Raw genomic sequence first — 72,089 nt, 5'->3', positions numbered from 1 at the left:
ATCACTGATTTTGCATTTAAACACTTGTGAATGTAAACAAATTAGGTATTAACCTACGTTTCTTCAAAACACTGGTGAATTTGATACTTTTGAACTGTTTGAAGTAGGGTGATTAAGAGTGGTCGAAACGAATTATTGATTATTCTATCTCTATGTGTCTCTCTTTTCAGCCTACTTCAAACAGTTCAAAAAGTGTCAAATTAACCGGTGTTTTGAAGAAACGTAGGTTAACACCTAATTTGCTTAAATTCGCGAGTTCTTAAATGCAAAATCAATGAAAGTGTGCATTCTGGAAATCATCGAGGAGCCAGTTTGAAGCTTTTTTAAAAACTTCGGTGTAAAGGAACTTGGAGAACAATAAAGGGTAAGTTTAATTTTTTCTATCATCAATGAATTGATTTTAAATAATTCTTTTTACCTTCGTTTGTAGAAAGAAAATGCCTTGATGTGTTTCCTATTAAATTATCAGTGCTGTCGCGTGACATCTTACCTTTTGATACTTTCCTTTTCATTCTATCTTCTCCCTCTTTCCATCAATTCAGTCAATGATACTTGTATTGAATTGATTTGGAATTGTAATGAAAAGAATTTTGCTATTTTTAAAATTAATCTAATAGCCAAATTAATGAAATAAATTGCAAATGTATTATCGCGCGCGATCGATAATTTTTACATTCTAGTGGGGTGTTCGTCAATTGTTTTTCCACTTTCTCCACTTTATTATGCACAGTTAAAGTCGTTCGAAAAGGACCGAAAAAGGGTGAGTTTTAAATGGAAATAACTTTTAAACCCCTTGAACGATTCGAACAAAATTTTACACGTGCATTTGGATGGTCACCCCGAACCTCCAGTTACGAGAAAAGGCGGTCGTTTCGTTACACCCTGTATATTTATTTTTGAATTATCCGCTTACAGTTTTAAGGGATAAAATTATTGAGAAGGAGCACAAAAAATATATACGTGAGGGAATTAAATTCAGGAATGCTCAATGGGAAGAAGAGGTAACACGAAATTTAAATTTCCAGGAGGATTTCGATTTCTACGGAATCCGTTGGATGCAGGAAGGAGTTTGGGGGTCACCCAACCTCCAACACGAAGACCCTGATGATGAGGAAGGGTGGCCCCCAATTAGGAGCGATAAATATATTATTAATTTTTTTAATATTTAATTATTATAATTTTTATGTGCATATTATTAAAAATATATTTATAAATTTTTATTAAAAATTCCAAATATCGTTCATTTCATAACCGCAAAATTCTATTTCTCCTTCTCCTTCTCTTTCTCTTTCTCTTTCTCTTTCTCTTTCTCTCCTTCTCTCCTTATCTGCGTTCACTGCTTAACGTAAGAGGGGGGGAGGCCACTTGTGTACCCTACGAGTTTAACGCCGGGGGGAACGCGATAATGCGCACAACCGCATGCGCACAACCACACGAGGAGAGGGGGCAATTCCCCTACCTCCCCTACCCCCGCGGGACCCCGACCCCCTCGCCACCCGGTCCCAGAATCCTTACAGCTACTCTACTAATTTATCTTATTTACAGGTTATCGTAGAAAGAAGAAGGGGCATCTACAATGGTGGAAAATTGACTAAGCTGTCACATATTTGCGTAAAGATAAGCATATAAAACATTTTAACATACGTAAACTGTTAGTGCCTAACTATTGAAGATAGATGGTTTTAGTAATAAGTAGATCTTTCATCATTTAAAATAGTCATTAATTTTTGTATATGTATATTTAAATAGTAAGTCTGGGAACTATTCTGTATGACTTGAGCTTTAGGTAGCAAAGCAACAATTGAAAGAAAATTATATTGTTTAATATGTATCCAAAATTAATCCAAGCAAATTTTCTCTTAATTAGCATTATTTATATTAAAATTTTGTTTTATTTACAGGTTATTTCAGAAAGAAGAAGGAGCATCTATAATAGGGGGAAATTGTCTAAGCAGTCACATGCTTGCTTAAAGATATGCAGATAAAACATTATAATTTACAAAAACTTTTGGTGACTAATGTTAATTAAGATAGAAAGTTGTTGTAATAAGCAGATCTTTCATCATTTTAATTTTTCATTAACCGATGTATATGTATATTTAAACAGTAAGCCTGGGAACTATTATATATGACTTGAGCTATAAGTAGCAAAGCAACAATTGAAAGATAAATTGTATCGTATAATACCTGTCTAATTTTAATTTATACATATTTTATCTTAATTAGCAATGATTATATTATAATTTTCTTAATTACAAGTTATATCAGAAACAAGAAGGAGCATCTAGAATAGTGGGAAATAGGCTAAGCAGTCACATGTTTGCGTAAAGATATGCAGATGAAACATTATAACTTACGAAAATTTTTGGTGACTAATTTTAATGAGGATAGAAGGTTGTAGTAATAAGTAGAACTTTCATCATCTACATTTGTCATTAATTGCTGTATATGTAAATGATATTGATTAATACATAAGAGGAATAATGAAACGTGATTATATTTCTTCATACGCAAATGCAGTTATACAATGCATTGTAAATTGTTATTCAATTAGAAGTGTACTATTTCGTATAGGAGCAGACAATTCTCTAAAATCTTTTATTTTTGCTTCAGAAACTTTTGATAAATCTTTAGAGAATATTGATATTAGACAATATGCTGAAATCCAATTTGTTGGAAAGCGGCAGTATGATGCTGGTGATTTAATCACTGCTCTGTGTGATAAATTAAGTTGCTTGAATCGCGTTGTGCAACATTATCTAACAAAAACGGACAAATGTAGTACTTCATGTTATCATACAAATATTACCCAATCTTATAATAATATTTTATTACTTATGCTATTTGATGGTATGAAGAGTTTGTTAATTCCCAAAAAATTATGCAAAAGTAATTCTTGGAGCACATGAAAGAAATAATTCAGAGCAACTTCTCTAAGTGGAAAAAAACTATTGAATTCTTTGTGCAGTAATTGCATGAGTTCTTTAGAACTTCAGCAAAAAATTGCTAGTACAGTTACTAACAAAGTTCTGATTGTTAAATTATCATTATATAATACCAAAACTGAAAATATAGAAAACGTTAAAGATTGGATTGTTCTTAAAAACTGAAACATTAAAGGTATACCTATTGAGAAATTAGAAATGGGTGATAAAGTTTATAAAGCAAATTGTGCGATTTTCCATGACGGCAAAGATGCTGCAACTGGTCATTATACGTCTATGATACGTAAGGATAAATCATGGATATATGCGAACGATCATATCGTTCAAAAGAAAACATGTCCCAGAAATTCAAAAGGTACGTTTATCATATTCTTCGAGGAAATTTAATTAATTCAATATTACGTTATTCGTATCTCTAACGGCTGCTTTTATAAATGTTGAAAGTTGTTATCATGGGTAAAAACATCTTAACATGTTCAACAATATTAGCACCACGGCTGCGTTTAAAACGCCATTTCACTAAATATTGGCCGCAATTATTGCGCCTTCGGCTGCAATATATCTAGTGAGTAAACTATTTAAAAATGATATGATTTCCACAATGAGTTTCTATCATTATTAAATTATTTTCTCACTGAGTATCGCGCAGTTTCAAATAAAATCTCGTAATACATATTTTTTGTGTAGAAAATTATTGTATCTTTCTTTATCAAAACTATTTATAACGAGTTGATATGTAATTTTTCAATATATTATTTAAAATGTTGTACTTTTCCTTTTTTAATATTGTTAAATAAAATTGATTATTGTTAACAATATAATTATTTATATATTTCAATTTATATTCCCGTCCAATAAAATTTAATTATTAGAATACACATTCTTTCTTTAAGAGTTTCACTACATTTCGTATTATTTGCATAAAGAAATTCTTAAGATGTATCTTTGTCACATTACAAAAAGCTCTGAGATCCCCCCAAAAAAACACTTTCGTGTAAAAAAAAGACGGCAAGTAATTGAAAGTGATTTAACTGAACAAAATAATCTATAAGACCAAACATTTTTTAAAATCAAATGTTACTTTAAAAATTTCTAGGTAAATATATTTGCACACATCAAACATCAATAATTTTACAATAAAAAATAATACATTAAAAACGAAGTGTTGCAGAAAAAGAATTTTAGACAAAAATATCTGAAAAAATACTTTGCAGTTAAATATTTCAGAAAAGGAATTAGTTCTTCTGGTTGCTTAATAAATATATCTGGCAACATAAAGCATGAAGATCAAATAAATTAGGCAAGTAAGTCAATCAACCGGCAACATAAAGTATTGAGATCACATAAATTCAGGCAAGTAAATGAATGAATAATTAATTATTATATAATTTTTGTATACGTACACAGTGGGAAGTTGAATCGTGTGTGGTTTCAACTACAATGTAGTATATCACTTTCCAAGTTAAATTACAGAGTGAAGCTAGCTGAACCACCCACGATTCAATTTCCTACTGTGTACTACTTGCCCGAACGGATCAAATGTGTACTGTAGATGACAGTTTAAAGTGCAACTGATGAATACTCAAATATACTTTACACTTTTCGGCCCGTTCCGGCAAGTAGTACACAGTAGGAAATTGAATCGTGGGTGGTTCAGCTAGCTTCACTCTGTAATTTAACTTGGAAAGTGATATACTACACTGTAGTTGAAACCACACACGATTCAACTTCCCACTGTGTACGTATACAAAAATTATATAATAATTAATTATTCATTCATTTACTTGCCTGAATTTATGTGATCTCAATACTTTATGTTGCCGGTTGATTGACTTACTTGCCTAATTTATTTGATCTTCATGCTTTATGTTGCTAGATATATTTATTAAGTAACCAGAAGAACTACTTCCTTTTCTGAAATATTTAACTGTAAAGTGTTTTTTCAGATATTTTTGTCTAAAATTCTTTTTCTGCAATATTTCATTTTTAATGTATTATTTTTTATTGTAAAAGTATTGATGTTTGATGTGTGGAAATACATTTACCTAGAAATTTTTAAAGTAACATTTGAGTTTAAAAAATGTTTGGTCTTATAGATTATTTTGTTCAGTGGGATCACTTTCAATTACTTGCCGTCTTTTTTTTACACGAAAGTGTTTTATTGGGGGATAATAATTAATTCGTAAAGAAAAGAAAATTATTTCCCCGGAGGTATATTCGTCCCCTAAGCCAATTTAGGCCCCACGTTGGGCGCCATTTGTGACGACAACTTTTCGAAGGCAGACTTCTTTGCCTTTCACTCGCGAGGGGAACACGAGTTCGAACGTGAGGTGCACAAAGCACACAGAATTTGAACAAGAAATGAATGCCGATTCAATCTTTAACAATAATTTATTCAAATTAATAACTACATAGGTGAAAACCTCTTACTTGGGTGCCAGGCATCCCATTTCATTCCGCGGCTTGACTGGCAGAGACAGTCTCAGGTCGTGCTAGAATTGGTTTTACCGAATCTGTACATAACTTTAATAACTTTTATTTACCAGGTCCTAATCCGATGCTTTTAGGAACCTACATTACGATTACCTAAATAAAAATGCTTTAAAGAACATCTAACAAAAACCAGCGGAATCCACTCTGCTTTTGGCTCTTTGTTAGGTGAACCTATGACCTGGAAATAATAGGACAAAACACAAGAAAAACTCGAAAAAGGGCACTGGTCCAGGATAACCTGAAAACCTGAAAAATATCGACCGAAAAACACGACAATAATCCCAAAATATTAGAAGTCGATTCCTTAGGTGGCTGCTGCCTTCAACATGGCCGCCCGCCCAGGAACCGGCATCCAAATAACAATCAAAAGACTAATTAACGACGAAACCGATCGCCGGCTCTCTCACGACCGGAGGACGGTTTCCTCGTGCCACTTATCCCCGCTGCTGCCCCTAGAACCTCACGGCAACGAAGAGAAAAGCGTGTACTTCCCCGATGTGGAGTTTCCACGTTACCTGATTTACTATCTACGAATTCAGGCAGCCTCTCCGTCCTCCACCAGTATTCATAGGTTCCTCGCCTTCTTTTGACGCAGGCACATGCACTCGCGAAAAAGTCCGAGGGAAAACCACTAACTGGGGGGAAAGATTATGGGATAAAACCCACAGGTCGGCGACAGGTAACTGGTACCTACACGAAAAGTCGCGAATGCAAGGAGGTCCGTCCTCGACGCTGTCATCCAAGGAAGAGAGTGAGTCCTCGCGGCGACAATTGGCACGCGCCGGGATCGATCAGCACTCCTCGCGGATTATTGCGTAATCGATCCTAGATCCCGGCACGTGCTGCCGCGGGCGACTCACTAACGGAAGTAGGCCAGTGGGCCGCGCGACGGTAACCCTAATTACCGACCGAGCCCACCTAGCTTTACCGCAAACATCAAAATTCTGTGACGGGGAAATATTCCGTCACAATTTCTAAAAATCCTGAGTTTCTGGAAGTGGTATCTCCATTTACATCATTTGAATCTTGCTTCTCACTTGCATTCTTTGCCTTGCCTTTCTTGCTTAACACATTATAATTCACAGCATCAGGGTTAAATGGATACAATCCTCAGGCTCTAAAACCATTCTGAATTGTGAATGTAAAATCTTGAGAATCTAGAGCCATTTTTAGAACAGGAGCAAACATTTGTTTTTTAATATCAATTATATTGTTGTCAACTCTCCACTGGCGCAAAGTTTTCCTATAAGCTTTTTTGAGTGGGTTGAAGATAGCAACATCCAATGACTGCATTATATGTATTGCATTCGGGTAAAGAATTATTAATTCTATGAAATGTTCTTTACAAAACATTAGTAATGGCAGAGTTATATGTGTGAGCTATGACCATCCACATACAAGACAACAGGAAACACATAATCGTTATCCTTTAGCCATTTGTAAAAAACATTCACTATATAGCTATAAAAGCTTTCAGATGTCATCCAGCCTTTCTCTGTGTTTCCAAAGCCCCAGCCTGAGGGTTTCGAATTTAAAGTATTTTTTTTTTTGTGAAGTTTTCAAATCGAATAAGATCATAGGTGGTGGTATAATTCGAGAAGCAGACGTTGTAAATAATACTGTTAAGCTCTTTTTCGTTTCCTGACACTATTTGGTATGGTGCTCGAGCTCCTTTCTCTGTTATTACTTTATTGTCCTTAGGCACAAGATTAAAAGAAGACTCGTCTAAGTTGAATATTCTATGCGGCTGCATATTCAATAAATTCTTTTCTTGGAGGTGTCGCTTAACGTTCCCAAACCATCCTCTAAGGTCTTCTTCTGTAACGGCTGCTCTGGTGCTGGTCAGATTTTTTGCAATTCTATTACTCAGCGAAGGATGTATTTTCATGAAAGCTCGATACCAATGCTCTCCTGGGCGGTTATTCTTGAATGGCGTTATTACTTTATCATTGACGAGATACTTTTGAACACAGTCTAAAAGTCTTGATTTTGTTGCTGGAAAACCATTTTCAGCACAAAATATAAGCCACTGCTCATTATTATTTTCATCCTCTGCACTTAGTACAGTTTGAGGACCCTTTCGACATTTAAGAAGATGCATTGAGCGACTCAAATACTCATTCAAGTTTATCTTCCAAACTATTAAGAATATGAACTTTATTGTAGAAATTAAATTTACTCTTTTGACTGCACTGAAGCGCACTACACACTCGGTTTCTCAAAATTATAAAAAAAAAAATTTCATAAAAATTATAAATACTTGTAATTTTGTTGGTCATAATAATATTGAAAATTAGGCCTTGTAACGCGCTAAAGAAATGTTCTGTGACTAATTTGAGACCAAGAAGAAACAAATATACCTAAAAATGTGGAAGATTTTTTTGAAAAACTGAATAGGTTATTGAAAGACAAGTTTAACACTGTTTTACCGACGGAGAAGTTTCACAGTGCGTTAGACAAGGACAGGCCTATTAGCTCTCTCGCTTTAGAAGGGGTACCAACTCTCTCCCCACCATTCCCCGCTAAACAAACCAACTCTCCCAGGGGCTGGACACTTAAGCCTCGAAGGCTCGAATTATTTGTACCGAAGGCAATTCTTAGCCAACTAAAAAAGTTAAAATTGAGGAAAATACAGTATTTAAGTTGGTAGCAGTGCTTGATGCGTTGGGTGAAAAATGGTCACGTTAGGTTAGTAAGGACGATATCTTGTTACTTGACTATAACATAATTCACTATAGGAATATTACCAAATTTCGTTTAATTTAGTTGTATTAAACGTAATGAATAAAATTATTTGAGACAAAATGGTATCTATAATGAACAGTAAAAAATATAATTAAAGTAACAAAATAATTAAAAATCCAATGATTTTAGTTTGACGCGATAATATGGTGAAAGCAGCCAGCTTTAATGAAAACTGAATACCAAAATATTATAAGAACCGAAAATCGTTTAAATAAATTGCAACTAACTATTCTACATATATAAATTTATTTAAATGATTACAATAAAAGATTATATATAATATTTTAAAGGTTGTCCTATAATTTTATTACTCCGATTAAACGTTCTAATTGAAACATGGGGCATTCCTCATCAAATCACGGAGCTCAGAAACAAACTACTTTTTATTTTCTTGAAAATTGTTTACTGTGTAGAACTTTTTGATATAAATTTCCGTGTAAATTTGTAGAATTTTTCATTAATTCTAAAAAAACTTGTTAATTGTTAAAAATTCAACGCTTTAACGATTCCGAGGTTTTAAATGTTTATATTTAAAAGAAGAAGTAAGATATTTCAATGTTCGGCATGCCAATTTCCTCATCTTGAATTGAATTTTATTGTAAAAAAATATGAAATAATAATTTCCCTATTATCTATTTATTTTGCATCGAATCAAAGTAAAATTTTTAGTTTTTCAAAGTGAACATCATTTTTCATTTTTTTTTAAATTCTCAGATAAAAAACAATTTTTAAGGCCAATATAATCATGGAACAATTTTCGGTTCTTTGGTTTACGTCAAAATAAGAAGAAAATATTTTTTGTATAGGGTGATGATTTGTAATTAAAAGATATATGATACTTTCTTCTTAATTTTAAGCATAACAAAATAACCGAAAATTGTTCCATAGTCGCATTGGCATTAAGAATCATGTTTTTATCATAGCAATTTTGATTGATATATCTAAGTATGTAAAACAGACATCGTTATGAACACAATATTTTTTTAAACGTTTAATCTAGTACTATTTAGAAAAATATAGAGTTGCGCAGCATAATTAATGCTGGTAACATTGTAGATTAATTAACCTACCCAAACACATTTTTTTTACATCTGAAAATTTTAATATCTTGAAAAGTTCAGATGATGTAATAATTTTAGAACCAAATTTGGATTCAGTGAGAAAATTTAAATAAAATTATACTTCGAAGTCTTAAACAACTTTTAAAACCCCTAATTTTGTTGTCCTGTGTAATTATATGTATTTTATTACCCATCTATAATTTAAAAAAATAGAGACTGTTCAATAGCAAAGAAGGCTATAGTTGAGGGGCAACTCCGCATGAAGGAACTGCTTAGTTTTTAAATAAATAAAATGTATAAAAATTAAGAAAAAAAGTCCGAAAGCATAAAAAACTCTTTTTATTGTTTTATACACCTTTTACAATAATCACGATTACAAATGATATACGATCGTGCAATGAATTAAGACGTATGCCGGTTACAATGTTTGTTACGCACTTTCGCATTCAATTGGCGAATCATTCCACATTTCGTACATCTTATCGTTTAGCACGAGTCACGTCATTTTTCCAAACAGCTGAGCTGTCGAACCATTCGTATTCGTTTAGAATCGGGCCTTATGTCTTTTGCGAGCAGCCAGATTGCGGAATCACTCGTATTCGTTTAAGACCGGGCCTTATAACTTTACAAAAAACCGCGCTACGGTATGATCAAAAGTTTAAAGCTTCAAGGGGAACCGAGCTCGCTTATTACTTCGATATTTCAATTATCGGCAGGTAATTCGTCTTTTTAATCGGGTTAAGGTGCTCGGGGACGTCTTGATTGAAGGGATATTACCAAGAAGATATCTGCTTTCGGCATATGTTTCAGGGAATTGACTCTCTTGAGTGTAACAAAAACCAAACTTACCAATAATTTATAATCAATTACTACGCCACTAATATCGATTACCTGAAAAAAAGCCGGGATTCGATCTGTTACCATGTAAAGATCGAACAGAAACTTTATCGCACTTTGAAAAAATTCACTGAGCAATTTTACTCTAGAAAGAAGTAGATATTCTTAAAATTTTAGAAGATTCCTTGGAATAGTTGTAATAGCGCGACTGAGTCAAATTTCAAATATGTCTCCGTTTTACTATTAAAGTTTTGTCAAAATAATCTTTTATATATAATTCTAAGAACGTTTGTTTCTTTCTAACAAAAAATCAATCAGTGAATTCTGCCAAAGTGCAATATAGGCTCCCTTTTTTGTAATTACTGATAGGAGTAAAAAATAATTATTTATATTCAACTTTTTTTTAAATCGGAAAAATATGCCTTTACCTACTTTAAGTACATTAAAAGCAGAGGTAATTTGGTTCTTATGAAAATTTATATTCCTCCATTTATAGGAAATTTGTTGGAATTACATTTTTGCCACTCGATGCATCCTTTCAATCATTGGTATATTATGCAGGGTGTATCATGAATGATGCATTTAATTTTAACAACGTATTCTTGGGACTAAACTAAGACGAAAAGTCCTATACTATAAGGTCTGGAAAAGCATCATTGCTGAGATAAATCAATTTTAAACCGATAAATCAGGGATTTGATTCAACGGAAAAATTACTTTCATTTCACTTTCATTGACAGTTCCCCTTTAAAAAACAAAAGAAGGTTGTACTTCTCTGCTGATCCGTATACACACAAGCACGCAACTACGCCGATTATTAATATTACCTCCTAATGTCCTACATTTCTGATCCTGTTGTTGATGAAATTACTTTTCTGCCTATTTTTAAAAGGATCCTCGACAGCATCCATTTCATAATTGAAAAGTCTAAAGAATAATACGGCGTTATTTGTAGATTAATTTCAAGGCGTTTTATCTTTGCGATGACACGACATATGAACTGTTCTAAAGTAGTCAAGAAATAAGTATTATATTAAAAAAGGTATGATAAGAAATTTTATTTTTTTCTGTTTTTAAAAATCTTACTGTTTTATCAGATAGAGCAGTTTGCTGTGTGCATCATTGGAAAATCAAAATGACTCGGTAATAGATTTTCAAATAAGGCCATAGTCTTCTCTGGAAATTTCAATCTAAATGGAGAGGTTGAGGGATCCCTTTAAGAATAAATAAGCCTTTTTTCATTTTCTGAAGGGACAAGCCAAAAAATTAAAAATAATTTTTTGTTAATGCTGTAGATTATTATTCAGTCTTTGCACGCTCTTAGGTGTGAAAAGATTTCAAAGATAAATTAGTAAATGCTTATGTTTTTCTCTTCACTTTATTACGATTTGCTTGGTTAATTGTAAAATATTTCTTTTTGGTGACTATATCAACTTATAGTCACTATAAACTAGAATCTGACCTAGCAATTGGCTAATTTTACTGGCTAGTCCATTTAGACAGACACTATGCAAAAAGACAAAAACTATGGACAATCTACGATATAAAGAAAAAATTATTTTTAATTTTGTGGCTTGTCCCTTCATAAAATGAAAAAATGGCTAATTCATTCTTAAAGGGATCTTTCAAGTTCTCCACTCTTTTAGCTTGAAATTTCTTGTGGACTATGGCCTTACTTGAGAATCCATTTTCGAGTCATTTTGATCTTCCAATGATGCAGCAAACTGTTCTATCTGATAAAACATTGAGACCTCCAAAAACAGAAAAACATACAATTTCTTATAATAGCTTTTATAATAAAATACTTATGTTTTGACTACCTTAGAGCAGTTCATATGCCGCGCCACCGAAAAGATAAAGCGACTTGAAAATTAATCTACGAATAACGCCGTATTATTCTCCAGATTTTTCAACCAAATGGGTGCTATCGAGGATCGTTTTAAAAATAGGCAGAAAATGAATTTCATCAGCATCAGGATCAGGAATGTAAAACATTAGGAGATAATATTAATAATCGGCGTAGTTGCGTGCGTGTTTGTATATGCGTGTACGACAATACTGATCGGCGGAGAAGTACAAGTTTCTTTTTTTTGAAGGGGAACTGTCAACGAAAGTGAAATTCCGTTGAATCAAATCCCTGATTTATCGGTTTAAAATTGATTTATCTCAGCAATGATGCTGTTTCGGACCTTATAGTACAGGACTTTCCGACTTAGTTTATGCTCAAGAATATATGGTTAAAATTAAAAGCATCATTGCTGATACACCCTGTATATTGACTCGAAGATGGTAAGTACTTCCTGACGCTATATTGTACCTGAAATATTTATTTTATACTTCGAATTGGTATTATGCTTTTCCGTTAGCTTTCGAAATATTTAGGCGAGAGTGGGGCAAAATGATCACTCGGGGTGAAATGATCCCTGAGGGTTTTATAGAAACTATTGATACTATTCGTTTAAACATTAATCAATATTAAAATATAAACTTCTAAATACACAATAATATAATATTGTAATGTCTATTTTTAATACGTAAAAAATTGTTAGCGGCATTTATGTGTTTTTCATCATTTTTCTGTAAGATAAGCGAATTTTGAATCATATAGGAAATAAATGTGGAAATACTTTTCAAATCGCAAAATTGGGTAAATCGTAATAGGTATTAACTTTTATTTCCTCTTAAAATTAATTTAAAATCGGCTTTGGTAAAAGTTTAAGTTTCGATGAAAGATGCGCAGCTCATTTTGGGCAAAACGATCCCATAAGCTCGAATTTAAAAACCAAACTAAGCTCGAATCTCAGCTTAGCAATTTCTTAAGACGAAGATCGAGCTTAGCACTGTATTAAAGGTTAAAGTGAAACAATTAATCTTAGCTAAGACCGTGCTAAGCTTAAGTTTCGTTTATAAATTTGAGCCATAGTGGATTCATTTGTAAGAAGCAGCCGGTGCTCAAAAAGTAGTAACGATGATGACAACGAATGTATTTTTCATACAACAAACACTTTTAAAAACGAGACTTATTGAGAAGATTCGATCCAGTGTACTTTTTTCACGCTTTTTGCGCTTTAAGTGATTAGTATACTTGAATAACATGTTTTCTTTTCATAAAATTCAGAATGTTATTACTAAATTATGCTTTTCTACTTTATTATAGAGTGTATTATAGTTTTTGTCTATCGTATCTATAAATATAAATTCAATATTTATATTATTCGACATGGGATCATTTTACCCCACGGATGAGGGTAAAATGATACTTTTGTAAAATTTACTTTAAATTGATTGCTACAAAACATCTTTAACAATTTAATTGTCGCGACACGTAGAAATATAAAGGAATATATGATCTTCGTTACATAATGTTTTTGCTATGTTAAAATCGTTAATAGCGTCACTGGGAAGGGTTTTTTCTTAGGGGGATCATTTTGCCCCACTCTCATCTACAAGTTAATTTTGGTCTATTTTTCACCCTTCGACGGCGATATTTTCACTAATTTTGCGTGTTGAACGTCAAACATATAGCAAAAATTATATATAGGTGCTAGCTAATAAATGATAAATATAAGAACTAAAATATTTTGTCTCATAAATTGTTATAAATTTAAAAAATGTATTCTATTTGATTTTTTGACATTCAATATAATTGTTTTAATTTTTTGTAACATTAATTTGTAATGTATATATATAAATACTTAGAAGACTGGGTCCGATAAGACTGATGGATTATTTTTAAACTTTACCTAAATTGACCGTAATTAATAAGAATTAATCAAATAGCTTAATCAAATTATTGAATGATTTAATACTATAGTAAAAAAATATATCAAAGAATGCCTGAAAAAACAAGAGTAATCAAAAATATAATTCAAATGGGCATCAAATTCTAAAGAAGTGCAATAACGCCATCTACGCAGTGCTGCCAATTATATTGTTCAGGATATTAGGTTGGCTAAAGGTTGCCTTCGAGCCTAGGGTGACAAATAAGAAAGGGTGGGGATAGCTGAGTGTTCTACCCCCGAACTCTCCTACATACAGCAAGATGGCTGGCTAACGCTGCTTGTCAGTGTGAATCCATAGCAGAATGGAAGAACAAATAATTATTTGTAGATTTCAGGGTTAGGTTTTCACAAATCTGGCGCTGTTCCGTCCTCCATATCATTTCCGACAGCTACTATAAAATTCTCAAATCATTTTATCATCTACAATTCTCAAAAAACTTGAATTAGTTGACGAAAGCGTGACTCATAGCAGCCGACGCTGGTCGCTAAGTTGTGTAGCGCATCACCTACGAGCACGAACACACAGCAAGACGGCTGGCTAACGCTGCGTGTCGGTGTGATTCCGTAGCGCAATGCAAGAATAAATAATTATTTCTAGGTTTTAGGGTTAGGTTATCGCAAAACCGACCTTGTACCGCCCTTCATTATCATTTCTGGAGGCTACAGTAAAATTTTCAAAGTATTTTGTCATCTGCAAGTCTCAAAAAACTTGATTCTGTTGACGAATGCACGACTCGTAACAGCCGACGCTGATCATTAAGTTGTGTAGCGCATCAGCGTCGACTGCTACGAGTCGTGCATTCGTCAACTGAAACAAGTTTTTTGAGACTTGCAGATGAGAAAATACTTTGAAAATTTTACTGTAGCCTCCAGAAATGATATGGAAGGGCGGTACATGGTCGGTTTTGCGTAACCTAACCCTAAAACCTAGAGATAATTATTTATTCTTGCATTGCGCTGCGGAATCACACCGACAGGCAGAGTTAGCCAGCCGTCTTGCTGTGTGTTGATGCTCGTAGATGATGCGCTACACTACTTAGCGACGAGCGTCAGCTGCTACGATTCACGCTTTCGTCAACTAATTCAAGTTTTTTGAGACTTGTAGATGATAAAATGATTTAAGAAATTTTTAGTAGCTATCGGAAATGATATGGAAGGGCGTTACAACGCCGGATTTGCGAAAACCTAACCCTGAAATCTACAAATAATTATTTGTTCTTCCATTTCGCTACAGATCACACCGACAAGCAGCGTTAGCCAGCCATCTTGCTGTGTGTAGGAGAGTTAGTTTGTTTAGCGGGGAATGGTGGGGAGAGAGTGGGTACCCCTTCTAAAGCGTGAGAGCTAATAAGCCTGTCCTTGTCTAACGCACTGTGAAATTTCTCCGTCGGTAAAACAGTGTAAAACTTGTCTTTCAATAGCTAATTTAGTTTTTCAAAAAAATCTTCAACATTTTTAGGTATATTTGTTTCTTCTTGATCTCAAATTAGTCATAGAACTTTTCTTTAGCGCCCTACAAGGCCTAATATTCAATATTATTATGACCAACAAAATTACAAGTATTTATAATTTTTATGAAATTTTTTTTTATAATTTCGAGAAACCGAGTTTGTAGCGCGCTTCAGTACAGCCAAAAGAGTAAATTTAATCTCTACAAACAAGTTCATATTCCGAATAGTTTGGAAGATAAACTTGAATGAGTGTTTGAGTCGCTCAATGCATCCCCTTAAGAGGCACTATGTTTTTAGACTTTATATAAAGAGTACTCTTTAGTACATCAAAATTTGTTGCAGCTTGACGCAAGGTTTGCACCTCACCCATGGCGTTCAACGCAGCTTGCATGCATTCGACACTATAATTTCCTTCAATTCTCTTCTTTTTTACTGCACTTTTACGGTCATCAGTTTTCTTAAATTTAATTATATCACACTTTCTTCTTTGTCACTGTTTCCTTTTCAACAATCTTCTTGGATTCCCTCTTGGCTCTCATAGTTACTTGAGTTTGCTTATTTGGAGGTTACATTTTTCGAAAACTGCGAAATTATTTTTTCGAAGCGATTTAACTCCGAAAAGGTAATATTAATTAAAAAAACGCAACTTTTCAACACTACAGCACTTTTTAAACTAATTTTCACACAAAAAGTATGTAAAAAGTTTATCGGAGCACGTGTCCAAGCATCAGCTTCCTGCACTCATTACTATCAGCTGAAGTTGGACACAAACTCCGCGTATGTCCAACTACTACGATATCTCGAGGTATACATAGACAACTAATTTTGAGTTAAACCCAATTTTTTGCTATATATTATTAACTAGTATAAATGTTATCATATAATATCATACACTATACATATTAACCCATTGTTCTAATTTTCATGCACATTTGATATTATCAAAAACAAAAAAAAGAGAAAAATTATCTCGCTCTTATGGGACGCTAAGTTTAATTTTTAATTGTTCGTTTATATTAAATTACGTTAAACATTATCAAAAAATTTGAGTATGTTATTAATATTTACGTTAACAATGCTAATGCCTTTTAATTTTTTTTATCAGGTTTTTTAATTTATAATAATCATTTATGTTTTGCTGTACAAATACAGGTCTATATTTCAGTTTTGTTCATCTACTGGGCATTTTACCTTAGTTAGCTCAAGGATACAACGGTGACGCGCGGAGTACCGCACGACTCGGTGGAGTTCGTCGCGAATGTTAATTAGTGGCTTGTGCGCGAGGCTAGCTACTACGTCATCGAGGGTTCAGTCGCGTTCGCACGCCTTAGGCCGCCCCCACATTTAGGACTTTGCGTTAGTCTAGCTAAATGACCGCCACTAATGGCCTGCAAGGTTTTTTTGATGCGTTTAGGAACCATACTTCCTCATGGATTTTTCCCCGCCTGGACTGAGTGACTGGAAAGAGTATAGGATATGTATGATAGGCTATCCTTGTTTAAATGCCTTAAAGAGAAAGAGAGAGCCTTATACAGCGTTCAACGTGGGTTCTCCAGGCCTTCGTTTCTTATTTTCCTATCTCGGACGTCGCCATTGCGCTTCTCTCTCTAACTAATGGATTTCTATCTGCGTCTTTGTCTAAAATAATTCTACGCCACTGGGTGATTTTTTGGTGAGTCTATACCACTGGACCTATCTGTGAGTCTTGTGAGAGTAGTGAAAAGTGCAGAAATGTCAGTCTGACAGAGCGGATTTTTCATCAAACGAGTGTTAGTATAAATTGTTAAAGAGTTTTAATTTGCTGGAAAATATTAATCAGTTATAGTGAAGTTATAAATTTTTTAATGACTTTTCTGGATTATCGAAGAAAACAGGTATAATAAATTTTGTATACTTTTAAAAACTTACATTACATATTAAGGAAAAATGTAATATACTTTTTGCAAAAATTAACTTAATATATAAAAATGTATTAAACAAATAGATTCATGAATTTATATAAGAAATACATAATAAAAAATATTATTATAATTTTTTCAATGAAATGCAGATCCTTGCATATTTATTATCATATATAATTAATTGATAAAATTAGTGCTAATTATAATGTCTCTTTTCCCAGGTGTAAAGGTTCTACGGAAGGTTCTACCAAGAGTAAAGTGTATACGTCATGCTGATTTCAACCAGAGGAATTAAGCAACGCTAAGGAATGGAACACAGATTCAGATAGTATACGCAGCATGCTCTCCACATCTATAAAAGCCAACCTGTTTTCTTAGATAAGTAATATTATTGATAATCATATATAAAATGTATTCAAACATGATCCTTTGTAGTTTCTCTTATGTTTCGCAGGTCAAATTTTCTAACAAAGCTGATGAGCTACATCCAATGGATGAATAAAAATTAGGCCAGGCTATGTGTCAATTTTGCTGCTTCGAATTTGGAATCTCCATGCAGAAACGAAATTCGAAATATTAAAAAAAGATTTGTTATTCAAGTATTATTTAAATATGATCTAAGTGTATCAATATGGCAATTACCGGTAGTAAGTTTTCAAAGTTGTTATATCTAAACTTATTTTCTTTCCTATTTTATGTCCAGTAAATATTAATAGATTTGGCTATCAGTATTCGGTTTGAATAACTGTCCTGCATTTTAAATGGAGACTAATAAAGCAGATGAACTGCATCCAATTGGTGAATAAAAATGTGGCCAGGCTATGTGTCCATTCTGTTGCTTCGAATTTGGAATCTCCATGCGAAACGAAATTGGAAATATTAAAAAAAGATTTGTTATTCTGGTATAATTTAAATATGATCTAAATGTATCAATATGGCAATTAATAGTAGTAATTTTTCGAGCTTGTTATATCTAAATTTATTTTCTTTGCTGTTTTAGGTTCAGTAAATATTAGTAGATTTGGCTGTCAGTATTTAGTTTGAATAACTGTCCTGCATTTTAAATGAAGATGGAAGAAAATTTTATATATTGAAAGTAGGATACAGGATAATGAATTAATCTTTCAAAATACTTTTCTTTTCTTTATTTAGATTACGTTTATATATTATACTGTGAATTATAACAGATATATCGTAATGGGTATATACATTTTATACGCGAAGGCATATAATATATTTCTTTTATTTATACAAGTAACAGTATTTATAAAATAGTTAAGGCTCGCGAATGGAGTCATTTTAAAAAGCTAATATATATTTAAACATACTCGCAGGAATAATTTTGTACTGTTCTTGATATCCTTCCAGGTTTAATGCTTGCGTCAAATTTCTAGTTGCCACTAATCTGAAAATATCTGCCTTCTCCTCGAATTTTATTTAAATGATTATCATTTAGCAATATGCAATGTAAAGCTAAAAATATCGTTAAACGAAAGAAGAATGTCTTCTGCCTCCAATAATAGTATTTCGTCAATCAAAAGAATCGGCCAAAAACTATGAAAACGAAACGTGAAGCTTAGTATTCGTATTAGATATACAAATTGTTCAATAACACCATCTATATATAAATATACGTCATATGCCCCCCTCTACTCTTTCCAGTCACTCAATGTAGAAACTGGTCCAGGCGGGGAAGAATCCTTGGGGAGGTATGGTTCCTAAACGCATCAAAAAAATCTTGCAGGCCATTAGTGGCGGTCATTGTACACCGTGTACAATGACCGGCAAAAATGGCGTCCCTTGATGCGTTTAGGAACTGCGTTTTGGATCCTTCACTGCATACTCTATTCTGCTAGGCGGAGATAGGGAAATGGAACGCGATAACTATAGTAGTTAGTTTATCTCGCTCTAAATGCGTGAGTGCGAGAGAGAGCTTTATACGGCATAGCAGGGCAAGCCAGGCGTCCCAAAGCTTATTTCTATCTGTGCCATTGCCTATGTCTATCTCTCTCGATCGATAAGAATCATTCGTCCGTCCTTGTTTAGGTCAGTTCTACGCCAATGGATACTCTCTAAAGAAGATTTTCTCAGGCGACACCATTGAAGATTGCGATTACAGCGAGGATTTTAAAATAATGTGCACCTGTCACTGTCAAACGTCAGTATGAAAAATTATTGTCACTTACAGCGTTTGGTGCAATTAACATTATAAGTCTGGATTATTATATGATATTCTGTAATCCACATATATATATATATATATATATCGAAAATTGAGATTCTTCTCCTTTATAATCTTCTTCTTCCTCTTCTTCTTCTCCAGCCAGAGTGTATGTCTCGGGCTGAAGTTGGCTCCTTAACGTAAGTCTAGTGACGTCAGTAGACTTAAACGTAAATATAGTTGCACACAATCGTAAACAGTGTGTCTGTGTGTATCTCCTAGATATATGTTTTACTTCGTTTATTACGGTAAATGAGGTTAAGCTGTAAGATTGACAGTATTAACCTTAAAACAATTTGAACCTAATTATGAAATAAATAAATGAAAAAACATGATTAGGCTGTTCTCATTTAAATTTGATGAGGTTATAGTCATTAAAAGGATTTTTAATTACATAAAAGAATCAACAGATTAGATAAGTATAAGAATGAATTTTATGAAATAAAATGTAATATATTTTCTGGTACTTTGTGTGATTTTATTGTAGATTAAATAATGATGTGTTTATTATCTGACTGCTAAGGGTCGAGCTGTGTGGAGTGAAAGATTAATATATAATATACACCGTGTCTCTTGATTGCTGAGGATGAAACTACGTGGATTGAGTTGCTGAGGATAGAGCTGACTAGATGAAGTAAGATTAATATTTATATATTTTTAACACTGCCAAGGAGAAGTATACTGTCAACATTTATATGTATCGGTGTTTATCAAGAGCATATTAATTGCAAGACATTGTTAAAGTATTTGAAAACCATATGCTAAACTTCCAGGTATTGAAATCATTAACAAAATACATTTTTAGTTGTTTCTTCTCTTTAAACTGATGTGGGTTTTAACTGTCCGATAGGTTATATCTTTGTCAAGAATTAGCAGCATAAATGTGACAGTAATTGGTACTAAAAAGAAATGTGGTATGCAAAACGACAATGTCAGCTATAATTATATGCTTGATTGTAGTTTATTTAAAGCTTTGCGAATTGCTTGTCCAGTCATGCCCCTGTATCACCCCAAGCAGCTGATGGAGTTACTGAAGTTTCGCAAAGTCAGATGTTGGTAAAAAGTCAAATGTTGATTAACAAATGGAATGATTCATGTTTCTTTAAAATATTATTTTCTTTGAAGAATTGAGATTTTTAAATGATGAATTTAATTTTAGGTTTACTCAGATGTTATCATTTAGTATTTTACAGTCACTGTGCAAGTGTATTATAGCAAATAGTAATACTTGTGCTTTGACTAAAATACATTTGATACAATTGAATTAAAAATCCAAGGAGGAAGGTTCGCACACATACTGACTATTGGAATTGAATCAACAATTGGGCTTTTCACTCCTGCATTCTGTTACTAGAAACAGGCAAAGATACAAGCTTTGAAAGATTGGCAAAGTAAGAATAAGCCAATATTCAGAAAAACGTCATCCATTGCTCAGCCATAATTTAAGGATGAGACTCATTGGATGAAATTCGGTAAAATTGAGTTAATAACTGTTGATTGTTTTCCTCTGTTACCTATGCTAGTATTCTAGGCCAAAGACAGTATACTGGTCATTGGTATGGATGAAAAAGTGCACGTTTATTCTCAATTGAAACTCAGTCAAAAAATTAATTGTTTCCATTCCATTTTGCAGCACCAGAAATGCGACCAGTTTCAACAGTGTATAGAAATTAGCGAAACGAACATTTGAGGACTCTGGCACAGGAAATGTTATAAGGACGACTTGCCAATGTATCTCCTATATCATCTTTGTCAAGAATTAGCAGCATAAATGTGATAGTAATTGGTGCTAAAAAGAAACGTGGTATGCAAAACGACATTGTCAGCTTTGAATATATGCTTGATTGTAACTTTTTCAAAGCTTTGCGAATTGCTTGTCCAGTCTTGCCCCAATATCAACTCAAGTAGTTGATGAAACTAGTGAAGTCTGGCAAGGTCAGATGGTGGTAAAGGTCAAATGTTGATAAACAGAAAATGTAAATTAATTAAAACATAAATTTTACTTAATTATTTTTATATGTTGAAAGTATGTTTATTGATTATGAAAAATTTAATCAAGCTTTTATTATAGTGAAACTGAAAACATTAAACAAGTAGCCGGGGCATTAATTATGAAGTTCATTTATGCAGAATGCATTACAAATATCAATAAATTCAATGTGTTGACATTGATATTTTTTCAATATTAATATATATTATTTTATTAGTTAAGCGCTGCTGTTTCAAAAAATGAGAAGTGTGGAAATTTTCTTTAAATTCTGTAGAAAAATTAAAAGAATTATTTAATTTTTTAAATATTATACTCTTACAAAACGTTATGAAATCCCATAAAAAACAGACTTCCCCTGTAAAAAAAGGCGGCAAGTACATAAACCATTTAGCATAAATAATATAGTAAAATTATCCAATTAAAAAAAGTTGTGAAATCCAAATATTAGGCAAGTGTATTTCTTCAGCTTAGCAAAAGTTAAATTTTTGAAAAAAAAAGGAACAACAAAGTTACTTGCCGGGCCCGTAATGTCCATGCACAATGAGAAATAGAATCGTCTGTGGTTCTGCTAACTTCACTCTGTATTTTAACATGAAATTTGCTGTACTACGCTATAGCTGAATCTCACACACGATTTAATTTCCCATTGTACATGGACATTACGGGCCCGGCAAGTAACTTTGTTGTTCCTTTTTTTTTCAAAAATTTAACTTTTGCTCAGCTGAAAAAATACACTTGCCTAATATATGGATTTCACTACTTTTTTTAATTGGATAATTTTACTATATTATTTATGCTAAATGGTTTATGTACTTGCCGCCTTTTTTTACAGGCGAAGTCTGTTTTTTGTGGGATATATATTTACAGTTAAATGATTATTCGTTAAATGCAAATCTACATCCCTTAATTTTTAATATATGATTTCTTAAATTAAAATCCATGAACTATTTTATCGGAAACATATATTCATTTAGACGGAACGTATGATTAATTGAAAATAGCGATTTGTAAATTGGTCTAAATGAGTATAGTGTATGAAGATAAATTCTAACAATTTTTCAGTCAAAGAAATGGATTCTTTCTATACAAACGATAGTCAGTCGTTCACAATAAATATGCATTCCAATTATAAATAAGCGTCTATTTACTTTTAACGAATACAATTGTTTCATATAAATATATGAATCATAAAATATAAATGAATTAGTCTTAGGTGGATTTTATGAATTTTTACATTCAGTTTATATTAGTTTCCACTATACAAAAACTTGTTTTGATTCAAATCTTTAATTTACTTGAATGCAGTTGATATTTCTGTAATAGACATTTCGACTCATGTAGTAGATGATTTGAAAATTGACGAACGAATTGTGTATAGACCGACCAGTCAGTTATGACCGAACCTTGAGATAGATCACAGCAAGGAAAATAAATATTTAGAAATCTCTCATAATATAAGGACTGATTTATTTCTGAATTTAAATGTAACAAATCAGAAGTGGGATTAAGAATCCATTAAGGCCTGATAGTGAATATTAGAAATTAGTTAAAATACTCGATGATAATAGTTCGGATTTTAGTCTTATATTAGAAGCAACAAATGTTAGGTTACGGTTACGTCTGACTATAGAAGTGAAAGATACGCGCGAAGCTCAATCGAATAGTTTAGGCATCACTCGGTTATTATACTGAACTTAGTTTGAGACGCTACTAACGAAAGAATGGAAAAATTAATGGTAGTGAAGTTGAAAGCTCTAGCAATAAGGCATAGGTTACAAACGACGGGTTCAAAAAATGAACTCATTGCTAGACACAACGAGTTTGATCCAACGGGCGCATGCGTTGAATCAATTAATAATGAAGAACACGATGTTATAATGCATAGTGCTAGTTTTCAAGAACAGGAAGACATGCGGAATATCCAAGACAATTAGGTAATCCCGCCAATATCCAAAACCCAGGAGATCGACATTACCTAAGAGAATTAGACTTGGCGAATAGGGAAAATGAGCTGCTACGACGAGAAATAGACTTAGTTCGTCAAGAGAATGAGTTGATTCGTCAAAACTGTCGAAATGATGAATTAAACAAACAAAACAGTAGCAGCAAGAAAGAAAGTATTAATTCCATGTTAGAATTGGTTGGAAATTATGATGGTTCAGCTGGTACATTTCAAAGTTGGGAAAAACAAATCCGACTGTTATGCGCAGCTTACGACCTTGAAGATGATAGGGCCAAGCTATTGATAAGCAACAAGTTAAAAGGAAAGGCTAGAGAATGGTTTCAAACTGAAAGCTCTATTGCGTTAAGTGTGAATCAGATACTTGAAGGACTAAAAAAAATTTATGACCATCGATCGATACGTGTTACCCTGCGTAAACAATTCGAATCCTGCGAATGGAAATCTTCCGAAACCTTCGCAGATTACTGTCACGATAAAGTGATTATGGCTAGAAACGTTCCAATTGCAGAAGAAGAGATGGTGGATTATTTAATAGACGGCATACCTTCCGAACATCTACAGGATCTAGCACGTATGAAAGAATTTGAGGAAAAAGAATCAATGCTGAGGATAATTGAAAAAATTTCATTAAGGCCCTCAATCAGAAGAGATGGATGTCTGGTAGACAAAATCTGAAAGTAGGCAAAAAGATTCGAGGATTAGGGAAATAGACGTAAACAAACCATGGACCGAGCTGGATAAGAAGAAACCCACAAATATTAACAAAAAGATCAGGTGCTCTAACTGTAATCATATAGGGCACTGGTCTAACGAATGCAAGAAGCGACAACGGGAGAAAGGATCTTGTTTTGAATGCGGATCAATGGATCATAAAGTGTCTAAATGTCCCACAGAAGAAGAGGGAAATTAACTGCGTCTCTAGGCTGGAAGACGAAACTGACGAAATCGACGAGATAGATTATCAAGTGACAGCGATATCAGGATCTGCAGATAATGAACACACATTTATTAGAGACAATAAGTATAAAATTTGTGTGGATGACAAATGGAAATACTTTAATTTACCAACACTGATGGACACGGGAAGTCCAATTAGTTTTATTACAGAAAGTTATGTACCGAAGAAAGTGATAGAAGCGGTGGATAAAAGTCAAAAGGTTTTCATGGGCATTAACGGATCGCGACTAGTGGTAAGAGGTTCGATAACATTGACGGTAATTATTGACGGAGAGCAAAGAGATGATCAAACCGTTTTGGTCGTCCCTAATGAAACGATGAAAACACCGATTGTATTAGGCCGAGATGTATTTCATCAGTTTGGATTAATATTAATGAAACCTTTTAAGAAAGCAGTTGAAGAACTTATGAATGTTAACGTCACGGATGGTAACGAAAAGGCTTCCGATTCGCTTAATGTAAATCCAGAAATAGGGTTCGAAATTAGAAATAAAATAACGAGACTATTTGAAAAAGAATATATTGAGTCAACGAAACCAGATACGCCTAAAGTCGATATGCAGTTACAGTTAATTGTAAAAGATCTGAATCCGTTTTACTACAATCCAAGACGATTGTCTTTTTGCGAGAAAGGGAAGTTACGTAAAATATTGGATGCACTTTTAGAGAAGAAGATCATTCGCCCAAGTAATTCAGAATATGTATCACCTATCATTCTAGTTAATAAAAAGAACGGCGAATTAAGGTTATGCATCGATTATCGGCATATAAACAAAGTGATCGCGAAGGATAATTATCCTTTGCCGTTGATCGAAGATCAAGTCAATGCCTTGCGAGATAAGAACTATTTCAGTACTTTTGACCTCAAAAATGGTTTCTTTCATGTTCGAATGGCAGAAGGGTCTATTAAATACACAGCGTTCACCACTCCCTTCGGTGTATTAGAGTATGTACGGATGCCTTTTGGATTAAAAGTAGGACCGCCACGTTTTCAACGATTTGTAAGCGAAGCATTGGCAGATCTGTTAAGATCAAACGATGTTATTGTTTACATGGACGATCTATTGGTAGCAACACAAACAATTGACGAACATCTAGATATATTAAGGAGGTTATTCCAAACACTAAACGACAATTTACTGGAACTGCGTATAGATAAATGTAAAATTTTATTTACGAAAACTAATTTTTTGGGCTATTTAATATCTAAGGATGGAATAAAACCTAACCAAACTGGCGTCGCGGCTATTCACGATTTCCCTATACCTCAAAATGTAAAAAGCGTACAAAGATTCTTAGGAATGACATCATACTTTCGGAAAGACTTTTCATTGCTCGCTAATCCATTATATAATCTTACTCGCAAGGGAGTCGAATTTAAATTCGGCGAGGAAGAAATTAATTCTTTTGAAATATTAAAACAAAAATTAGTCGAAGCACCGGTCCTATGTATCTATAGTCCACTTGATGAAACCGAGCTTCATAGGGATGCAAGCTCTAGCGGCTTCGGTGCTACTTTAATGCAAAAGAAAACTGATGGGAAAGTCCATCCAGTTTTTTATTTTTCTAAATCCACAACAAGCACCGAGAGCCGTTATCACAGTTTCGAACTAGAGACACTTGCCATTATATACGCTTTGAGACAGTTTCGCATTTACTTGCAGGGTTTACATTTTAAAATAGTTACATATTGTGCTTCTCTTAAGATGACCTTAGATAAAAAGGAAGTATGTCCGCGTATTGAGAGGTGGGCGGTTGAATTAATGCATTACGATTACGAAACCGAACACACATCGTTCCTCCGCAAGAATGCAACACGTCGATGCTCTCAGTCGCAGTAGTAACATTTTGGTCCTCGAAGATAACTCATTTGAACTTAATTTAGCGATCTGTCAAAATAAAGACCCAAAAATTCAGGAAATTCGTGATAAATTAGAAAAATCCGAAGATCCCATATATGAAATGAGAAATGGTTTAGTATATAAGAAAAAAACTGACAATTTATTGTTTTATGTGCCTGAAATGTTAGAAAATGAAATCTTGCGCAAATATCACGACAAATTAGGTCACTTTGGGGTTGAGAAAACAGCTGAAACTATTTTGCGAAACTATTAGTTTCCGCACATGCGAAACAAAATTAAAACATATATCGGTAATTGTTTAAAATGTATCTTTTTCTCACCCAAGGCTGGCTAAACCGAAGGATATTTACATAATATACCCAAAGGAATAAAGCCGTTTCGAACCATCCACGTAGATCACATTGGTCCAATTGACCGTAAAAGATTAGTAAAGCAATATATTTTAGTCATAGTTGATGCGTTTATCAAATTTGTCAAACTATACCCAGTTAAGTCTACGGCAACCAAGGAAACTATCGAATGTATGTCACAATATTTTAAGAATTATAGTTATCCGTCGATAGTTGTTACTGATCGTGGATCCAGCTTTACGTCAGTTGAATTCCGTCAATTTATTGCTCAATATCATATTAATCATATATTAATAGCCACAGGATCATCCAAAGCAAATGGTCAAGTCGAAAGAGTAAACAGAGTATTAGGACCAATCATTGCTAAAACGGTGGATAATAATAACGGTAAATACTGGTATAAAATTCTTGATGATGTTGAATTCGCGATCAATAACACCATAAGTAGTGTTACAGGCGAGACACCAAGCCGTTTGTTATTTGGAGTCGATCAGCAAGGAAAGTCTGTTGACTTTATCAAAGAATATTTAGAAAACGAGTCAGGATACGATCAGTGTAGCCTCGCTAACATTAGGAAAAAGGCAGCTATCAGAATTAGAAGAAAGCAAGACTATAGTAACGAACTATTATAATAAGCATTATAAATCCGCACGAGAGTATAAAATAAGTGACTATGTCATGATTAAGAACTTTGACAGTACCCCTGGTGCCCCAAAGAAATTGATTCCCCAAGTTAAAGGCCCTTACGAAATTAAACGAGTTTTAAGAAACGACAGGTATTATCTGAAAAATGTCGAAAACGCCAGAGCGAATCAACGGGCATACGAAGGTACTTGGGAATCAGCGAATCTTCGGCCCTGGATTAGTGATAGTAGCACTGTAAATTAAATTACCTATCGTGAAAGCATCTCACTGTCTAAGGTCAGACATTTTGCCAGGAATGACCGAATTGTAATAGACATTTCGACTCATGTAGTAGATGATTTGAAAATTGACGAACGAATTGTGTATAGACCGACCAGTCAGTTATGACCGAACCTTGAGAGAGATCACAGCAAGGAAAATAAATATTTAGAAATCTCTCATAATATAAGGACTGATTTATTTCTGAATTTAAATGTAACATTTCATAACGTACAATGAATAAATATTTGGAACGATATTTCCTTTAAAAATATATTTATTAATCTAATAATTACTTCAAGCAATAATATATTTCATTTTCTTTAAATAATTATGTATTAATGTGAAAGAAATATTTTCTTGCTTGTAAAAATTACATGCATTTAAGTATATTAGTTTAATTGATGCAAGTAGATATTTCAATGCATTTAATATATCCTTCTTTCAGCGCTATCTGTTTTACCGTGTATGCATTTGTTCGAGATTGGGATGAGCAAAATGCTGAGAAGTAGATTCCACATTTCTGCTATATCTCCCTTTCTCTCTTACGCTGACAGTAGACGGCTAGACCGACAGTGTCTAGCCGCTCTATCTGTCTTTATCTCTCCGCGGCGCGCTTGCGCGTCTTCAGGCACTAGCGCGTCGAGGCCGCGACAGCGACACTATTTGCGCGCTTGGCCACTAGGTGGCCAGCGCCCGCAGCAGCTCTCTCGCTGGCAAAATTAGTGTCGCGTAATTACTTAGATGAGTCCTTGATAAGGACCCATCGCACCCCAAACTAGCTCGACAGCTGTGTAGCAGCAGCAACAGCAGCAGTTTTGTCGCCTTCTCGGCCTTTCCTTTGACGCCTCTTCGGCAGCGCCTCCACGGCCATCTCCAAGAGCGCCTCCACCGGCGAACTCATCGGGTAAATACTTGGTAAGTATCACCCAATCACCCACTGCCTACGAAGAGGGGACTACACCTCTGCGGCACTCACCTCCCTCCTAAGGGTGATTTCTCCGGGTACTTCCCGGGAGAAGTTAACCCTCTCCTTCCCCTCCACACTGCCTCCGAGGACTACCTTGGAACGAGTGTTCCGAACCTTGCATCCAGGCCTCTCGTAAGAGTCGGGTAGTGGAAGGGGTAGAATCACCCTAGGGGTTGGGTGGCTCGGAGCCACTATAGCTTGTGGAGAGGTAGGCTGCGGGGTAAGGGGATTTCCCCTTTCCTGAAACCACTACTCCACCTTTGCTTCCTCCTATGGCTGGGGATTTGTCTGGGGAGTACCCCGGGGAAATTGTCTAGCTCGGGAGTTTATTTCTCCGCGTTCCTTTCTGGGGAATTTCAGTCTCTAGGGTTCTTGGGAATCTTCTTCCGCAAAAATTCCTTTGGACTTGACGAGAACAAATTCCCTAAGAAGTCTATAATTAAGTATAGCGGTTATTTTGTATATATTTTTGTAAATTTTGTACAATCTTATTTATTGATTAAATCTCCTTTTTCCCGTTAAACTGTGTTTTGACAATGTTATTTCAAGAACGAAAACCTTCCAATCTGATCACAGGACTGGAGCCTATTTTGGACGCTGTTTCGCACAAATTTTTGGTCCTTCGAGCCGGATATCCGGGAAAAACATTTGAAGTGCATCAGTGTTCCTGAGTCAGAGTTCCGGACTGCGTTTAGGGTGTGGTTTTGTTCTGAAATAAAATTTCAAAATGGCTAGCTCAGGGGATTTATTAGAAGCGATCAATTACGTACCCATGATTCCGGATGAATTCGTTCGGTTGGTTGTTAATAGCAAGAAGCGTGGAGTCAACAACTTCACCATTACATTCTTGGAGGATAGGCTTGTCGCCGTAGAGAAGTGGCTTAAGGTGTTGCATAAAACTCACGTTAATATCACTACTCACACTAAACCGGCCGAATTAGCTAAAATGGAGTACGTGACCGAAATCTGGTATCAAACCGCCCTTGATGCACATAGTGATGCGGAAGAATTTATTCTGTGACATCTAGACACATTTCGCTCCAGTTGTGCAATGTCGGCATCAGGTCCGACTACGCCTTCAGGCGAATTAAATTACATTAGGCTTCCAGTTATCGATTTACTAAAGTTCTCAGGGGATTATTTAGAATGGAACAACTTTTATGAGACTTTCAGTTCCATTGTTCACGACAAAGCACATGTATCCGGGCGGGATAAGTTCCATTACCTAAAATTCTGTTTGCAAGGAGAAGCGGCAACGGTCATTAAGTCTTTAGCAATCACCTCCGAGTACTATACGATAGCATGGGACACTCTAGTGGCTAGGTATACGGACAAACGGATGATCACGGATACGTTCTTAGATCAAATTTCGCAAGTACCAACGCTACGGGGTGACAACTTTAAGGTTCTGAAAGAAGTTAGGGACTCTATCGCGGTGGCTCTCAACGCCCTCAAAATTATGGGTTACGGCGTCGATCAATGGGATCCCATCCTTGTGCATTCTCTGAAGAATAAATTGGATGACACCCTTCGCATGGCCTGGGAGATGTATTTGGGAAACAGCAAAGATTATCCCACTTTCCTTCAATTTTCTGAGTTTTTAACGCGTCACGTTAACTCATTGCAATCCTTAGGTAACAAACCTAAGACTTCCTAAATGGAATCTGGGAAATCCTTGAAGTCACACGCTACGAGTGTGAATAGTACTGGTAGTGCCCACTGCGGTAGTAACCATCTCTTGTATCAGTGCAAGGACTACCTTGCATTGAACCCTCAGGCCCGTTCAAAGTTTGCATTTTCACAGAATCTTTGCATCAACTGTCTGAAGCCCGGACATAGTTCCTCGAATTGTTCTTCCTCGTCACGATGCAGGAGATGTAGTAAAATGCATCATACCCTACTGCATTTTGACAAATCTGGCATCGGGGGGAGCAAGGCACGGGGGACTACCCCCGCAGTCAACTTCTCTTCCGAGCCCGAACCCTCTAGCTCGAATTCTACAACGTATCTCAGCGTTACCGATACACGGTCTGTTCTTTTGGCCACTTTCTCCGCCAGGATTGATGCTCCTGACGGTTCTCGTGATATAGTCCGCGGTTTAGTTGACACGGGCTCAGAAACTTCCCTTATCTCAGAAAATATAGCTCAGCAATTATGAGTATCGCGAAAACGTGTCAACGCGACCATTCATGGCGTCTCTCTGAATTCGGCTCAAAACATTCGAGCAGAGGTACAGATTACGCTTCATTCTCTATCACGACACGGTGTTTCGTTGGATGTAACTGCATTGATCTTACCTTGGATTACTCAATATATGCCTCCGACTTATTCCACGTCGTCTTTTCCAGCACTTAGCGAAATTGATCTGGCTGATAAATTCGCTTCAACCAGGGCTCCAATTGATGTGCTCATTGGTGCAGATTATCTTGCAGCATTGATGGAAGGCCCGTACATGCATTCTCCTGATCATACGTTGCTTGCCCAGCGGACTATTTTCGGGTGGATCGTAGCTGGGGTCGTACTCAAGACTGGTCCCTCTCATAGTGTTACGGTGCATCATTGCTTTGAGGTAGAAAAAACTCTTCGTGACTTCTGGGAACTGGAAGAAGTTCCGGAAGTCAAACCCATGTCCACAGAGGACTCCCTCTGTGAACAACATTTTGTGAATACGGTATCACGCACCTCCTCAGGTCGTTTTGTCGTTGCTTTACCTTTTCGATCCGACATCGAGAAGCACAGCTTAGGTTCTTCCTCTCGGGTAGCAGAGAAAACCCTATCACGAATACTTCGGCGATTGGAAACCTCTCCAGAACAAGCTGAAAGTTATTCTCAATATTTACAGGAGTATCTAGTGTTGGGACATATGTCTCCTGTGCCTATGAACTCTGATTTTCGCGTCTTCCTGCCTCATCATGGAGTTTTTAAGACCGAGAATCAGAAGACAAAGATTCGCGTTGTATTCAACGCATCTTCTAAAACCTCTACTGGCGTCTCGCTTAATGATACGCTATTCATTGGACCCAAACTCCAACAGGACATCACGCGGATCCTGATGAATTGTCGTGCCTTTCGATATGTAGGCGTGACGGATATTGTTATAATGTTTAGTCAGATTCTTGTGCGTCTTGAGGACCGCAAGTATCAGAACATTTTATGGAAGACTGATTCCGGTGAGCTACAGGCTTTCGAACTCAACACGGTGACCTACGGTACGGGACCGGCACCTTTCTTATCCTCGCGAGTTTTGCGTGAATCAGCTTCCACGGACGGATCTAACTTCCCTCTCGCGCATGATGTTTTGTTAAATTCTACTTATGTAGATGATATTCTTTTCGGGGCCCATGACCTAAAGCAACTCAGTTCTGTAAGGGATCAACTCATCGCTCTACTGGCGAAAGGGGGCTTCTCCTTGAGCAAATGTGCATTCAATCAACCGGGGACTTCCCCGCTTGAACCTACCGAGCCACACTCTTTCTTTGAGGATCCTGCTGGATCAAGTAAAGTCTTGGGCATATATTGGGATCACGGGGATGATAGCTTTCGCTTCCGTGTTTCTCCTTCATCTATTGGTGTACTAACCAAATGCATCCTCTTATCAGAGAATGCTAAGATCTATGATCCATTGGGGTGGATCTCTCCAATAGTTATCACATTAAAGCAGTTAATGCAATCCACCTGGTTACTCAAACTCTCTTGGGATGAAGAGATTCCTGAGCCGGTTCAGTCCAAATGGCTCAAGTGCTATGAGCAGCTCCGCGACTTACAGTCTTTGCGCATTCCCCGATGGACCGGGCAAACTCCCAATATTGGAGAACGCGAATTGATCGGATTTTGCGACGCATCAGAGTTGGCCTACGGTGCTGTAGTCTACGAACGTCTCACGGATGAGAACGGTCATCTGTCGGTACATTTAGTAATGTCCAAAACAAAAGTCGCGCCGATTAAGACCACTTTAATACCTCGGTTGGAGTTGGTTGCAGCCGCACTTCTAGTCAAGCTATTGGTTCATGTAAAAGGAAGTCTTGTCGGGAATTGTGATGCGATTCGTTACTACTCGGATTCGCAGGTCGCGTTAGCTTGGATAGCAAAGCAACCCGTACATTGGAAGACGTTTGTGGCCAGTCGCGTTTCATATATTCAAACGCATCTTCCTGAAGCCAGCTGGCATCATGTACCTACTAAGCTGAATCCTGCGGATTTGTGCTCAAGAGGAACCAGTGCTCAACAGTTATCAGAGGACTCACTTTGGTGGCATGGGCCTGCTTTTCTCCGTGAGCTAACCGTCAATCCTGTTCAGGTCTTTGAAACCACGGAGGAAAGTCGGAAGGTCGCGTTAACCGCTCAACTGGACACAAATCAGTGTTGGTTTTTTGATAAGTTTTCGTCTTGGTCTAAACTGGTTCGAGTTATGGCTTATGTTCCTCGATTTGTCCAGCGGACCAGGAAAACCGGTCAGTGGGAGGACTCCCTCCTGTCTGCATCGGAAATTCGCAGTTCGATTGAAGCCTTGGTAAAGGTTGTTCAACGAACACATTTCGCAAGCGAGCTCTCAGCCTTGAATCTTGGGTTACGTATACCGTCGCGATCAAAGGTTCTTTCCTTATATCCGATAATGGATTCACAAGAAATTTTAAGAATAGGGGGGCGGCTTCGGAACGCCGAAATTTCTGAACTAACGAAACACACCATTATTCTACCGGACTGTCACCTAACCGCCATACTCATTAGGCAAACCCACCTAGATACATTTCACGGGGGAATCCAATTAACTTTGTCCACGTTGCGACAAAGGTTTTGCGTCGTGAATGCGCGGAATCTAGTAAAATCATGCGTTCACAAATGCACCACGTTTGTTCGCGAACGCGCTAAACTCGGTAGCCAACTTAAGGGTTCACTTCCTGCCGCTCGGGTTTCTCGCAGTTTCACTTTCGAACACACCGGAGTAGACTATGCTGGGCCTTTCTTGGTGAAATTGCATCACGGTCGTAATGCAAAATCCTTGAAATGTTACGTGGCAGTGTTCGTATGTCTATCTACCCGTGCTCTTCACTTGGAACTCGTCTCTCGATTTGATACCGAGGCCTTCCTCGCCGCGCTGTCTCGTTTTATCTCTCGTCGTGGAAAACCCGCCGTCATGTACTCGGACAACGGCCTTAATTTTCAAGGAGCGGACGCCGAACTAAAACGCACCTACCAATGCTCTCTAGAAGCCGCCCGCGCTGAGAACACCGATTCCCTCAGCGAAATCGAGTGGAAATTCATCCCGGTCGCTACTCCTCACTGGGGCGGTCTTTGGGAAAGTGCTGTAAAAAGTATGAAGCACCACCTGAAGCGCTCCCTCGGAGTTTTCGCGCCAAATTTCGAGGAAATGACCACTCTACTGACCAAGATTGAGGCATGCCTCAACTCACGGCCTATCTCGCGGTTACATGATGATCCAGAGTCGTTGGACGTACTCACCCCGGGGCAGTTCCTGTCAGGCCGGGCGTTAAATTCCCTCCCGAAATTTTCCACCTTGGACTTACGCGAATCATCATTAAACCGTTGGCAAACCGTGACTAGAATCACCGAGACATTTTGGAAAAAGTGGTCCTCTGAATATCTTCACACGCTGCAGCATAGGCCAAAATGGCAGAACTCAAACTCTGAATTTTGTGAGGGAGATTTAGTACTTATCAAAGTACCCAACAACCCCCCCCCCCGCATGTGGACCGTGGAGCGGATTCCCAAACTAGTCCCTGGGGTGGACGGGGTAGTCCGTGTAGCTATACTCAAAACCGCGAGAAAAGAGATTTAACGGAGTCTCTCGCAACTCTGTAAACTCCCTTCTTAAACATTGTTTCGGGTCTTATCAGGGTCTGTCTTTACCCTGTTCACCGGCATCCTGAAATTCTTCAGGTTGCCCTCTTTCCTTCTCAAGCTTCCTAGGACTCTTCACAGGTTGCTTAACTTCTCCTTCTTGGCTCCCTGGGACTCTTCAGGTTGCTTATTCTTTCCCTGGTTTCCTGGGACTCTTCAGGTTACCACCTCCTTTCTAGGGCGTCCTGGGACTCTTCAGGTCGCTCTGCTTCCTTTTCCGAATCTTTCAGGAACACTTATAATTTCCGCCATGTCTTTTCTTCCAATACCCCAAAAGTACTTACTGAGTCTTCGTACTCATCATCTTCCTTTTTGGTGCAGCAACGTTGATCATGGCGGATTATCCATCGGCCCACCTCCTGGGCGTGGGATACGAAGACGAGGGGGACGATGTCCTCGAGTTGCATGCCCTCCGGGAGGAGTCTGAATTTTGGCGGCTGTTCGGCCATATTCTCCCGGAGGGGCAAAAGGAGACGCCGGCACCGCCACCACCTCCAACCCCAGCACCAAGACCGCAGGCGAGACGGCAGAGGCCCGTCATCGCCTCAAAGAAGAGCATTGCCTCGGCGAACTGGGCTGGGAAAGTCCTCGACGATCCCAGCGCCAGGGAACTCAGCGCAATGCTCAAAAAATCAGAGTCCGGGCATTCGGGAAAGAGATAGAGGTGCCCCTCTATACGGCGCTAAAATTGCGCCGTTGAAAGGCCTGGGCCCCACAGGGTAAAATAACCCTGCGGTGGTCCCCAGCCCTAGAGCTTCACTCAGCCAAAGTACAAATGAAACCATGTAAATAGTCGTCTCCTCCATATCTGTTTTATATTTTCATTTTGAAAATAAAAATATTTAAACCGATAACGTTATTCTTCCTTGTTTTAACGCCATCGCGTCAACGGGGGGAGTTTGTTCGAGTTTGGGGGGAGCGGAAAATGTTGAGAAATAGATTCCGCATTTTTCCGCTATATCTCCCTTTCTCTCTTGCGCTCACAGTAGACGGCTAGACCGACAGCGTCTAGCCGCTCTATCTGTCTTTATCTCTCCGCGGCGCGCTTGCGCGTCTTCAGGCCCCAGCGCGTCGAGGCCGCGACAGCGACACTACTTGCGCGCTTGGCCACTAGGTGGCCAGCGCCCGCAGCAGCTCTCTCGCTGGCAAAATTAGTGTCGCGTAATTACTTAGATGAGTCCTTGATAAGGACCCATCGCACCCCAAACTAGCTCGACAGCTGTGTAGCAGCAGCAACAGCAGCAGTTTTGTCGCCTTCTCGGCCTTTCCTTTGACGCCTCCTCGGCAGCGCCTCCACGGCCATCTCCAAGAGCGCCTCCACCGGCGAACTCATCGGGTAAATACTTGGTAAGTATCACCCAATCACCCACTGCCTACCAAGAGGGGATTACCCCTCTGCGGCACTCTCCTCACTCCTAAGGGAGATTTCTCCGAGGACTTCCCGGGAGAAGTTAACCCTCTCCTTCCCCTACCACACTGCCTCCGAGGACTCCCTTGGACCCAGTGTTCCGAACCTCGCATCCAGGGCTCTCGTAAGAGTCGGGTAGTGGGAGGGGTAGAATCACCTTAGGGGTTGGGTGGCTCGGAGCCACTATAGCTTGTGTAGAGGTAAGCTGCGGGGTAAGGGGACTTCCCCTTCCCTAAAACCACTTCTCCACCTTTGCTTCCTCCTGTGGCTGGGGATTTGTCTGGGGAATACCCCGGGGAAATTGTCCAGCTCGGGAGTTTATTGCTCCGCGTTCCTTTCTGGGGAATTTTAGTTTCTAGGGTTCTTGGGAATCTTCTTCCGCAGAAATTCCCTAGGACTTTACGGGAACAAATTCTCTGGTAAGTCTATAATTAAGTATAGCGGTTATTTTGTATATATTTTTGTAAATTTTGTACAATCTTATTTATTGAATAAATCTCCTTTTTCCCGTTAAACTGTGTTTTGACAATTTTATTTCAAGAACGAAAATCTTCCAATCTGACCACAGGACTGGAGCCTACTTTGGACGCTGTTTCTTATAGGTATACTTATCTAATATTTGTCGACATCTTATGTCATTATTATTCGAATTCATTTGTCATTTTGAAAATTTAACACATTCACTAACATAGCAATGATTAACCTCACTGTATTAAATATAAATATCCTCACATTACAATTGATAGTTAACAGTATTCGACGGATTAATTATATCGATTACATCGATTTTATTTGATAGTTCACAACACTGGTTTTTTCGTTGAGTTTAACCGGTTGGCGACGCTGAGAAAAAATGACGTCATTTTCCTCTTAACGGCCAACTTCAGCCCGAGACATACATTCTAGCTGGAGAAGATGACGAAGAAGAATCTTAATTTTCGATATATATTGTAACCTATCGCGGATATTCACTAAGGGAAAGTCGAGTGAACACTAGATAAGCACAATGCACACGGACTTGATGATTTAATACTTTTAAAGTTTTGGGCGCCAGGCCTAATTTATTATAGACCAGTCCGCGGCCTTCCCGGCTTGAGCTCTCTCAGGTTTGGGCCCTGCCCGGGCATTTAACAAGCACAATTAAATTAGAGTGAATATTAACTTCCAATCTTTACTATTTATTATTCTGCTCCTTTATATTCAAACATACTACTCTATACTAGTAAAAACAATTATGATCATTTTGTACAGTTTAACACCTTGCAACTTCCTATTTAGTACAACATATTAGACATTAATATAATTACAATGCAGTTGCAAGGTACATGAGTCTACGCTATCCAAATTGTATAAGGTTCCTTTAGTTAACTAGCTGCTTAAGTTTTCACTACACTGTCCTGGATTATTTGTAGGCTGGTGGAGTGGCCTCATTAATGCCTTCTCTGGTCCTTCGCAGTATATTTCTCTATTCGCATTGTCCTTCTATTCATATGGGACTACTGCGTAACCCACCCAAGGCTGGTTTCTCTGATGAGTACCCACTTCAAGCAATATTCCTTTGGTATAGTTCCTACTACTGACTGGCTTGTCAGTTAATACTATTTCTTATACTGGATTGTTTGCACATAACTCTCCAGGACCTGTTGGAAAGAATATTTGGGCTTCGCTTGCCCCAGGTACTTGCCTTGTACCTCTCTTTTCTCTTGCCTGACCGGCTACGTAGCCTATTGCTGATGGGAGTGGGTCCCACTAGGTGGTTGTCTTTATATTATGCTAATTAATCTCCTATTAGCCTTCTCAATTACAATTCACCCTCACCAAACTGGATGTCAGCAGCATGAGTTCATATTCTACCACCTATGTGGTTCACATGCTACCCTGAACCTCCAATAAAATTCCTCCGCCATCAGCAACAGTCCTCACTACGCCCCGCCAAGAGAAGAGGCTTTCGCATAGATTACGAAAAGCAAATAAGTCAAAGGAGTAATCCTGGCGCCTATAGGTTAGGTTAATCGATTTTGTTCCCACTTACCTTGGCGTTTCTCCTTGCTGGCTATTTCCTTTTGTTTTATTAACTCGGCGCTTAGCCTTTATTCTACCCTGTTTCTTTCCTTATCCTTTCCACAATCCTTTCCTTTATCCTTCTCTATTTCCTGTCCTTTATTCTCCTTTCGGTCCTTACTGTATCCAGGGTTATCAAAAAGTGCCACGAGGCAACGGGGTTCACCTCGCTCTAGTCCTGAAAAGAAGAAGGGCGCAGGCGCGCCCAGGGCCGGCGCAACTAGTTTTTCGCATCGATCCATTGATCGATTCAGGTCCGGGCCCACGCCCACTTGGGCCACCGCACTACTGGCGGCGCGGAAATCAAAATCTATGTAACCGATCGAAACCGTAGTTTTGTCCGGGTACAATATATAGCTAACTGAGTATGATATCTCTGGATTGCGTGAATCGTTCTTGATGTTCATGGGCTCAAATGAAAGCTTGTTCAAAACTATTTTAAGAAAAGCTTGTGACGAGACGCTTGCTTTGGCGCTGCCCCATGCACGATACTGCGTGGGGGGGAGAGCTGTGGCGTACGTGCCGATACCGCGGCCTATACTATAGCGTGCGCCAAGTATAGAGTCCTCGTCATGCCCCTCTTTAACTTCCCAAAACGGCCGCTCCGCAGCGCCGATTCCGTTTTCGGCGGCTCAACTGGGTATATAAGACCGAGCTCCGACCCAGTTGAGCATTCCGTACCCAGGAGCTCTCCGGGTATATTCTTACCAACCCTCCTACGCAGGAGTTATCCGCGTATACCTATCCTTTGCTCAGGAGTTCTCCGAGCACTTCCTGGCGCAGGAGTTCTCCGCGTCGTCCGCACCGTTCCTTGCCCGATGCCCATGCTAACGGCCGAGTCCAGGAGTTTTCCGGACCAACGGCCATTTTTCTTAAAGGGTTAATGCCGTTTTATTTACAGCTTCCCCGTTGACCGCCATATTGGCGTCCGCCATATTGGCTTCCGCCATATTGGCTCCCCGGGCCCTCCCGTAAGGCCACCTACCGCCGCGCCGCCTAACGGTCCATTCCCGAAAGCCCCGCCGAGTGGCTACCGAGCGAAGCGCCGCCAGCGGGCGATAATTATACTTGCGACCGACACATAAGCGTACACACCTGCAGCGGCAAGACACGAACAACACAAACATAAATAGGTTAAGGTTAATATGTACAAAAACATTGTAAATACTCTTGTTTCTTTTATTTTAAATAAACAGTTTTTGTTATCTGCATTAAATTCGTCCATATTTCTTTTGATCCTTCTCGGTCAAGCGAACCGAACGGTTTTTGCGACGACTAAACTCGTCAACAAAACACGTTACAAGCTTTACTTGAATCATGACAGTGTATCATTTACGGAGAAAAATCGATTTAAAAATTGAGACGGCCAAACTTGCTGTATAAGATACAGTAGTGCCTCGATGGCGGTATAGATACGTCTATACCTACTTTTATCTACTTCCCGTCTAGATACTACCGTGTCTCTTGATTTGCGAAAACATTATATTCATTTAATTTACTTTGATTACTGTTTTTCTCTAAGTTATCGCTAGAAAATTGTGACTAGCTATAGTGTCATAATATACGCGTTCGTTTTTACATAAATGTTCGCTTCATTTAAACGAATATTTATTTCGAAAAACGTATAAGTGACTTTGCGGTCGCTAGATGGAGCATTGCTCCTCACGTTTCTCACTAGTGGTCTTCAAAAGCTCAGTTTCTATATAAGAGAATACTAACTGATATATTCTTACTGTTATGTCAAGTAAGTGAATATGTTTCAATTAACGATGTGTATTATATATGTGTGTTCTCTATGTATATGTTTTATTTGAATAGTAATTTCTAGCTTGTTTCAGGTAAATTAATGTAAGTTTGAAAACGTTTCAAGACAAAGAAATGGATATTCGTTAAATACAAATAGGCATACAGGGAGGTTCTCTAACGGCGGCATATAGGAGATTCGTGTTAGTTGACTATAGCGCTCAGGATGATGGTTTCTGAGAACGCTGATTGGTCAATATTGCGTAGTACCAACAGATAATAGGCCGTTACCAATAGTTGGATACGAAAAATGAGATTCATCCGCCATTTTGGTGTGTAGAAATGTTTACATGCTGATCGTAGCAGAAAGAGGTGTAAAATGGAAAAATGTCAAATGTAGTCGTTACTAAAGTAAAAATTGAATACTTTGAATGAAAATGAAGAATATTCGTACTTTCCATTCATTATTTTCAATTTTTACTTTAGTAACCTCACTATTTGACAATTTTCCATTTTACACCTCTTTCTGCTATGATTAGCATGTAAACATTTCTCCACACCAATATGGCGGATGAATCTCATTTTCTTATTCATCTATTGGTAACGGACCATTTCATGTTGGCACTACATGATATTGACCAATCAGCGTTCTCAGAAACCATCATCCTGAGCGCTATAGTCAACTAACACGATTCTCCTATATGCCGCCATTAGAGAACCTCCCTGTATATAATAATAAAAGTTGTTATTAAACGGCATACCTGATTTCTGGTATAAATAATAATATAATGATTCAAAGTGATTAACCCATTAACGCTCAAAACGGCAAGAATCAAAGGTTTACTTTGCGATCAGATTTAAAGTGCTAAATCTTGTTGCACATATCGCAAAATACCTTTACTTATGTTTTCGAGGTCGCTCTACAAGATGGTATAATTTAAATTATGATTTGGTTGCGTGAAAAAAAGATATAGTGACTTTTTCCTCAAAAAGTGCTAAAAATTTTGCGACAAAAATTTTAAAAGTTAAATTTTCTACTAAAATTTGATGTTCCTCTTCATTAATAATGGGCACAAGTTGGCACAAACATTCCAAAGTTTCAAAATATCGTCCGTAGGAAATGAAAAATTCTTGATGGTCGAAGCAAAATGGCGGCAAACACGATTTTTTGTTACAAAATTTCACAAGCTTTTTTCTCATCAATTACGAACTTTATTGAAAATTTCCCAAGGATAAAAATGTCTTATAATTAATTGAAGAATATTCTAAATTTTTTTCAAATTTTTTATAAACAATTTTTTATTTTTCCTGATATTACGAGACTGAAATTTAAAAAATTGCTTATAAAAAATTTGAAAAATTTTTAGAATATTCTTCAGTTAATTCTAAGACATTTTTATCCTTGGGAAATTTTCAATAAAGTTCGTAATTGATGAGAAAAAAGCTTGTGAAATTTTGTAACAAAAAATCGTGTTTGCCGCCATTTTGCTTCGACCATCAAGAATTTTTCATTTCCTACGGACGATATTTTGAAACTTTGGAATGTTTGTGCCAACTTGTGCCCATTTTTAATGAAGAGGAACATCAAATTTTAGTAGAAAATTTAACTTTTAAAATTTTTGTCGCAAAATTTTTAGCACTTTTTGAGGAAAAAGTCACTATATCTTTTTTTCACGTAACCAAATCATAATTTAAATTATACCATCTTGTAGAGCGACCTCGAAAACATAAGTAAAGGTATTTTGCGATATGTGCAACAAGATTTAGCACTTTAAATCTGATCGCAAAGTAAACCTTTGATTCTTGCCGTTTTGGGCGTTAATGGGTTAATCAGATGACGTCAAATTGTAGGCAAATTGTCAACCAACAATATATTAACGACGATGTTATCAAGTAAATTTTTTTTAATATAATATATTTTATTAAATTATTGCAAACGAATATTTATTTGCTTATAATAAAAGAATCGTTTGAAGCACATATAAAAAGTAGTGAAGGGAACAACTTTACTATCGAGAATAACGAATTAATTACTTAGAAAATTCTGATATAATTATAAAATACATTTGATTTAAATGAAAATTCGTTTATTTTAAATGAATACTGTCTCAAAGGTTATCCTGTTATGACGCATCACCTTACCACGTCATTAATACGTCATCGCAAAGTCTATTTTTTATTTTACTCCAAATAAACATATTTTTATGTAATAACATATTAGTTTCATTCAAATCAATATCTACTTGAATCAACTACATATTTACTTAAGTTTAAGAAATAATAAAGTTTCAATGACGTATCATCTTACTACGTCACCAAAATTCTCAAATTTTAATAATTTATTCGTTAATACCCACCAAATGTGTGTTTAAAGAAAAAGCATATTCATACGAGACAACTGTATATTCGTTTGGTTGATATGAATTTACGCATGTCTCTAACAATTATACGCTTACCACGACACATACCGATTTAATACGCACCAAATGTGTGTTCAAAGAAAACGCACATTTGTTCGAGACAACTCTATACTCGTTTGGTTGACATGAATATTTGCTTGTATCTAACAAATATATACTTAAAGTAAGGTATAGAAAATTAAGGTGTATAGAATATTTCTTTGAATGAAATAATAATTTAGTGATTCAAGCACTTCTCTTCTGAACTTAAATAAGTATTTTTTTAATTAAAACAAATTATTCTTTTAATGTATTGAAATAAATTTGAATTTATTAAATATTTATGTGATAACATTCGTTTGAATTAATCGTATTCGTTGGATCCAAAATTTCAAGTCGCTTAGATACATAGTAAATGCCATATTAATTTGGGTCAATTAAATTTCGTTTGAATCAAATGAATTTTTCTCTCAGTGTAGTGACCGTTCAACCATCATTCTAGTTAATGAATGACATTTATTAAATTTAATTTGAGCTTCTGTTAAGCAGCCATTGTCCTTAAATGGTACTATCAAATGTTTGTGTAAAACGTAAGCAGAATCACCCAATAAATGAAAGTCGTCTGGAAAATTTGTGGCATTTAGCATATTTTCAAAGTTGGAAAAGCGATATATTTTCATATTATGGACTGAACTAGTTTGCCCACATTAATCTCAATTTGTTTGTATGATGTAGCACTTGTTATGTTACAATTAAAAGAACTTATTATGTATCATTTATACTTTCTACGTGTCCTAATACAATATCACTATTAACCACGTAACCAATTTCTATAGTATAACATTGCTGCAGTTGTATTCTTATAGCTATTGATAGCGGAACATTTTTATGTGAATTACTACTAGCTACAATATCTTTCAAAGCTTTGTTTTTTCGTTCAGATACCATTGACCAAAAATGGATAAGCGGTCCATTATCTAGCATTATCTGAGGCATGTGAGTCATAAAATGTATTTTAGGCTTTGAAGAGCCAAAATATTCCACATAAGAATAATTATGCATTTTTATAAAATGATGCAGATGCGATATGTCAGCATATACAAATCTTGGAGCAGTTGTGATTCCAAGAATTTGTCGAAGAATTAAATACCAATTCCATAACTTATTGCCATCTGGTATTAGATTTCCTACTATCAAATTGAAGTATCGCATTAAACAGAGCATTTCTGCTGATGACTGTTTTAATTTAATTTTGTTTATAATTTTTTCGTCGTCACTTGCTGTAGAAGATTCTTTAAGTACTGAACACGCTTTGTTCGCTACTATAATTAAAGTCTCTTATTCGATTATTTAATGTTTGTAATGAAAATATATTGTCGTCTATTAAGCATGATATTATTCTTGACAACGTATAATTTGCAACTCCTTCAAATAAATCGTGCATCAAATCAATCGATTTATTTTCAACGATGTGGAAATCAAGAAAGGAATTGAATACAGTGTTGCCAGAAAGTAGACTGTCGGTCTACAGAATTTCCCCCTCCACTTACAACCACAGATACAGGCTCGTTTGCGTGAGCCATCCCCACTTCTACCGCTGCTCGATGGTCACGAGCACAAGTGAAGCGTCCATACATGTGTCGACTGGCTTCGCTCGCTCTCGGCTATCCTCGGATTAAAGAGAGAGCGGAGATACTTTCTCGGACCTCTCTGTCTTTCTCGCTGTTAGCGTCTAGCAGAAGATTCGAGGCAAAATCTTTCCGCTTCGTTTTGCCGAAAATCTACGAATCTGCGATGTTATTTACATTTGCAGGACAATGCCTTTATGCATGTTTTTCAGCATATATATTTATAAGCATTGACTTATTATAATCAATGGAAATGCGCATGTGATATGTAATAATTACTTTAAATACAATTTCATCGTTATAATTCCGTAAAATTTGCATTTCTTTAATTTATTATTGATTTTTGTGAGTCAATGGCCATTAAAAAAAATTTAATCATAAAAAAAAAAGAAAAGCACGGAGCGGAAATCGAACCCGGACCCACGAATTGCCACGCGCTTACCTTACCACCTGAGCCACGAGGCTTCTTCGATGTCTCATAAACAGAAAGTCTTCTTACGGACTTGAAATACCGTATAAATAAACGATCAACTGACAGCTTTATTCATTATTATTCTGTCATAATGGAACAAATATTGAAGAATAATTGTGTATTGAATATTTTTCGTAAGCTTTTCCAATTGCCAAGAACAAAAATAAATAATCAACTCTCGTAGCATTGGCATATTAGAGTGCGATAAGGAGCGGTTATCGGACCTCTCTCTCTCTCTCTCTCTTTCTCAATCGCGTCTTCGTTTTCCTTCTTCCTTTAGGGGAAAGCACGTGCGTTTATTACCGAAACAATTCTTACCTCAGAAATATTATGTTCTGTAATGTATTTAAATGTACATATAGATCAATACGTATTATGTACATAGGCAATGTTAAAAGTAAGTATTAATTTCTCTAAACATAAGACTCTCTATTAAAATCATTTACTAAATAAGCTTGAGAATCATATATTGAAATATAAGTAAAATTACATTACTTATTTTCATTGCGAGCTTTTCATTCCCGAACAGCTATTCGGCGCTCGCAATGTAAACATACACGAGCGACCGATAGGAAGCAATTAATCAAAAGAAAGAGTTTTTATGACTACCTAGATCTATGCAGTATTTAAAGGATTACATATACTTATTTCTATATACAGGGTGGAACGTTAACGCCGCATTTCCTTTAAACGGGTTATTCCTGAGACTTTTCTAAGGAAAACGCCGTTGGCCGTTTTAAAATCTAGCCACTGGTTAAAGAGATATTAAAGATTAAATTTTGTATGCAATTATTGATTTTACATATGATTGCAGTAGTATTGGTATGTACGTGTGGCAAGTGCAAGTATAAGAGAGAAGTTGCTGTTATGACGTTTCACTCTCCCCTTTTATTGATTTTTTCGGATTCGTTGAGAAGTTGCTGCCAGTTAGCTGTTTTGCTTTTTATTGATTAGCTGGAAATTTTGAGATTTAATTCGCGTTCTCGCGCAGAAACTAACGCGTACGCGCAATTTATCTACGGAGAATCTTGGTTAACTGTTATTGTGTGCGTCCCCATACTATTTAATTTATGATGCCAAATAATTAATGGGCAAATCGAGATAATGTAAATTAAATTCTTTGAGGATTGAACACTTTAAACCAAGACTATGCTCCAGTCAATGAGCGCTCAGTTGTGCATATCTGTCGATCATTGACTGTTAGCGAGAGAAAGAAGCTATAGCCGAATAGTCGCGTCGTTGACGGTTAGCCTAATAAATGAGAAGATTGCGTAATCAATTGTTTATTTATCTGTTTTTATGGAGCAACTTCAAGGATGGGCAGCATTGTAAATGTGCTCCATATGGCCACCTTCAGCATCGATGCCCGCCCTTGCTCGTCGGAGAAATAGGTCTGGAAGATGTTCCTCTAGAAATTCGGCAGAAAATGTGGTTCCAGCACGACGGAGCAGCTCCGCATAAAGCGGCCACTGCGAAAGGCGTGCTGCACCGCAAGTTTCATGGCAAATGGATCGGCCGTGGTGGTCCCATCCCTTGGCCTGCTAGATCTCCTGATCTGAATCCATTAGATTTCTTATTTTGAGGGCCTTGAAAGAAAAGGTCTACACGGGAAGACATCTAATGCGGAATCAGGAAGAACTAGCAGCGCGATTGGATGTGGCTATCACGGAGATCACACCTGAGATGATAGCCACTGTCCAAGCAAATCTTCTCCGACGAGCAAGGGCGTGCATCGATGCTGAAGGTGGCCATATGGAGCACTTCTACAATGCTGCCTATCCTTGAAGTTGCTCCATAAAATCAAGTAAATAAACATTTGATTACGCAATCTTTTCATTTATTAGGCTAACCGTCAACGACGCGACTATTCGGCTATAGCTTCTTTCTCTCGCTAACAGTCAATGATCGACAGATATGCACAGCTGAGCGCTCATTGACTGGAGCATAGTCTTGGTTTAAAGTGTTCAATCCTCATAGAATTTAATTTACATTATCTCGATTTGCCCATTAATTATTTGGCATCGTAAATTAAATGGTATGTGGACGCACACAATAACAGTTAACCAAGATTCTCCGTAGATAAATTGCGCGTACGCGTTAGTTTCTGCGCGAGAACGCGAATTAAATCTCAAAATTTCAGCTAATCAATAAAAAAGCAAAACAGCTAACCGGCAGCAACTTCTCAACGAATGCGAAAAAATAAATAAAAGGGGAGAGTGAAACGTCATAGCAGCAACTTCTCTCTTATACTTGCACTTGCCACACGTATATACCAATACTACTGCAATCATATGTAAAATCAATAATTGCATACAAAATTTAATCTTTAATATCTCCTTAACCAGTGGCTAGATTTTAAAACAGCCAACGGCGTTTTCCTTAGAAAAGTCTCAGGAATAACCCGTTTAAAGGAAGTGCGGCGTTAACGTTCCACCCTGTATATGTAATAATTATACATAATATGGAAACACTCTTCTCTCTGTGCAAGGAAGAGCTAATCTAAACAGCGTGCGAGAGAGAGACCGCTGCTTAGTGCGCGGGAAAGAAACAGCGTGATAAACACGCAGTGTTTATTACCTGAAGCAAAAATTAAAGACCGTTGTACTCAGACAATATAGGCCAAGTCGAATAGCTGATCTCTGAAATAGATGGAAGAATTAAGAACCTTCATTTCATTAAAGTGATTTCGCGAGTAATAGAGGGTAAATTATCTTTTAATTTATTCATTGCTCCGAACATACAGCAACTCCTACACCGCACTCACTCCTCGAACGATGTTTCTGCTCTTCCTTCCTCTCCTACCAATCACCTTCGGACACACACCTGTATGGAAGAATCCTAACATTTTCGGGACTATTTGCTTATACCTTATGTGAAGGCTTATTATAATTGCTTAGGTGTGGGAATTTGGTACTGTAATGTGTGTTTGAAGGAGGAATCGACGCTAAGTAAAGATAAACTACAATATTTTCATTTTATATTTTTATAAATCACGGTGTTGCCACCAAACCTCTCCCTATTCCCCCTTCCACCTCTTCCTCTTCCTCCCGATTCTCTTCCTCATCTTTCTAACCCTCTTCCTCTTCCCCCCGATCTTCTTCCTCTTCCTCCTACTTCTCTTCCTCTCACTCCTCCTCCTCTACCTCCACGGCTAAGCTGGGCCCAATGACGGCGAGCTTTTCCGCCTTCTGTTCCTCTGACTGTAACATAATTTAAAATTTGTTAATATTATATGTAACGGGAATAAAATGTTTTTTGCAAAAAGAGGAATGTATAATATTAGTTAATAATGAAATATTACCATGAGGGATTGGCCTTTGCACCCCTGCTCCTAAAGCAGCCGAAGGGACCGAAGGCTACCGCTGTGGCCCAGGGTGGTGGGGGTGCTGTTGTTGTTGCTGCTGCTGCTGTTGACGCTGCTGCTGATGCTGCTGCTGCTACTGCTGCTGCTGATTCTGCTGCTGATGCTGCTGCTGCTGTTGCTGCCGCTGCAGTTGCAACACTTGCAACTGCTGCCGTTGCTGCTGTGGTTGCTGCTGTTGCAGCAATATTTGTTGATGCAGCAGCTGTTGTTGCTGCTTTCTGACCAGCGCTTGGATAGTTACTTCTAAGGAATCCAAGCGCTGGTCATAATAATGCAGCACTGCTGCATCGGCTGCTGCTGCATTTCGAGAGCGACCGCCTATACAAATATAAGACAACAAATGAATTAACATTAAGTAAAATTAAATATATATTATGAAATATTTAAAATAGTAATGAAAGTATACTTGCTTCGTTCGGGTTGCACTTCGTGAGACATTCTGAAAAGAACGGAAGAATTAAAATTTAATAAAAGAAGTTAGATCGGTGAACTTAATTATTTATTTATAGGATGTGTCATTCATTACAATTAATTTGACAAGCATAGATAAAATAATTAAATGTTATAATACAAATGATATATTTTATCATTACAAATATCTTTTTATAAATGAATTTGAAATTATCGAATTTTAATCATTAGAACAGTTAATGAATTTCTCTAAGAAAGTCTGGCGGATAGAAGAAGGTCATGAAATTTATTTATTTATCACAATAATAATATTAATTAACTATTAATATCTAATAAAAATTAAGATTTTATAAGTACTCTAAGAAGTATACATTAACAATTAACTTTTTATCTATGCTCTCAAATTCATGAATTTAATGTTTTCAATATTAAGAAACTACTTACTGTGCGAACTGCCTGAGAAGTCGATCCATTGTAACTGATCGATTATTAAGTATGACTTTCGGACGATGTGGATATGATACACCTTCTCAATGTTTAGGTTTACTGTCGAAATGTAGCTACTGCACACTTGTCAGCCATAGATGTAAACAATCACATAAGTTTGAAGAAAATATCTATAGATTCGTTCAGTCGGTTTAAATCGCTGATATTTAAACGACTTAAAATTTCGAGGTGATAAAAGTAGTGAAGATTAAAGTGAATTTTCGGTATTTATTTAGTGTCCCAAAAACAATTTATTAAATAAAATTGTTTATTGTTCGGTGCATAATTGTTGAACAGCAGTTATTTGTAACGCCGAAGGGTCCCTTCCTTACTGACTTCAGGAATTTTGGATTAAAAAATCATCAATTGTGAGTACTGAAATATTATTAAATTACGTTGTAATATACAATTTGGTATTTAAAAACTAAAAGTACCATCAAAATCGGAAAAAATGGATTCAAAATATAATCCAAAAAAAATTAAAGCAAATTTTCGCAATGATTGGCTGGACTATGATCCTTCTTGGAAAGTGTGGCTGCAAAAAGCAGAAAATGATGATTCCAAATTTTATTGTCTTGCGTGTGACAAAGAATATGTAGGTGGTTTATCACAAGTCAAAAGGCATGCTTCGCGTCAACTAAATTTAAATAATGTGAAACGTCTGGAAAAGCCTGAAGACTTTGATGCAGAATCTCCTACTTGCTCAACAGATGAACAATTTAATTTCAATGATAGAGTAAAAGCAGCGGAAATAAAAGTAGCAGCTTTTCTTGCTGAACATAATCTTTCCTTCATATACAGTGCAGAGTTATTGAAATTGTTTCAAGATATAGGTAAAGAACCAAATGTTTTGCAATCTATGTCCCTTGGTAGAACCAAAGCAAATAAGATTGTGAATAACGTTTTGTGCACTTATGAAACAAAACGAATAGCTGATAATTTAAAAAATAATAAATTTTCTGTGTTTGTAGATGAAACTACAGATATAACAAATGAAAAGAAAATGACATTGCTTACACGATATGTGGACAGAAAATCATTATGCGTTCAAATAGATTTATTGCAGTTAATTAATTTAGATGCAAGTGATTGTTCTGCAGATAAACTATTTACCGCATTCAGTGATGAATTAATTCGTCATGAAATATCATTTTCACAGATTACTGGATTGAGCTGTGATAATGCTACGGTAATGATCGGAAAGCATGAATCTTTTCAAACGAAGCTATTGCAAAAATGTCCACAATTAATAACAATGCCTTGCATTTGTCACTCCTCTGCACTGGCAGCTTCTCATGCTTGTAAAACTATACCACTACCACTATATAACTTTATTCAAAAACTAGTATCTTTCATCAATTTGAGTAGCAAAAGAACTGCTATATTTGATATGTAAGCATATGTGTATCTAAGAGGACAGGTTAACCGTTATATGTGTTTATGAGTTTTTGCCTTACATCAGGCTACGGGTAAACACATGACGCGTTGGGTCCAAGACCCGAGAAGACGAGTAGTGTCGAATCGAGGTCGGAGTGAGAAACACCTCTGAAGCGCGATATAGAACGATTGTCGAAGGAACAGGGGAATAAATGAAGTGAAGAATCATTTCAAATATCCTGCCGTAGTCTTCCTTTCTTAAACTTCTTTTCCTACAGATGATTTACAGATAGCATTGGAAAATGACAGCAAAAAATGATTGAAATACGCTGAAACTAGATAGCTTTCGCGCCATAATTGCATAAAGCGTATATTAGAACTATGGTCATCATTACATCAATTTCTATTAGAACAAATAGCTGATAAAGTAAATCAAGCAGAGGAGCTTCTTGTCATAATGCAAAATAGCGAGACAAAAGCGTATTTATTATTTCTGGAACCTGTACTGGAGAGATTTAATTCTTTCAATGCTTCTTTCCAAGCTAAAGAAACAAAAATCCAATTGTTGCATGAATCATCAATTAACTTTTTGTTGTTTTTTGCAAATAAATTTTTTAAACCAGCAATATTGCAAAAAGATATATTTCTACCAATTTGCACAATATTGATTTTTCAAAAAAATCTAATCAACTTGACCTTACGGAAATAGAAGTAGGTACAGAATGTGCACATTTTTAGGAAGATAAAATAATGGATTCGAAACTCAAAGTGGAACACGCAGAAATAATTAGACAAAATTGTATATGTTTCTTAATAAAAGCAAGTGAGGAAATCCGCAAAAGGTTTCCCCTATGTAATAAATTTTTAGAAAATTTAAATATTCTAAAGGCAAATATAGCACTATTTCATGATGATCGAGAAAAGAGTGGTGTTACATTATTACATATATGTCGTCAACTAGGTACTTTCGATGAACGTTCTATTGCGAAAGAATGGATATATCTTTATCGCAAAGAAAGTTCAGAAGTTAGAAATTATTGGTCGAAATTACCCTTTGATGAAATGTGGATAGCAATATGTTCGGAAAAAGATAATAATGATGAATTGAAATATCACAATTGCGATCATTGTTATATTTGGTGAGATCTCTTCCTCACTCAAATGCAGAAGCAGAGAGATGTTTCTCGATAATACCTGATTGCGAAACTAGCAAACGAAATAAAATTGGTGTTGACACTTTAAATGCAATTTGCGTTTTAAAATACGCACTTAGGTGTAGAAATGAAACACCTCTCACAATGAACGTTACAAAGGGTCACATTGATTTAATGAAAAGTAATAATTTATACTCCTCTACACCAAAAAAAAAAGAAAAAGATTCATTTACAAACTGCTTCAGATGTGCATTATGAAGAAATAGATGAGGATGAAGAGAACATATAAATAAGAATAAAATAAACTGTAAAGTCTGCTATGAGCAACTACTCTGCAAAGCTGAAACATGTAGAGTCTGCTTTGAGCGACTACTTTGCAGAGCAAAAATATATAAAGTCTGCTATGAGCGACTACTCTGCAGAGCAAAAATATATAAAGTCTGCTATGAGCGACTACTCTGCAAAAATTAATTATGTAGAGTCTGCTTTGAGCGACTACTTTACAGAGCTAAAAAATGTAGCATTCAAACAGGGGTTTTTAGTGGGTAAACATTCGGAATAGCCGAATGGAGTCCCACATAACCCTATAAATTCTCAGGGTATGCATAAAGCATTTTCCACTTAAAAAAAAAAATAGCCCCAAAAATGTTAGGATTCTTCCATACAAGGTGTGTCCGAAGGTGATTGGTAGGAGAGGAAGGAAGAGCAGAAACATCGTTCGAGGAGTGAGTGCAGTGTAGGAGTTGCTGTATCTTCGGAGCAATTGATAAATTAAAAGATGATTTACCCTCTATTACTCGCGAAATCACTTTAATGAAATGAAGGCTCTTAATTCTTCGATCTATTTCAGAGATAAGTTGTTCGACTTTGCCTATGATGTCTGAGTTCAATGGCCTTTAATTTTTGCTTCAGGTAATAAACACTGCGTGTTTATCACGCTGTCCTTTTCCCGCGCACTAAGCAGCGGTCTCTCTCTCTCACACGGTTTAGATTAGCTCTTCCTTGCACAGAGAGAAGAGTTTTTCCATATTATGTATAATTATTACATATATATAGAAATAAGTATATGTAATTCTTTAAATACTGCATAGATCTAGGTAGTCATAAAAACTCTTTGTTTTGATTAATTGCTTCCTATCGGTCACTCGTGTATGTTTACATTGCGTGCGTCGAATAGCTGTTCGGGAATAAAAAGCTCGCAATGAAAATAAGTAATGTTTTTTTTTTTTTATTTTCTAGACGCCCTTTCGGGGTTCGCCTCTTTTTCCATTCTCCTTTCCTTTACATTCCTCCTTTCCACTTCTCTTTTACATTTCATTACAACTATTCTTAGTTTAACCTTATAACTATCCTTAAATTACTTATCGTCTATATTCACTCCTGAGAGAGAGAGACTTACACATCCATCCTTCTCATTCTTCCATCCATCCTCACTCATCCTTCCTTCCGACTTCCGCTTCCGGGTCTCTTTTCTATTCCTTCTTCCTTCCAATTCCCTCATCCATACTAATCCACTTCCATCACCTCTCAAAACATCCCTCACCCTCTCCTCTATCCCCCTTTCATCTTCCATATTCCCACATCTTTCCATCACATGTTCCCATCCCTCTGTTTCCCACTCACATATCCTGCACTTCCTTTCTTCCTCCTTCCTCCAATACTGTCCCTCTCTCATCTCGTTTCCCAATCTAAACCTCGCAATCTTTACCCATTCCCCTTCTTTTCTCCCTCCCTTCAGATACTCTGGCACTTCCTCTTCCCTTACCACTTTATACCACCTGTTATACTTGGATATCCTTATCCTGTTATCCCTCTCCTCCTTCTCCCTATCACTTTCTTCCCTCTCGATCCCTTTCCAAATCTCTTCCCTCCCCTCCTTTCTTTCCCATCTCTCTCCACCTCTCCTCCTCCCTCTCTCTTCCATGAATCTTCTTCTCCCTTCCTCCCACCTCGATAATTTTATGCCTCTTCCCTCCCTACTCTCTATTTCCTTTAAACTCTCTCTTGCCCATTCATTTCCTTTTCCATATCTTAGCCTTTCCTCAAAATCCCATGCTTTTTTCGCCGCTCTCATCGCCATTTTTCCTTTCTTCAATTCCTCCCTTACCATGTATCCCGGCGTTACCCATTCCAATCCCAACACCCACTTCATGTACCTCTCACTTCCTGCCGCCACCCTTGCTCTCTCTTCCCATCCCCAAATCTCCGCCCCTTATCCTACGACCGGCCATACCAACTTTTCGTATAAACACATTCTTCTTCCATAGTCGTCCTTGTATATCCTCTTTCCTATTCCCCATACCTCCTTCATTATTCCTCCCGCTTTCTTTACCCTTTCCGCAATATGCTCATCTTGTCTTCCATTTCTTCCAAACTTATATCCCAGGTACGTTACTACTCTCGCTTCTTCTATCCAACCTCCCTTCCACTTGCATCTCACCTCCCCCCTTATTCTTTTACCAAACCTCACTAATTTCGTCTTTTCTACGTTCAATTCCATTCCCATCTCATCCAGATATCCCTCTACTTCCTTCATCATCAGCCTCATCCCTTCCATCTTCTTCGCTACCACTACTATATCATCTGCATACGTCAATGAGTACATTTTCCTCGCTCCCACTTGTATTCCACCTTTCGCCCTTTCCTCTAACCTCTTTTCCAATCCATCCATTTATAAAATAAACAATTTTGCACTTAATGGACATCCTTGCTTTACTCCCCTTCCTGTCCAGAATTTTTCTCCAATTTCATTTCTCTTACTTACTCTACATGCCGTTTCGCCATACATTTCCTCTATTGCATTTCCTAACCCTTCAGTAGTGTAGCTAAGAGGGTTCTATGACCGGGTGGCGAGGGGGTCGGGGTCCCGCGGGGGTAGGGGAAGAAGGGAATTGCCCCCTCTGCAGTTGTGCGCATTATCGCTTCCCCCCCCCCCCCCCCCGACGTTAAACTCGTAGGGTACACACGTGACCTTCCCCCTCCATTATCGCGGCCTCCTTCCCCGACGTTAAACTCGTAGGGTACACAAGTGGCCTCCCCCCTCTTACGTTAAGCAGTGGACGCAGAGAAAGAGAGAAAGAGAGAAAGATAAAGAGAAAGAGAAGGAGAAATAGAATTTTGGGGTTGTGAAATGAACGATAATTAGAGTTTTTAATTAAAATTTATAAATATATTTTTAATAATATACACATAATAACACACATAAAAAAAGTTATAATTGAATATAATAATTAAATATTAAAAAAATTAATAATATATTTCTCGCTCCTAATTGGGGGCCACTCTTCCTCATCATCAGGGTCTTCGTGTTGGAGGTTGGGTGACCCCCAAACCCCTTCCTGCATCCAACGGATGCCGAAAAAGTCGAAATCTTCTTGGAAATTTACTTTCCTCACAATCTCTTCTTCCCATTCAGCATTCCTCGTTTTAATGCCCTCCCGCATGTATTGCATGTGCACCTTCTCGATAATTTTTTCGCGTAAAACTGCATGCGAATGATTAAAAAAATAAATATATTATTTTATGTATTATTTTCACGTGAAGCAAAAATGTCAATCAGCCCCCTATTACACAATAAAATTACTATTGGTTAAAACGTTCATTAATAATATATAAGGAAAAAGTAATTTTATATTGTGTAATAGGGGGCTGATTGACATTTTTGCTTCACGTGAAAAACAAAAAAATATTATTTAATTGGTTGTAACTTACGGTCTCTGATGTCATCCAACAGCTTTCTATCTGGATTTATCCTTTTTAAATACCACATGAAGTCGTAGAGGTGTGCGTAGATTTCGTCGTACATTTTTTTTTTTTAAATAATAATTATCTTTGAGACTTTTTCGGTCGAAGTGCACAAACTAGAATGAGCGTACCCATTCACAGATCCACTATAGGAATTTCATGTAAGAGGGGAGACGTCACATGGGTACACAAGTGGCCTCCCCCCTCTTACGTTAAGCAGTGGACGCCTTAGAGAGAGAGAAGGAGAGAAAGAGAAACCGCCATGCGCGAGCCAAGAGAAGCAGTTGGTTACTTTAAACGATAAGACGCGTTACTTAATACATTATCGCGCTCTGCAACAATGTATGCGTAATGGACTCGTACTGGAAAGAGAAAGAGAGAAAGAACATTCGTACAGAGCGATGCAGTGATCGCTCCCCCTTATTTATGTTACAGTATCTTTGACGATCGTCATATTCATTTGTATATCCATCGTCGCAGATACTTACCATCCGCTCTGTAATAAGAGCGGAGCCTACGTGACCTTAACTACAGAAAAGTGGTTGGGACGTATGTGAAAAACACTTGAAAACATTCAGAACAGTTTTCAAGCTGTAGATCCCCCTGGAATATTTCAGTCGAAGCATCGTCCGATGTCGGTTGATTGGAAATCTTCAAGGTTTTTATGTTATGATTTGAATTTTTTTTTCTTTTTTATTTGCAATACTTATATTACGGGGTAAAGTGGATTGGTGGAGAGGTAATTGAAGAAACACCAATGTAAGGGAAAAAGCCTTTCGGCATAAAAAACCCTCTTTATTGAAATACAAATTTACTTATAAAAATATATAAATGAACCAAGAAATGTGCGTCCTGTCGAATCCCAATATAAACAGTAACAGCATCTATAATTAAAAAAAAAAAAAAAATTATTTAAGTAGCTTCTATGCTACATTAAAAGCACTCTATGTCGAACAAAAGTAGTACTACGATTTAATAAATCGCTGCAAGAGAAAAAGTGAATGCGAGATTCCTTCGCTATTAAGCCATTTTTTATATTTTTTATTAGTCTTTGACTTTTATTAACTCTTACCGATTTGGTGGTGGTGAATGTCTGTCATACAACCCACAAGCTCACATAGGCTGCATATTACGTAACCGTAATAACAATTGCTGCCTACGCGAGACTGCAGGTTGCTCCCCTGCAGGTTGCTCCGCTGCAGGTTGGTCCGCTGCAGGTTGCACCGCTGCGGGCAGCATCTGCAGGGCTACGGGCAGCGAATGTGGTCGCCGCAGTGGCTGCTGCTGTTCAAGTATCAAGCGATACCCTTTTAGCACTGCCTGCTGCTGATGCTGCTGAAGCTGCTGATGCTGCTCTTCATTATGCCGAAATGGCCTTACTGTTGCCACTGGTTTGCAATATTTTTTTTCTAAGTCTTTTAATGTAAGTTTCTTCTCTAGTAAACTTACTGGTCGTGTGGAGCTCATGATGTCTCACTGAAGACTGAAGTGAAGAGTGCTCTCCTCTACGTATTCCAGATGAAGTTTACATATCTTTATCAATACATATTAGCTTTCTCTCTCTACTTCGGATGAAGTTTACATCTCATTATCAATGCGGAGAGAAGTTTATATCCATTTCTCAATACATATTAGGTTTCTTTCCGTTAACTCCAGATGAATTAGTAAAAGGTATATTTACAATAATATTTTTCAATTTATTTGATAAAAGAAATAGTAGAGGTTAATTTACAATGATATTTTTTCAATTTGTTGGATAAAATAATTTAATAGTAAAAGAAAAAGAAATGTGGTGGTTCCTCTTCTTCTTTCTTAGTCTGCTTTGACGCAATATCTTTTTCCTCCTCCTTCTCCACTACTTTTTTCTCCTCTTCCTTCTTCATTTGCTTTGACTCAATATCTTCCCTAGTCTCTTTCTCTTCGTCTTTCTTCACTTTATTTTAAAAATACAAACAGGTAATAATTATGAAAAGGTAAAAAAGATAAAATAAATACTTACATTCTTCCTCCTCTACTTTTTTCTCCTCTTCCTTCTTCGTCTCCTTTGACTCAATATCTTTTTCCTCAGCCTGTTTCTCTTCGTCTTTCTTCACTTTATTTAAAAAAACAAAGAAACAAACAATAATTATGAAAAAATGTAAAAAATAAATACTTACTGTTTTTATGCAAATAATGATGCAGTTTCCGTTCATACTCTTCGAAGTAACGATTGAAAAAATCGTTAATTCGATTGACGTATTCCTCTGTCAATTCTCTGGGAAGAGTGGGTGAAAGAGGAACAATATCCTCTTGAATCATGATTAATTTACACTTTTCGCAGCTCATTTTTTTTTCCTGTGTGCAACACCGACAACGGTATAAGATTGAATGAAGAATTGAGGACTTGTGTTCTCCTATTTATTTCTCTAAATAGTTTTCAAAGAATCACATATTTGCTTTTATCCACTTGGCAAAAACTGACACCTCCTCGTAAGGACAGTGGATACGTTCATTGTCCAAGTTCTTCTCTCGAACGTGTAAATTGCACGGAGTTTATTCAAAATCATATAATTTAATTAAATCCTTAAACTTAGGGCAACTATACACTTCTAAATTAATATTATCCACATTCATCCTATTCAATAGATTTTTTTCAATGTTCCCTCCCTTGTAGGCTACTACGGGATTCTCGCACGTTAGGCAACCTCTAATAAAATCTTCCACACCCTCCTGCTCGTATTTCTCGAATCCCGTATCACTATATTTTATACCATGCACCATATTGAGCAAATACCACACAGTTTTTTTGTCTTTCTCACTAAGATTTTTCATACTGTCACGCAAACGAAAAGATGCGTAAGAAATTTGGTTACTTTTTAAATCAATTATAGCTATATCTTTATATTTAAGTTCTTTTTTATAAACTAAGAAACCTTCTATATCCATTATGTGAGTTATTCTATGCATTATTGCGCTCGTGCTATTCTCGATGAAGAAAAAAACTGAAATGAAACATTCGAAGAAATATCTCCGTATAGAGAAAGATTTTATCGTTTCTTTAAAATATAAAGTTACATTTGATAAGAAGTCCTTTCTTTCTTAATCTCTAGAAGATATTTTTTTTTCCTATTGTATTATACTGTGAAGAAACTATAGGTAACAATGGGGAAAAAAAATTTCTTAGAAATTATCCCCTCCTTTAAAAAACATTAAATTTTAATACGTTATTTGTTCCCCTGTTGGAGGGGGAAAAAAATTTTCTTAAATGCGACAAAAAAAGATCGTTCATTATTGCATCGAGCGATTGACGACGACGACGACGACGACGATAATGACACCGACATTCGATGATTTTCAAGGTTTTGTATTGACCGACAAAAGTTTTATAGTTAAAGAATTTGCGGTGTTGCGTGATAATGAAGTGTATCACAATGTATTTTCACCACCATTTCAAGAAGCTTGGTTGAGCGATCTCGAGAGAGAACAGAATGAGTAAGTATTATTTTATTTTTTTACATGTAATGTTGTATATATGATTTTTTTCTTTTTAAAGTTGGCTTTATTTTAATCGACATGGATTCAATTGGACCGACGGTCATTCACCTTATTACAAGCATAAAGATGTAATAAGAAAGTATGTAACATCATACGATGAAGATTGGATTTTCGTGAAAGGACGGGAGAAATATGATTGGTTGAGAAAAATTTGCAACTTAGAAAATATACAGGGTGTATCACCGAAGGCGCACCAGCCTCGAAATAACCGTAAGAGGACGGATAGCGCGTGGTGGGGATCGACGCATAACATTGGACGGAGTTAGATAAAGCGCGAGTAATAGATGGAGAAAGGCAGGGCTATACGCTCCTATACGCTTTGCCTATGCCTTCCCCCCTCCCCCATCAACGCGACACCAATAGTCACAGTCTCTCTCTCTCTCTTCTCTCTCCCCGCCGTTTCCATTTCTTTATTTTCAATTACCCAGGAGGCGTTTTCGTCCTTCTCTTCTATCAAGTCAATTCTTGCGGATTACTAAACACATTAATTTTTAGCATAAAATTGAAAAGCGTTAGCTATCTTTTCCACACCGCCTTGAGGTAGATAGCTAGGCGCGTTTTTTTTTAAAGTGGTTTCCCCCGGAGGCCTAATCCACTGGATAACTCAAAGTAAAGTTAGCTTACAAATTCTCAAAATATCCCCCCTTTTGCTGCGAACAAAGGTTAGCTCTTCGAATTATGTCCCGTGTTGCTCGTCTCACCATGTCCGGCGTGATTGTTCTGAAGGCCGCAATGATTTCTTCACGAACCTCCATCATTCTACCCTCACGCCGATTTTCCATTAGACGCTTTATGTGTCCCCACAAAAAGTAGTCGAATGGATTAAGATGTCGAAGAGCTAACCTCTGTTCTCAACAAAGAGGGGGATATTTTGAGAATTTATTGGCTAGCTCTATCCAGTGGATTAGGCCTCCGGGGGAAACGACTTTAAAAAAAACGCGCCTAGCTATCTACCTCAAGGTGGTGTGGAAAAGATAGCTAACGCTTTTCAATTTTATGCTAAAAATTAATGTTTTTAGTAATCCGCAAGAATTGACTTGATAGAAGAGAAGGACGAAAACGCCTCCTGGGTAAATGAAAATAAAGAAATGGAAACGGCGGGGAGAGAGAAGAGAGAGAGAGACTGTGACTATTGGTGTCGCGTTGATGGGGGAGGGGGGAAGGCATAGGCAAAGCGTATAGGAGCGTATAGCCCTGCCTTTCTCCATCTATTACTCGCGCTTTATCTAACTCCGTCCAATGTTATGCGTCGACCCCCACCACGCGCTATCCGTCCTCTTACGGTTATTTCGAGGCTGGTGCGCCTTCGGTGATACACCCTGTATACAATGCGAAGGAGTGTGAGTGGGGTAAATTTAGTCTTGGATGGAGTAAAAATTTCGAACCACCGTTACCCAAGTGTATGAATCATTATGGTATATGTTCACTGCAAAATGTCTACTTTATGAGATCTGTATATGATCAATATATAAAGGAATAAAAGACTTCTGAATAAACAATGTATATCAATGTCAGTATGCATCTCGGACGAAACAATGGGATGTGTAGATACACCTACTTCCATTCTCTATTCGATATATGTGCGAGACAGTGCCCAAGTAGGTTCCAGCTCTGTGGTCAGAAGGGAAGGTTATATCTGAGAATAAAAGTTCGAAGACAAATGTACGAGATAAAAGAGTCTTTATTCAAAATAAATAAAAATTATACAAAATTTTACAATATTTACAAAGAGAACCGCTTAGACTAAGAGGATCGACTTTCTAGGGAATTTGTCGTCGTAAGATTCTAGGGAATTTCGATATACGAAGATTCCCAATAACCGTAGAGACTCGAATTCCCCAGAAAGGAACGCGGACTTAGAAACTCCCTGACTGGACAATTTTTCCTATGGTATTCCCTAGTAAAATCCCCAGCCACGGGAGGAAGCGAAGTAGGAGAGGTGGATTTAGGGAAGGGGAAGTCCCCTTATCCCTCAGCCCCCTTCTCCCAGAGCTATGGTGGCTCCGAGCCACCCCAACCCCTAGGGTGAATCTACCCCTCCCACTACCCGACTCGTCGAGAGCCCTGGATTTGAGGGTCGGAACACTGGGTCCGAGGTAGTCCTCGGAGGCAGTGTGGAGGGGAAGGAGAGGGTGGACTTCTCCCGGGCAGTCCTCGGAGAAATTTCCCTTAGGAGGGAGGAAATGCCACAGAGGGGTAGTCCCCTCTTGGTTGGCAGTGGGTGGTGGGTGATACTTACCAAAGTAGTCGACCCGTAGAGTTCGCCGGTGGAGGCGCTCGTTGGCTGGCCTGGTGGAGGCGTCAAAAATGCCGTGGAGGCGGTGGTGCCGAAAGGCTCAAAAAAGGTGCTGCTGTTGCTGCGGGTAGCAGCGGTCGAGCAAGGCTGAGGTGCGATGGGTCCTTATCAAGGACCCATCTATATAATTACGCGACACTAATCTTGCCAGCGAGAGAGCTGCCGCGGGCGCTGGCCACCTAGTGGCCAAGCGCGCAAGTAATGTCGCTTCGCGGCCGCGACGCGCCAGGGCCAGAAGAAGCGCAAGCGCGCCGCGGAGAGAGAGACAGATAGAGCGGCTAGACGCTGTCGGTCTAGCCGTCTATTGTGAGCGCAATAGAGATGGGAGATATAACAGAGAAATGCGGAATCTACTTCGCAACATTTTCTGCTCCTCCCAATCTCGAACAAACTCCCCCCGTTGACGCGATAGCGTCAAGACAAGGAAGAAAGAGTGTAATCAGTTTAAACCAAATTAATTAAAAAAAAAAATAAAATAAACGATATAAAACAGATAGGGACGAGACGACTATTTACATGGCTTCATATGGAGCTTGGCCGAGTGAAGCTCTAAGGCCGGCGACCACCGCAGGGTGATTTTGCCCTGCGGGGCCCAGGCCTTCCACCGCCGAAGTTTAAGGGCCGAATAGAGCGGCACCTCTATTGTCTGCCCGAAGGCTCTTACAATAATTTTTTGCGCATTGCGCTCGATTTCCCTGGCGCTGGGATCGTCTAAGACTTTCCCAGCCCAGTTCGTCGATGCAATGCGCTTCTGGGCGGCAACCACGGGCCTCCGACGTCGCGGGTTCGATGGTGGTTTCCGTGGCGGTGGTGGTGGTGACTTCTCTTTTTGCCCCGCCGGGAGAACGTGGCCGAACAGCCGTCGAAATTCCGCTTCCTCCCGGGGGGCATGCAATTCGAGGACATCGTCCCCCTCGTCCTCGTACCCTACGCCCAAGAGGTGGACCCACGGATAGTCCGCCATGATCAATCTCGCTGCACCAAAAAAGGCAAATGATGAGTACGAAGACTCAGTAAGTATCGTGGGAGTTTTGGAAGAAAAGACATGGCGGAGATCATAAAGTGTTCCTGAAGGTTTGGAACAGGAAACAGGACGACCTGAAGAGTCCCAGGACGCCCGAGAGAGGAGGTGGTAACCTGAAGAGTCCCTGGAAACCAGGAAAAGAAAGTTAAGCAACCTGAAGAGTCCCAGGAGGCTTGAGAAGGAGAGATGACAACCTGAAGAGTCCCAGGATGCCGGAAAGTAGGGTGAAGCTAGACCCTGATACGACCCAAAGTGAGGGCTAAGAGGGGAGTTTACAGAGTTGCGAGAGACTCCGTCGAATCTCTTTTCTCGCGGTTTTAAGGACAGCTACGCGAGCTACTCCGTCCACCCCAGGAACTAGTTTGAGAATCCGCCCCAAGGTCCACATACGGGGAGGATTGTTAGGTACTTTGACAAGTACCAAATCTCCTTTACCGAATTCCGAGTTAGAGTTCTGCCATTTCGGCCTATGTTGCAGAGTGTGTAAGTATTCGGAAGACCACTTCTTCCAAAAGGTCTCGGTGATTCGATTCACGGTTTGCCAACGGTTTAATGATGATTCGCGTAAATCCAAGGTGGATAATTCAGGTGGGGAATTTAACGCCCGTCCTGACAAAAAATGCCCCGGAGTGAGTACGTCCAACGATTCTGGATCATCATGTAACCGCGATATAGGTCGTGAATTTAAACAGGCCTCAATCTTGGTCAATAGTGTGGCCATTTCCTCGAAATTAGGCACGAAAACTCCGAGGGAGCGCTTCAGGTGGTGCTTCATGCTTTTCACGGCACTTTCCCAAAGACCGCCCCAGTGGGGAGTAGCGACCGGAAGGAATTTCCACTCGATTTTACTGATGGAATCGGTGTTCTGAGCGCGTGCAGCTTCTAAGGAGCATCGGTAGGCGCGTTTTAGTTCAGCGTCCGCTCCTTGAAAATTAAGGCCGTTGTCCGAATACATGACGGAGGGTTTTCCACGACGAGAGATAAATCGAGTCAGCGCGGCGAGGAAGGCCTCGGTGTCCAGTCTCGAGACGAGTTCCAAGTGAACAGCACGGGTAGATAGACATACGAACACGCCCACGTAGCATTTTATGGCTTTTGCATTACGACCGTGATGTAATTTCACCGAAAAGGGCCCGGCATAGTCTACTCCGGTGTGTTCGAAAGTGAAACTGCGAGAAACCCGAGCGGCTGGAAGTGAACCCATAAGTTGGCTACCGAGTTTAGCGCGTTCGCGAACACACGTGATGCATTTATGAACACATGATTTTACTAGATTTCGCGCATTCACGACCCAAAACCTTTGCCGCAACGTGGACAAGGTTAATTGGAGTCCCCCGTGAAGTGTCTCTAGGTGGGTTTGTCTAATGAGTATGGCAGTTAAGTGGCAATCCGGAAGAATAATGGGGTGTTTCATTTGTTCAGAAATTTCGGCGTTCCGAAGCCGCCCCCCCATTCTTAGGATTCCTTGTGAATCAATGACCGGATGTAAGGAAAGAAGCTTTGACCGCGACGGTATACGTAACCCATGATTCAAGGCTGAGATTTCGCTCGCGAAGTGTGTTCGTTGAACAACCTTTACCAAGGCTTCAATCGAACTGCGAATTTCCGATGCAGACAGGAGGGAGTCCTCCCATTGGCCGGTTTTCCTGGTCCGCTGGACAAATCGAAGAACATAGGCCATAACTCGGACCAGTTTAGACCAAGACGAAAACTTATCAAAAAACCAACACTCCGTTGTGTCCAGTTGAGCGGTTAACGCTACCTTCCGACTTTCTTCCGCGGTTTCAAAGATCTGAACTGGATTTATGGTGTGCTCACGGAGGAAAGCAGGCCCATGCCACCAAAGTGAGTCCTCTGATAACTGTTGAGCACTGGTTCCTCTTGAACACAAGTCTGCAGGATTCGATTTAGTGTGTACATAATGCCAGCTGGCTTCCGATAATTGTGTTTGGATATATGAAACGCGATTGGCCACAAACGTCTTCCAATGTACGGGTTGCTTTGCTATCCAAGCTAAAGCGACCTGCGAATCTGAATAGCAACGAATCGCATCACAACTCCCGACCAAGCTTCCCTTGACGTGAACCAATAATTTGACAAGAAGGGCAGCGGCGACCAACTCCAGACGAGGGATTGAAGTGGTCTTGATCGGAGCGACCTTTGTTTTGGACATTACTAAATGTACCGAGAGTTGACCGTCCTCATCAGTGAGGCGTTCATAAACGACCGCGCCGTACGCAAGCTCTGAGGCGTCGCAAAATCCAATTAATTCGCGTTTTCCAGTAGTAAGTGATTGTCCAGTCCACCATGGGATCCGTAAAGTCTGTAAGTCTCGGAGCTGCTCATAGCACTTGAGCCATTTTGACTGAATAGGCTCGGGAATTTCTTCATCCCAAGAGAGTTTAAGCAACCAGGTGGATTGCATTAACTGCTTTAAGGTGATGACAATTGGAGAGATTCATCCCAATGGATCGAAGATCTTGGCATTCTCTGATAAGAGGATGCGTTTGGTTAGTACACCAATGTGAGAAGGAGAAGCACGGAAGCGGAAGCTATCATCCCCGTGATCCCAATATATGCCCAAGACTTTACTTGATCCAGCAGGATCCTCAAAGAAAGAGTGCAGCTCGGTAGGTTCAAGCAGGGAAGACCCCGGTTGATTGAATGCCCATTTGCTTAAGGAGAAGCCCCCTTTCGCCAGTAGAGCGATGAGTTGTTCCCTGACCGAACTAAGTTGCTTTAAGTCATGGGCCCCAAAAAGTATGTCGTCTACATAAGTAGAATTTAACAACACATACTGTGCGAGAGGGAAGTTAGCTCCGTCCGTGTAAGCTAATTCGCGCAAAACTCGCGAGGATAAGAACGGTGCCGGTCCCGTACCGTAGGTCACCGTGTTGAGTTCGAAAGCCTGAAGCGCACCGGAATCAGTCTTCCATAAAATGTTCTGATACTTGCGGTCCTCAAAACGCACAAGAATCTGTCGGAACATCTTAACAATGTCTGTCACGCCTACATAACGAAAGGAACGCCAATTCATCAGGATCCGCGTGATGTCCTGTTGGAGTTTGGGTCCAATGAATAGCGTATCATTAAGCGAGACGCCAGTAGAGGTTTTAGAAGATGCGTTGAATACAACGCGAATCTTTGTTTTCTGGTTCTCGGTCTTAAAAACTGCATGATGAGGCAGAAAGACGCGAAAATCAGAGTTCAAAGGAACAGGAGACATATGTCCTAACACTTGATACTCCTGTAAGAATTGAGAATAACTTTCAGCTTGTTCTGGAGAGGTTTCCAATCGCCGAAGTATTCGTGTTAAGGATTTCTCTGCTACCCGAGAGGAAGAACCTAAGCTGTGCTTCTCGATGTCGGATCGAAAAGGTAAAGCAACGACAAAACGACCTGAAGAGGTGCGTGATACCGTATTCACAAAATGTTGTTCACAGAGGGAGTCCTCTGTGGACATGGGTTTGACTTCCGGAACTTCTTCCAGTTCCCAGAAGTCGCGAAGAGTTTTTTCTACCTCAAAGCAATGATGCACCGTGACAGTATGAGAGCGACCAGCCTTGGGTACGACCCCCGAAACGATCCACCCGAAAATAGTCCGCTGAGCAAGCAACGTATGATCAGGAGAATGCATGTACGGGCCTTCCATCAATGCTGCAAGATAGTCTGCACCAATGAGCACATCAATTGGAGCCCTGGTTGAAGCGAAGTTATCAGCCAGATCAATTTTGCTAAGTGCTGGAAAGGACGACGGAGAATAAGTCGGAGGCATATACTGAGTAATCCTTGGTAAGATCAATGCAGTTACGTCCAACGAGACACCGTGTCGTGATAGAGAATGAAGCGTAATCTGTACCTCTGCTCGAACGTTTTGAGCCGAATTCAGAGAGACGCCATGAATGGTTGCGTTGACACGTTTTCGTGATACCCGTAGTTGTTGAGCTAGATTTTCCGAAATAAAGGAAGTTTCGGAGCCCGTGTCAACTAAACCGCGGACTATAATACGAGAACCGTCATGAGCGTCGCTTCTGGCAGAAAAGGTGGCCAAAAGCACTGATCGGGTGTCGGAAACACTAAGATGTGTTGTAGTATTCGAGCTAGAGGGTTCTGGCTCGGAAAAGGAGTTGACCGCGGGGGTAGACCCCCGTGCCTTGCTCCCCGCGGTGCCAGATTTGTCAAAATGTAATAAAATATGATGCATTTTACTACATTTCCTGCATCGTGACGAAGAAGAGCAATTGGAGCAACTATGCCCGGGCCTCAGACAGTTGATGCAAAGATTCTGTGAAAATGCGAACTTTGAACGGGCCTGAGGGGTCAATGCAAGGTAGTCCTTGCACTGATACAAGAAATGGTTACTACCACAGTGAGCGCAACCGGTACTATTCACGCTAGTAGCGTGTGACTTCAAGGATCTCCCCGATTCCTTTTTTGAAGTTTTAGGTTTGTTACCTAATGATTGCAAGGAGTTGATATGACGCGTTAGAAACTCAGAGAATTGAATGAACGAGGGATAATCCTTGCTGCTTCCTAGATACATTTCCCAGGCTAAACGAAGGGTGTCATCCAGTTTGTTCTTCAGCGAATGAACAATTATGGGGTCCCATTGATCGACGCCGTATCCCATAGTTTTGAGGGCGTTGAGAGCAACCGTAACTGAGTCCCTAACTTCTTTCAGAACCTTAAAATTGTCACCCCGAAGCGTGGGTAGTTGCGAGATTTGATCTAAGAACGTATCCGTGATCATCCGTTTGTCAGTGTACCGAGCTACCAGAGTGTCCCATGCTATCTCATAGTTCTCGGAAGTGATCGCTAAAGATTTAATGACCGTAGCTGCTTCTCCTTGCAAACAGGATTTTAGGTAATGGTACTTGTCCCGACCGGAGACATACACCTTGTCGTGAACAATGGAACTAAACGTTTCATAAAAGTTGTTCCATTCTAAATAATCCCCGGAAAACTTCGGTAAATCAATAACTGGAAGCCTAATGTGGTTTATTTCGCCTGAAGGCACAGAGGGACCGGATGCCGACATGCCCTGATTGGGTCGAAGTTCATCTAGATGTCCTAGGATAAATTCTTCCGCGTCACTATGGGCATCAAGGGCCGCTTGATACCAATTATCGGTTACGTACTCCATTTTAGCTAATTCGGCCGGTTTAGTGTGAGTAGTGATCTTAACGTTAGTTTTATGCAATACGTTAAGCCACTTCTCTAAGGCTGCTAGCCTATCCTCCAAGAAGGGAATGGTGAAATTGTGCACTCCACGCTTCTTGATGTTAACGACCAACCGAACGAATTCACCCCGAATCATGGGCACGTAATTGATTGCTTCTAATAATTCCCCTGCGCTAGCCATTTCGAAACTCTATTCCAGAACAAACCACAATCCAAACCACAGTACGGAATGCCCACTCAGGGACACTGATGCACTTCGAACGTTTGTTGCCGGAGATCCGGCTCGAAGAACCAAAAATTTGTGCGAGACAGTGCCCAAGTAGGTTCCAGCCCTGTGGTCAGAAGGGAAGGTTATATCTGAGAATAAAAGTTCGAAGACAAATGTACGAGATAAAAGAGTCTTTATTCAAAATAAATAAAAATTATACAAAATTTTACAATATTTACAAAGAGAACCGCTTAGACTAAGAGGATCGACTTTCTAGGGAATTTGTCGTCGTAAGATTCTAGGGAATTTCGATATACGAAGATTCCCAATAACCGTAGAGACTCGAATTCCCCAGAAAGGAACGCGGACTTAGAAACTCCCTGACTGGACAATTTTTCCTAGGGTATTCCCTAGTAAAATCCCCAGCCACGGAAGGAAGCGAAGTAGGAGAGGTGGATTTAGGGAAGGGGAAGTCCCCTTACCCCTCAGCCCCCTTCTCCCAGAGCTATGGTGGCTCCGAGCCACCCCAACCCCTAGGGTGAATCTACCCCTCCCACTACCCGACTCGTCGAGAGCCCTGGATTTGAGGGTCGGAACACTGGGTCCGAGGTAGTCCTCGGAGGCAGTGTGGAGGGGAAGGAGAGGGTGGACTTCTCCCGGGCAGTCCCCGGAGAAATTTCCCTTAGGAGGGAGGAAATGCCGCAGAGGGGTAGTCCCCTCTTGGTTGGCAGTGGGTGGTGGGTGATACTTACCAAAGTAGTCGACCCGTAGAGTTCGCCGGTGGAGGCGCTCGTTGGCTGGCCTGGTGGAGGCGTCAAAAAATGCCGTGGAGGCGGTGGTGCCGAAAGGCTCAAAAAGGTGCTGCTGTTGCTGCGGGTAAGGCAGCGGTCGAGCAAGGCTGAGGTGCGATGGGTCCTTATCAAGGACCCATCTATATAATTACGCGACACTAATCTTGCTAGCGAGAGAGCTGCCGCGGGCGCTGGCCACCTAGTGGCCAAGCGCGCAAGTAGTGTCGCTTCGCGGCCGCGACGCGCCAGGGCCAGAAGACGCGCAAGCGCGCCGCGGAGAGGGAGACAGATAGAGCGGCTAGACGCTGTCGGTCTAGCCGTCTATTGTGAGCGCAATAGAGATGGGAGATATAACAGAGAAATGCGGAATCTACTTCGCAACATTTTCTGCTCCTCCCAATCTCGAACAATATATATATATATATATAAGCGTTACTCTTCGCGAGAGACGCATTCGCAATTATTAATTTATTGTTGTTGTTGTTCACCGTATGACAGAGTCATTTCTTTAAGAAAAAACAAAATGTCTACCGAATTGCGAAGAAAATTTTTTACAATTAATAGTGCGAATGAATACGATGCGTGGGTACTGGAATGTCGCGAGCATATTCGACGATTGAGCAACGCTGATCGAGCTTTGCCCGTTGGAACGCGTCAAAAGAATTTCGCCAAAATCGCGTGTATAAAGTGTCTGTTACTACGAGCGCAGAGGGAATTGAATTATATTAAATCAAGGGCTGGTTGTAGCAATGACGTACAAGGACTTACCTGGGAGGAGCTTGATTCGGCGTTTCGAAGTCGAATATGCAGTGGCATGGTAGTTAATAGTAATTATATAGAGCCTAAGGATTTTTTAGTAGACGCGGAAGTATTAGTGCGTACGCGTATAGATAAGGTATTTGTTAGTGCAAATAGTGTTAAGGTTAATTGTGTATTTAACGGACAATTCATCTCTAAGGACAATAGTGATGATAAAAACATTAGTACGACTAATGCTACATTGTATAAGACTGATAATTTTAGTGATTGGTATAGGAAAAACATTTTAGACGTTATTATAAAAAAATTAAGTGAATTTCAAGAGCGTGATAGTGGATGGGCTTTACACAAAATTCATTATTTAATAGTTAACATTAATCGTTTTAACCCGTTGCACGCGGGTTGTAGAATTAATCTGCCATCCGCTATCACAAGTAGGAAAGCTCTGATAAATTTAGAAACCAGTGATAATGCATGTTTCGCGTGGTCCGTGACGGCGGCACTCTATCCGGCAAAACCTACGGCTAATCCAAAGCGCACGTCCTCTTATCCACATTTTCGGACGGTTTTAGACGTCGGTAGCTTAACCTTTCCGACTACGCTGAAACAGATCCCGAAATTCGAGACGGATAATGACGTGTCGGTGAACATCTTTACCTTGGAGAATGAAGAGCCAAATATCGACGCAAAAATCGTATCTCTTCGTGTGATGAAGAAGAAGAGATCGAGGCATGCTAATCTTCTTCTTCTCGTCAACGATGAACAGCGAGCAGCACATTTCATGTGCATAAGGAATCTGTCGAGATTGGTGCGAAGTCAATTCACCAAGAGAAAAAATGCGCATTATATATGCGATCGGTATGTATTAATAATAATGATACAAATATAACTGCATATGTTTTTTTTTTTTTTTTTTTTTTAGATGTCTCCACTACTTTTGCACAGTGGAGAGGCTGGAGTCGCATGAGCAGGATTGCTCGCGACTCAACGATAATCTCCAATTAATGTTACCGAGAGAGTCCGAGGATCGTTGGGTTTCCTTCAAGAACATCAAAAATGGGGAACGAGTGCCATTCGTCGTATACGCGGATGTCGAATGCATTTTATCGAAAGTTGAACAATCGAACAATAGTGATATTTATCAGAAGCGTGAACCTATAAGTGTAACCTATTATTTAAAAAGTGCTCGCAATGCGTCACTGTTGAGAGAGATTTAAAACTCGCGCTTGTTGAGGGACCTCTAGTGAGGGAGCCATGAATAAAGGGGATGCGTACGCAACTAAGTCTGGGGTGGAGGGGAGACGTGTTAGCGATTGCATCTTCGATCGCTCTCTCGTTGCTCGACCGTCATACGGAATAGAACGTTTCGACAATTGTAAGATCTGCAGATCATTGAGCGAACCCGTAATTGTAAGTTAATTTCTTGTAATTTCTGGCTTTTTCCTCTAAGAACGAGGTTTTTTATGCCCTAGGGAAATACATTCAGTTAAATATAATAATATTCTATCAAACATAGCATTAATGTGTTTTAAGTTAACTTAACCTCATCACGTCTGTATCCCATCCCATTAGGTATTTGGTCAACGAATGTATATTGGTCCTTCGAGCCGGATACAGACGGGTTGAGGTGGATTACATTCTTTAAGAATATTCAAGAGTGTTGTAATATTGCATGGGCGCATACAATTTGTTGAAATCCGTTAGCAGTGAACTATGTAAAGTCGTCCATTCACTCTCTACCGCGAAGGGATTATATTGCATTGCCTTTGAGTGATTAACGCCGCGCTTCTTAGAATAGCAACCGTCAATACAAACAAGTACTTTTGAAGAATGGCACCGCCTAGTACTCGAAAGCTGATTGCTCTTCAAGGGGCAAGTATGGATGAAATTCGGGTTATTAGTAGACAGATTTCTGGAGATGGTGGTCTTGCTTTGTCTCGTGCATCTATACAGATGCGAAAAGATAACATAAAAGAGATCTGGGATAATATTCGGTCGACACATGCTGAAATATCGTCAAGAGAGGATGATGAAGCTAGTCAATACCGGGGAAATCAAATCTTTCAGGGCTTTCACGATGATTATTTAAACACTTCTGATAAATTAATAGAATTGCTAAATAATTTTCCTGTTTCAACAACGGCTAGCACCTCTTCTAATGTAAGTGTTACCCATGATTCAGCAAGTATTGATGGACGCCCTGCGAAGCTACCGCGATTAGATTTACCATCCTTTTCAGGGAAATTTGAGGATTGGGAGAATTTCTACGATTTGTTTTGTTCCATGGTTCATAATACGTCGAATTTATCAGATGCTACCAAACTGCAATACTTAAAATCCTGTCTTTCAGGTCCAGCTTTGGACTTAGTAAAAATGGTTACAACTACTGACGCGAATTACGGTACAACGTGGCAGGCCTTAAAAACGCGATACTCTAATCACATATTGACTATTAATACGCATTTGACGGCGCTTATGAATTTGCCATTTCTGAAGAAGGAATCGGCTGACGGATTACGTGGTTTGATTGACGAATCGCAAAGGATAGTACGGGCACTAGCCAATATGAAATTACCAGTCGAATATTGGTGTATCTGGCTTAATTACTTGATAGCTGAGAGACTGGACCCAGATACACGCAAATTATGGGAAGTGCATTTGAGTACATTGTATCGTCAAGCAGTTCAGGCTGCATCCAACTCGTCAACAGAGTTAAATGTGGTGAATTGTATTCCACCTTTCGATCAGTTTGTTGATTTCTTAGAAAATAGGGCCCAAGCATTGAGTATGATAGCAGCAGGCTCGCGAACAAATTCACAATCGCAAGAAAGATACAGTTTGCGATCAAAGAAAGGCGTTCATGCAGGTCTAGCTCAACAGGACGTATCCTCTACGCGTAAATGTCCATTATGTTTTTCAGCCCATTATTTGGGGGCATGTCCTAAATATTTAGCAAAGAAACCTGTTGAACGGAAATCTGAAGCTCGCCGCTTAAAGGTTTGCTTCAATTGCTTGGGAAATCATACTTATCGTAAGTGTGAATCAAAACGTACTTGTAGCACCTGCCACCAAAAGCATCATTCCTCTCTACATACAACATTTGGGAACATGTCAAGAGAGGAAAAAAGTGTAGAATTAAAAAAATCTGATGCAATGGTGTCCGAGGAATTACAAGCAAAATCCTCGACGGGCGATTCTGTAGAAGATTCAGTTAAGGTGCTTACGGCCTGCATTAGTAGGAAAAAACGCATTGTCTTGCTTGCAACAGCACAGATAATAGTTGTTGGGGCAAGTGGAATTCGAATAAAGGCTCGGGCTCTGCTGGATCAAGGATCGGAAGCCTCTTTTATTTCTGCGTCTCTATCAGATGCATTGCATTTGTCTAAGGCCCGCGTTAATGTGCCTTTATTTGGGATTGGTGCGTCTAATAATGGTGTTGTTAAACATGTTACCCAATTTTATATAGAATCTTGTGCCAATACTGACTTTAGATTAAATACTGAAGCGTTTGTGCTTCGCAAGTTGACATCTCTTCTACCATCGGGAGCGCCAACTGAAATAGATATAGAAGAATTATCGGGTTTAAAATTAGCCGATCCGTGGTTTTTTGAGCCCAGTTCTGTAGACGTAATACTCGGTGCTGATGTTTATTGCCAAATCGTCCAGTCGGGCCTTCGTAAATTGAGAGTACCATATTTAATTGCTCAGGATACCAGTCTAGGTTGGGTGATTTCGGGAACGGTGAATATAGACTCGGCA

The 72,089-nt window shown here is 38.5% G+C and overlaps 7 protein-coding genes and 1 pseudogene across 7 annotated transcripts in view; 4 read left to right on the top strand and 4 right to left on the bottom strand.

Moving 5' to 3' along the window:
* Positions 1–6,374: 6,374 nt before the first annotated feature.
* On the bottom strand, positions 6,375–15,853 carry LOC136775030 (uncharacterized; annotated as a pseudogene).
* A 13,629-nt stretch (positions 15,854–29,482) lies between these two features.
* LOC136775028 (uncharacterized) lies at positions 29,483–30,088 on the top strand. Its single transcript, XM_066729505.1, has one exon. The coding sequence runs from the start codon at positions 29,483–29,485 to the stop codon at positions 30,086–30,088; it is 606 nt and encodes a 201-aa protein (XP_066585602.1).
* Positions 30,089–30,589, top strand: LOC136775027 (uncharacterized). The gene has a single exon (XM_066729504.1). It carries the CDS (start codon positions 30,089–30,091, stop codon positions 30,587–30,589), a length of 501 nt encoding a protein of 166 aa, XP_066585601.1.
* Positions 30,590–30,745: 156 nt separating this feature from the next.
* LOC136775026 (uncharacterized) lies at positions 30,746–34,952 on the top strand. The gene is made up of 6 exons (XM_066729503.1): positions 30,746–31,048; positions 31,274–31,348; positions 31,466–31,844; positions 32,031–34,085; positions 34,287–34,412; positions 34,612–34,952. The coding sequence occupies exons 1-6, from the start codon at positions 30,746–30,748 to the stop codon at positions 34,950–34,952; spliced, it is 3,279 nt and encodes a 1,092-aa protein (XP_066585600.1).
* Positions 34,953–52,028: 17,076 nt separating this feature from the next.
* LOC136775025 (cilia- and flagella-associated protein 251-like) lies at positions 52,029–52,945 on the bottom strand. The gene is made up of 2 exons (XM_066729502.1): positions 52,193–52,945; positions 52,029–52,097 (listed from the first exon to the last, which is right to left on the bottom strand). The coding sequence occupies exons 1-2, from the start codon at positions 52,943–52,945 to the stop codon at positions 52,029–52,031; spliced, it is 822 nt and encodes a 273-aa protein (XP_066585599.1).
* A 60-nt stretch (positions 52,946–53,005) lies between these two features.
* Positions 53,006–53,581, bottom strand: LOC136775024 (uncharacterized). The gene is made up of 2 exons (XM_066729501.1): positions 53,558–53,581; positions 53,006–53,446 (listed from the first exon to the last, which is right to left on the bottom strand). Exons 1-2 carry the CDS (start codon positions 53,579–53,581, stop codon positions 53,006–53,008), a joined length of 465 nt encoding a protein of 154 aa, XP_066585598.1.
* Positions 53,582–61,536: 7,955 nt separating this feature from the next.
* On the bottom strand, positions 61,537–63,816 carry LOC136775023 (uncharacterized). The gene is made up of 4 exons (XM_066729500.1): positions 63,104–63,816; positions 62,029–62,752; positions 61,723–61,908; positions 61,537–61,650 (listed from the first exon to the last, which is right to left on the bottom strand). Exons 1-4 carry the CDS (start codon positions 63,814–63,816, stop codon positions 61,537–61,539), a joined length of 1,737 nt encoding a protein of 578 aa, XP_066585597.1.
* Positions 63,817–70,160: 6,344 nt separating this feature from the next.
* The window catches only part of LOC136775022 (uncharacterized), a 5,307-nt gene continuing 3,378 nt past the window's right edge, over positions 70,161–72,089 (top strand). The window contains exon 1 of the mRNA XM_066729498.1: positions 70,161–72,089. This exon is cut by the window's right edge and continues 3,378 nt beyond it. Coding sequence (XP_066585595.1) covers positions 70,161–72,089 — 1,929 coding nt within the window.

Source organism: Prorops nasuta, unplaced genomic scaffold, assembly GCF_024137725.1.
Source record: "Prorops nasuta isolate Cenicafe-Biocafe unplaced genomic scaffold, Cenicafe_Pnas_1.2 PNAS00007, whole genome shotgun sequence".
NCBI lineage: Eukaryota > Metazoa > Arthropoda > Insecta > Hymenoptera > Bethylidae > Prorops > Prorops nasuta.
The sequence above is the reverse complement of the archived record's forward strand: the minus strand, read 5'-3'. Positions and strand labels throughout refer to the sequence as shown.

Bases quoted from the DNA above. Each gene is read 5' to 3' on its own strand.
- LOC136775028 (XM_066729505.1), top strand. From the start codon at position 29,483: ATGTCGGCATCAGGTCCGACTACGCCTTCAGGCGAATTAAATTACATT.
- LOC136775027 (XM_066729504.1), top strand. From the start codon at position 30,089: ATGGAATCTGGGAAATCCTTGAAGTCACACGCTACGAGTGTGAATAGT.
- LOC136775026 (XM_066729503.1), top strand. From the start codon at position 30,746: ATGCCTCCGACTTATTCCACGTCGTCTTTTCCAGCACTTAGCGAAATT. The intron at 31,349-31,465 runs GTTTTTAAGACC...AAACTCCAACAG, and splicing joins TCTTCCTGCCTCATCATGGA to GACATCACGCGGATCCTGAT. The intron at 34,086-34,286 runs GTGAGGGAGATT...GGGTCTTATCAG, and splicing joins GAACTCAAACTCTGAATTTT to GGTCTGTCTTTACCCTGTTC.
- LOC136775025 (XM_066729502.1), bottom strand. From the start codon at position 52,945: ATGAAGTGGGTGTTGGGATTGGAATGGGTAACGCCGGGATACATGGTA. The intron at 52,098-52,192 runs GTAAGTCTCTCT...GAAATGTAAAAG, and splicing joins AGAATGAGAAGGATGGATGT to AGAAGTGGAAAGGAGGAATG.
- LOC136775024 (XM_066729501.1), bottom strand. From the start codon at position 53,581: ATGTATGGCGAAACGGCATGTAGA. The intron at 53,447-53,557 runs GTAAGTAAGAGA...GGATTGGAAAAG, and splicing joins ATGGCGAAACGGCATGTAGA to AGGTTAGAGGAAAGGGCGAA.
- LOC136775023 (XM_066729500.1), bottom strand. From the start codon at position 63,816: ATGCAATCCACCTGGTTGCTTAAACTCTCTTGGGATGAAGAAATTCCC. The intron at 62,753-63,103 runs GTTTTCGTCTTG...CATACTCATTAG, and splicing joins GAGTGTTGGTTTTTTGATAA to ACAAACCCACCTAGAGACAC. The intron at 61,651-61,722 runs GTAGCTGTCCTT...CTCCCCTCTTAG, and splicing joins GGGTGGACGGAGTAGCTCGC to CCCTCACTTTGGGTCGTATC.